The 72089-nt window shown below is 45.5% G+C and overlaps 2 protein-coding genes across 2 annotated transcripts; one reads left to right on the forward strand and one right to left on the reverse strand.

Annotated features, from left to right (window-relative positions):
* Positions 1-14015: 14015 nt before the first annotated feature.
* On the forward strand, positions 14016-30614 carry LOC140207951 (uncharacterized). The gene is made up of 3 exons (XM_072276487.1): positions 14016-14069; positions 22059-22184; positions 26451-30614. The coding sequence occupies exons 1-3, from the start codon at positions 14016-14018 to the stop codon at positions 27333-27335; spliced, it is 1065 nt and encodes a 354-aa protein (XP_072132588.1). The 3' UTR covers positions 27336-30614.
* A 12802-nt stretch (positions 30615-43416) lies between these two features.
* LOC140206863 (uncharacterized) lies at positions 43417-47916 on the reverse strand. Its single transcript, XM_072275117.1, has one exon. The coding sequence runs from the start codon at positions 47814-47816 to the stop codon at positions 46428-46430; it is 1389 nt and encodes a 462-aa protein (XP_072131218.1). The 5' UTR covers positions 47817-47916; the 3' UTR covers positions 43417-46427.
* Positions 47917-72089: the final 24173 nt, after the last annotated feature.

Below are 72089 nucleotides of genomic sequence, written 5' to 3' on the forward strand. Positions count from 1 at the left end.
GTACATGTTTCCAGAGATGCTGCCTGGCCTGCTGAGTTCCTTCAGCATTTTGTGTGTGCTGCTCAGATTTCCAGCATCTGCACATTTTCGCTTGTTTGTGATTGAATGCCAAGAACAATACCTTTCAGTGATATGGAAAGATTGGAGCGAGGGTTAGATTATCCGTGGAAGATGAAAAACTGTGAAGGAATTTGCCAGGGTTTTATGAAAATTTGCAGGGTAGAGTCAAAGTAGATGGAGCGGGAAAAGTTTGGAGGAGCATAACTGTGATATTTAGGTAGGTTGTCGGACTAATGGGGAATATGACAGATGAAATTCAGCGCTGATGACAGCGTCATGTTATATTTTGACTCCCAATAATAAAACAGACCTCTTGCACCGCACTCTCCAACTGACTACACATGGTTCCAAGTGGCCACACAGACCGACCCCACCTTCGGCATCATATAGGCCTCCAGAGACAGATTAGCTCCTCCATTAGCCTCATCAAATTACCTAACGATTCAGCATCAGCTGTACCCATTGAAACCGGTCTCTCCACAATTCTCCACCACTGACTACTCCTCCTCACCATGCTCTGTAATTGAACACACCTTTTCTCCGCCAGCTCTCAATAACCACGCGTCTTCCCAGCAGCCCATCCTGCTGTGCCGAACCCTCCCACACAAATCCCAGTGAGTCCATTCCGTCATCACAGTGCCTTCGCATTGAAATTATGAATCCCACACGTTTTACACATACCCAAAGACCACACACTACATCATCGAATCCTCCTCCTAAATCTACTTCTTCCCGATCAACATATGGCAATGAATCTGATCATCTCTGTCAGCTTCTCCCAGTGATATCATCAGATCCAACAGCATGCACCCCTGCAGCCTCGGCGTCCCATTAACCCTGATTGCGCAATCCCCCCATTGACCACCTCTCTCAGCAGTTCCTCTGACCCCACTCATAAGCACAATTCCCAATGACCCCACAACCTCGAGTGGTCACACAACTTCCCATATGTTATCTCTGACAACAGAATTCCTCCACCTTCCGACACGTCCCCTATAGTTCCTGCTGATGCCACATCGGCACGTCCAGAATGACGCGACACCCCACTAATTGCTATTGAAGCTACACTGTTTCCGCATTACAAACAGCACCACAGCACATCCAAGAGCCCCTAATGACGTCACATTTCCACGTCCTCAGTAATCACACACCATCACAGCAGTTTGTCAGAGTATTGGCCACTCAACCTGCCGATTATTTCTCACTGACCCCCAGGTCTCAACTTTTCCAATGACGACATGCCTCGCATATTCTCTCTGAGTACCCTCCTCCACAGCAGTTCACACAGCGCCCATGCCTCCTGAAAAGACCCCAGAGTTCGGAGGCGTCTGACATTGACCACACACCACTCTCGTACACCACATTCGCCCACACACTCAGCCTGTATCTCACCCACCGGACCTGAAACCGTTCCCATACTTCCGCACCAACACCACACCTGCACCTCCAGCGAAACAAGGCCTAACGATTCTCTGGCCCCATAACTACACATAAGCCGCTCCCATAGACCCCATCAGATCCCTGGCGCTAAGTAAACCCTTTCGATCAGCCACCACAGACCCCACTCTTCCACTATCAACTTCCACATCTGCAGCAACGCAGATTACTAACAACACACACACACACACACACACAGTTATCTAACTGACCGCTCACCCCCTCCGGACTGGATAAATGTCAATGCTTGAGACGATGCCTCTCGTACGACATTTCACGGGTCTCCTGTCGGCAGTAGAAATCTCCAATAAACTAATCCGCTATTACCAAGAGGATAAAGTGAAATTGTGCTGATTATGAATGGAGAAACGAGACTAAAAAGAGAAAGGGTCAGGTTTTGGGAAGTGACCAATCACTGATCGCGACTGAATTGTGGTCATTTGCCCCATCTTCTATGCGCTGACAACTCTCTGAGCAGACTGGATATCTCTGCTCCCTGCCCCGGTTCCAAAGCTCCATCTAATCGCAACATGATCTGCGTATGTAGCTGCCTTCAAAGACTCCTGGTGAATCTATGTTATTAGTTAGTGCCTTCCAAATGACAAACACTGATTCTTTGACGTTTTAAAGGCCGTGAATCTCTAACTCTCCGACCATTAGCCCTCCACCATTATATCGTCCTTTACACCCGCTCAATGCTTTATGTCTTGTTTGTAAAATCTATTTTGAACCTTGTCTTCACTCAGAGGTTCACTCGGCTTCTCCGGTGTAAATGGAGGTTACCGCCTGGTACCTTGTCTTCACTCAGAGGTACACTTGCTTCTCCGGTGTAAATGGAGGTTACCGCCTGGTACCTTGTCTTCACTCAGAGGTACACTCGGCTTCTCCGGTGTAAATGGAGGTTACCGCCTGGTACCTTGTCTTCACTCAGAGGTACACTCGCTTCTCCGGTGTAAATGGAGGTTACCGCCTGGTACCTTGTCTTCACTCAGAGGTACACTCGCTTCTCCGATGTAAATGGAGGTTACCGCCTGGTATCTTGTCTTCACTCAGAGGTACACTCGCTTCTCCGGTGTAAATGGAGGTTACCGCCTGGTACCTTGTCTTCACTCAGAGGTACACTCGCTTCTCCGGTGTAAATGGAGGTTACCGCCTGGTACCTTGTCTTCACTCAGAGGTACACTCGTTTCTCCGGTGTAAATGGAGGTTACCGCCTGGTACCTTGTCTTCACTCAGAGGTACACTCGCTTCTCCGGTGTAAATGGAGGTTACCGCCTGGTATCTTGTCTTCACTCAGAGGTACACTCGCTTCCCCGGTGTAAATGGAGGTTACCGCCTGGTACCTTGTCTTCACTCAGAGGTACACTCGCTTCTCTGGTGTAAATGGAGGTTACCGCCTGGTACCTTGTCTTCACTCAGAGGTACACTCGCTTCTCCGGTGTAAATGGAGGTTACCGCCTGGTACCTTGTCTTCACTCAGAGGTACACTCGGCTTCTCCGGTGTAAATGGAGGTTACCGCCTGGTATCTTGTCTTCACTCAGAGGTACACTCGCTTCTCCGGTGTAAATGGAGGTTACCGCCTGGTACCTTGTCTTCACTCAGAGGTACACTCGGCTTCTCCGGTGTAAATGGAGGTTACCGCCTGGTACCTTGTCTTCACTCAGAGGTTCACTCGCTTCTCCGGTGTAAATGGAGGTTACCGCCTGGTACCTTGTCTTCACTCAGAGGTTCACTCGCTTCTCCGGTGTAAATGGAGGTTACCGCCTGGTACCTTGTCTTCACTCAGAGGTACACTCGGCTTCTCCGGTGTAAATGGAGGTTACCGCCTGGTATCTTGTGTTCACTCAGAGGTACACTCGCTTCTCCGGTGTAAATGGAGGTTACCGCCTGGTACCTTGTCTTCACTCAGAGGTACACTCGGCTTCTCCGGTGTAAATGGAGGTTACCGCCTGGTACTTTGTCTTCACTCAGAGGTACACTCGCTTCTCCGGTGTAAATGGAGGTTACCACCTGGTACCTTGTCTTCACTCAGAGGTACACTCGGCTTCTCCGGTGTAAATGGAGGTTACCGCCTGGTATCTTGTCTTCACTCAGAGGTACACTCGCTTCTCCGGTGTAAATGGAGGTTACCGCCTGGTACCTTGTCTTCACTCAGAGGTACACTCGCTTCTCCGGTGTAAATGGAGGTTACCGCCTGGTACCTTGTCTTCACTCAGAGGTACACTCGCTTCTCCAGTGTAAATGGAGGTTACCGCCAGGTACCTTGTCTTCACTCAGAGGTACACTCGCTTCTCCGGTGTAAATGGAGGTTACCGCCTGGTACCTTGTCTTCACTCAGAGGTTCACTCGCTTCTCCGGTGTAAATGGAGGTTACCGCCTGGTACCTTGTCTTCACTCAGAGGTACACTCGGCTTCTCCGGTGTAAATGGAGGTTACCGGCTGGTATCTTGTCTTCACTCAGAGGTTCACTCGCTTCTCCGGTGTAAATGGAGGTTACCGCCTGTACCTTGTCTTCACTCAGAGGTACTCTCGCTTCTCCGGTGTAAATGGAGGTTAACGCCTGGTATCTTGTCTTCACTCAGAGGTACACTCGCTTCTCCGGTGTAAATGGAGGTTACCGCCTGGTACCTTGTCTTCACTCAGAGGTACACTCGCTTCTCCGGTGTAAATGGAGGTTACCGCCTGGTACCTTGTCTTCACTCAGAGGTACACTCGCTTCTCCGGTGTAAATGGAGGTTACCGCCTGGTACCTTGTCTTCACTCAGAGGTACACTCGTTTCTCCGGTGTAAATGGAGGTTACCGCCTGGTATCTTGTCTTCACTCAGAGGTACACTCGCTTCTCCGGTGTAAATGGAGGTTACCGCCTGGTACCTTGTCTTCACTCAGAGGTACACTCGCTTCTCCGGTGTAAATGGAGGTTACCGCCTGGTATCTTGTCTTCACTCAGAGGTTCACTCGCTTCTCCAGTGTAAATGGAGGTTACCGCCTGGTACCTTGTCTTCACTCAGAGGTACACTCGGCTTCTCCGGTGTAAATGGAGGTTACCGCCTGGTACCTTGTCTTCACTCAGAGGTACACTCGCTTCTGCGGTGTAAATGGAGGTTACCGCCTGGTACCTTGTCTTCACTCAGAGGTACACTCGCTTCTCCGGTGTAAATGGAGGTTACCGCCTGGTACCTTGTCTTCACTCAGAGGTACACTCGGCTTCTCCGGTGTAAATGGAGGTTAACGCCTGGTACCTTGTCTTCACTCAGAGGTTCACTCGGCTTCTCCGGTGTAAATGGAGGTTACCGCCTGGCACCTTGTCTTCACTCAGAGGTACACTCGCTTCTCCGGTGTAAATGGAGGTTACCGCCTGGTACCTTGTCTTCACTCAGAGGTACACTCGCTTCTCCGGTGTAAATGGAGGTTACCGCCTGGTACCTTGTCTTCACTCAGAGGTACACTCGCTTCTCCGGTGTAAATGGAGGTTACCGCCTGGTATCTTGTCTTCACTCAGAGGTACACTCGCTTCTCCGGTGTAAATGGAGGTTACCGCCTGGTACCTTGTCTTCACTCAGAGGTACACTCGGCTTCTCCGGTGTAAATGGAGGTTACCGCCTGGTACCTTGTCTTCACTCGGAGGTACACTCGCTTCTCCTGTGTAAATGGAGGTTACCGCCTGGTATCTTGTCTTCACTCAGAGGTACACTCGCTTCTCCGGTGTAAATGGAGGTTACCGCCTGGTAGCTTGTCTTCACTCAGAGGTACACTCGCTTCTCCGGTGTAAATGGAGGTTACCGCCTGGTACCTTGTCTTCACTCAGAGGTACACTCGCTTCTCCGGTGTAAATGGAGGTTACCGCCTGGTACCTTGTCTTCACTCAGAGGTACACTCGCTCCTCCGGTGTAAATGGAGGTTACCGCCTGGTACCTTGTCTTCACTCAGAGGTACACTCGTTTCTCCGGTGTAAATGGAGGTTACCGCCTGGTAGCTTGTCTTCACTCAGAGGTACACTCGGCTTCTCCGGTGTAAATGGCGGTTACCGCCTGGTACCTTGTCTTCACTCAGAGGTACACTCGCTTCTCCGGTGTAAATGGAGGTTACCGCCTGGTACCTTGTCTTCACTCAGAGGTACACTCGCTTCTCCTGTGTAAATGGAGGTTACCGCCTGGTACCTTGCCTTCACTCAGAGGTACACTCGGCTTCTCCGGTGTAAATGGAGGTTAACGCCTGGTACCTTGTCTTCACTCAGAGGTTCACTCGGCTTCTCCGGTGTAAATGGAGGTCACCGCCTGGTATCTTGTCTTCACTCAGAGGTACACTCGGCTTCTCCGGTGTAAATGGAGGTTACCGCCTGGCATCTTGTCTTCACTCAGAGGTACACTCGCTTCTCCGGTGTAAATGGAGGTTACCGCCTGGTACCTTGTCTTCACTCAGAGGTTCACTCGGCTTCTCCGGTGTAAATGGAGGTTACCGCCTGGTACCTTGTCTTCACTCAGAGGTACACTCGGCTTCTCCGGTGTAAATGGAGGTTACCGCCTGGTACCTTGTCTTCACTCAGAGGTACACTCGGCCTCTCCGGTGTAAATGGAGGTTACCGCCTGGTACCTTGTCTTCACTCAGAGGTACACTCGCTTCTCCGGTGTAAATGGAGGTTACCGCCTGGTACCTTGTCTTCACTCAGAGGTTCACTCGGCTTCTCCGGTGTAAATGGAGGTTACCGCCTGGTACCTTGTCTTCACTCAGACGTACACTCGCTTCTCCGGTGTAAATGGAGGTTACCGCCTGGTACCTTGTCTTCACTCAGAGGTACACTCGCTTCTCCGGTGTAAATGGAGGTTACCGCCTGGTACCTTGTCTTCACTCAGAGGTACAGTCGCTTCTCCGGTGTAAATGGAGGTTACCGCCTGGTACCTTGTCTTCACTCAGAGGTACACTCGGCTTCTCCGGTGTAAATGGAGGTTACCGCCTGGTACCTTGTCTTCACTCGGAGGTACACTCGCTTCTCCTGTGTAAATGGAGGTTACCGCCTGGTATCTTGTCTTCACTCAGAGGTACACTCGCTTCTCCGGTGTAAATGGAGGTTACCGCCTGGTACCTTGTCTTCACTCAGAGGTACACTCGCTTCTCCGGTGTAAATGGAGGTTACCGCCTGGTACCTTGTCTTCACTCAGAGGTACACTCGCTTCTCCGGTGTAAATGGAGGTTACCGCCTGGTACCTTGTCTTCACTCAGAGGTACACTCGCTCCTCCGGTGTAAATGGAGGTTACCGCCTGGTACCTTGTCTTCACTCAGAGGTACACTCGTTTCTCCGGTGTAAATGGAGGTTACCGCCTCGTAGCTTGTCTTCACTCAGAGGTACACTCGGCTTCTCCGGTGTAAATGGCGGTTACCGCCTGGTACCTTGTCTTCACTCAGAGGTACACTCGCTTCTCCGGTGTAAATGGAGGTTACCGCCTGGTACCTTGTCTTCACTCAGAGGTACACTCGCTTCTCCTGTGTAAATGGAGGTTACCGCCTGGTACCTTGCCTTCACTCAGAGGTACACTCGGCTTCTCCGGTGTAAATGGAGGTTAACGCCTGGTACCTTGTCTTCACTCAGAGGTTCACTCGGCTTCTCCGGTGTAAATGGAGGTCACCGCCTGGTATCTTGTCTTCACTCAGAGGTACACTCGGCTTCTCCGGTGTAAATGGAGGTTACCGCCTGGCATCTTGTCTTCACTCAGAGGTACACTCGCTTCTCCGGTGTAAATGGAGGTTACCGCCTGGTACCTTGTCTTCACTCAGAGGTTCACTTGGCTTCTCCGGTGTAAATGGAGGTTACCGCCTGGTATCTTGTCTTCACTCAGAGGTACACTCGCTTCTCCGGTGTAAATGGAGGTTACCGCCTGGTACCTTGTCTTCACTCAGAGGTACACTCGCTTCTCCGGTGTAAATGGAGGTTACCGCCTGGTACCTTGTCTTCACTCAGAGGTACACTCGGCTTCTCCGGTGTAAATGGAGGTTACCGCCTGGTACCTTGTCTTCACTCAGAGGTACACTCGGCCTCTCCGGTGTAAATGGAGGTTACCGCCTGGTACCTTGTCTTCACTCAGAGGTACACTCGGCCTCTCCGGTGTAAATGGAGGTTACCGCCTGGTACCTTGTCTTCACTCAGAGGTACACTCGGCTTCTCCGGTGTAAATGGAGGTTACCGCCTGGTACCTTGTCTTCACTCAGAGGTACACTCGCTTCTCCGGTGTAAATGGAGGTTACCGCCTGGTACCTTGTCTTCACTCAGAGGTACACTCGCTTCCCCGGTGTAAATGGAGGTTACCGCCTGGTACCTTGTCTTCACTCAGAGGTACACTCGCTTCTCCGGTGTAAATGGAGGTTACCGCCTGGTACCTTGTCTTCACTCAGAGGTACACTCGGCTTCTCCGGTGTAAATGGAGGTTACCGCCTGGTACCTTGTCTTCACTCAGAGGTACACTCGGCCTCTCCGGTGTAAATGGAGGTTACCGCCTGGTACCTTGTCTTCACTCAGAGGTACACTCGGCCTCTCCGGTGTAAATGGAGGTTACCGCCTGGTACCTTGTCTTCACTCAGAGGTACACTCGGCTTCTCCGGTGTAAATGGAGGTTACCGCCTGGTACCTTGTCTTCACTCAGAGGTACACTCGCTTCTCCGGTGTAAATGGAGGTTACCGCCTGGTACCTTGTCTTCACTCAGAGGTACACTCGCTTCTCCGGTGTAAATGGAGGTTACCGCCTGGTACCTTGTCTTCACTCAGAGGTACACTCGCTTCCCCGGTGTAAATGGAGGTTACCGCCTGGTACCTTGTCTTCACTCAGAGGTACACTCGCTTCTCCGGTGTAAATGGAGGTTACCGCCTGGTACCTTGTCTTCACTCAGAGGTACACTCGGCTTCTCCGGTGTAAATGGAGGTTACCGCCTGGTACCTTGTCTTCACTCAGAGGTACACTCGGCCTCTCCGGTGTAAATGGAGGTTACCGCCTGGTACCTTGTCTTCACTCAGAGGTACACTCGGCCTCTCCGGTGTAAATGGAGGTTACCGCCTGGTACCTTGTCTTCACTCAGAGGTACACTCGGCTTCTCCGGTGTAAATGGAGGTTACCGCCTGGTACCTTGTCTTCACTCAGAGGTACACTCGCTTCTCCGGTGTAAATGGAGGTTACCGCCTGGTACCTTGTCTTCACTCAGAGGTACACTCGCTTCTCCGGTGTAAATGGAGGTTACCGCCTGGTATCTTGTCTTCACTCAGAGGTACACTCGCTTCTCCGGTGTAAATGGAGGTTACCGCCTGGTACCTTGTCTTCACTCAGAGGTTCACTCGCTTCTCCGGTGTAAATGGAGGTTACCGCCTGGTACCTTGTCTTCACTCAGAGGTACACTCGCTTCTCCGGTGTAAATGGAGGTTACCGCCTGGTACCTTGTCTTCACTCAGAGGTTCACTCGGCTTCTCCGGTGTAAATGGAGGTTACCGCCTGGTACCTTGTCTTCACTCAGACGTACACTCGCTTCTCCGGTGTAAATGGAGGTTACCGCCTGGTACCTTGTCTTCACTCAGAGGTACACTCGCTTCTCCGGTGTAAATGGAGGTTACCGCCTGGTACCTTGTCTTCACTCAGAGGTACACTCGCTTCTCCGGTGTAAATGGAGGTTACCGCCTGGTATCTTGTCTTCACTCAGAGGTACACCCGCTTCTCCGGTGTAAATGGAGGTTACCGCCTGGTACCTTGTCTTCACTCAGCGGTTCACTCGGCTTCTCCGGTGTAAATGGAGGTTACCGCCTGGTATCTTGTCTTCACTCAGAGGTACACTCGCCTCTCCGGTGTAAATGGAGGTTACCGCCTGGTACCTTGTCTTCACTCAGAGGTTCACTCGGCTTCTCCGGTGTAAATGGAGGTTACCGCCTGGTACCTTGTCTTCACTCAGAGGTACACTCGGCTTCTCCGGTGTAAATGGAGGTTACCGCCTGGTACCTTGTCTTCACTCAGAGGTATACTCGCTTCTCCGGTGTAAATGGAGGTTACCGCCTGGTATCTTGTCTTCACTCAGAGGTACACTCGCTTCTCCGGTGTAAATGGAGGTTACCGCCTGGTACCTTGTCTTCACTCAGAGGTTCACTCGGCTTCTCCGGTGTAAATGGAGGTTACCGCCTGGTATCTTGTCTTCACTCAGAGGTACACTCGCCTCTCCGGTGTAAATGGAGGTTACCGCCTGGTACCTTGTCTTCACTCAGAGGTTCACTCGGCTTCTCCGGTGTAAATGGAGGTTACCGCCTGGTATCTTGTCTTCACTCCGTGCAGTACTAGGCCTGCTGTCCGACGCAATACCCCAGCCAAGGTGAAGTTTCCCACAGCAGCATACAATCACGTCGAGGACTCGGATAGAGCAGCATCCGTAGAGGGGAAAATGAATGTCGGCATTTCAGATCGAAACTCGGTTTCAGGACTGGCGATTCATCGTGATTTCCGTGTTTCGCATGTATTCACTAATCCTATTCCTTTATGAGGTATCACAGTTTCTTGCATTCTGTGTCAGGTGGATACGGAAGGAACTGAGATAGACCGAGTTTCTGTTCACTATATTTATCGCTTACCACCCATTTCTCTGGAAGCCTGATTGTTGCGCCTCAGGAAGGAAAGTTTCAACTTTGATGTTTACACGCAATAGATTGTTATTTTATGGTCTGTTGACAAGGATGAAACAAGGTCTGTGGAGTGGATCGACCACGGCCGCGAGAGGATGGGGAGACACGCAGACGGGGAGACGGGGAGACAAGGACCTAGCAATCACACTCGGCATAAATCGCGGATTAAATTACAGTTTATTCACTGTTATACATTTTCTTCCGTGAAGAAGCATCGAAAATCACAGAGAGCTATCTATAGAAACTGAGCGGACAAACTGAGAGATCGTTTCCCTATCAGCAATAGGTAGCTAACGGGTCGCCCTACTGATCAATGTTTGGCGTCTGATCTTGACAATCAATATCGAAAATTCTGCTCTGCGTTCAATCCCAGATTTTTAATTAACATAATAAATTGCAAATTCACGAATGGACTTCAATCTGAAACTCAGTGGAGTATTGCATAGAATTCCCCCTGGATACGTTGTAAATTTGGAGCACTAGCAGATGGAATTTAATTCGAACAAATTAGCGGTAATGAATTTTGGAGCTTCCAGTAACGTAAGCAGTAAATACACAGAGTAAATTGTTTGCACTGAGGAAAGCCAATACTATAGTTCCACGAAGGTTGCCCTTTCTATGAGAGATGATTAACTGCGCGATGAAGAAGATTGGCGACATGATTGTGTCTGTAATTCTGGGCCTAGAACTGAAATGTTGGGTCGTTATATTGCAACGTCACGGTGCTGCAGTCTAGCTCACCGCATTATGGTGATGAATTGATCATTTGAAGTGAGTGCAGGTGATACCTTCTAGGATTTTTTCTTACATTGCACAAATCAATACATTGATTTATGAAACCGAATTTGCAAAACAAAACTATATTTACGATCCTAACTACTTTGCCGCCACTTTCGACGAATTATAGATCTGTATACCCAGATCAATTTGTCCTACCACACTCCTCAGTACTCGACCGTTCACTTTAAAAGACCTTCCTTGGATGGTGCTACCAAAGTGCAACACTTCGCACGTGTCTGCATTACATTCCATCTGCCACTTTCAGCCCATTTTTTCCCAGATGATCCAGTTCCCTTTGCGAGCTATGATAACCTTCCTCGCTGTGGCCACATTATCATCTAGATCATTGATATAGATGACAAATAACAACGGACCTAGCACTGATCCCTAGTCAGAATTTGGATAGACATGGACTGCTTATACATGGTTATACATTACCTACCACGAACAAAGTCCATGCCTGTTTAAATACTCATATATCCAGTCCCTCAGAATACCTTCCAATAACTTTCCGACAACTGATAACAGACCTCTGGTTTATGTTTAGATTGTGGAACAATATTGGTTATCCTCCAATCCACGGGCATCTCTCTCGTCACTAAGGATGATTTAAATATCTCTGCAAGGGCCCCCGGCATCTCCTGCAATGAACTTGCCCTTAATAGTGTATCGTCTCCTTGCACTCTCCTAAAGAAGGTGCAACATTTCACACTCAGCACACACTGAATGCTGGAGCAACTCAGCCGGGCAGCACCAGCTGTGGAAAACAATAGTGGGTGTCTCGGGCCGAGGCCCTTCGGCAGGACGGAATTCAATCAGTTCAATTATGAACTTTTGCACTTTCTGACACAAAATCCAAAGGGGCAGAATAATGTTCATGTCGAGACATTTAACAATGTTTACGCGAAGACCGATATTGGTATCGAAGTTCATACTGCCATGAAAATGTCTACACATGTAGACAGGGTAGTAAAGAAGGCATGGGGGGTATTTGCCATTGTTAGTGAAAGAACCGACCATCCAGAGATTGGGAGTTTATGATGTATCTTTATGAAGTTCCAGTGAGGCGGCAGTGGAGTATTTCATTTAGGTCTGGTCGCTCCATCTCAGTAAGTATGTGGAGGATCTCATAATGAAGCAGATGATGCCTGAATTAGAAGGCATGTGCTATGGGGGAGTTTGGATAAAATCAGTTGCTATGCTTGGTACTGCGAAAACTGAGTGGATATTTGAGAAAGATTCATGAGATTATGAGGGGCCATAGGTAGAACTGTGAGTCAGTATCAATTTGGCAGCGTTGAAATGCGTATCATCAGAGTTCATGTACTTTAGAGGAGGTAATTTCAAAGATCTATTCAGAGATACTGGTTAGTACCGAGTATGGACGTGTGGTGGCAGAGGTGAATGTGAAGTAGGCGTTCAAGAAGTTCCTGAGCACATTGTTGGGCAGGGTTGCGACTCTGCTGTGACCTAAGAATAAGCGAGAGACCTGTTCCCTGAAGCAGAAGGGCAGTGTTCGAATCAACAGAGCAGACCAGGAAACAGCGGCAGGGTGATCGATAGGGTATTCAGGTAGAAAAGAATGTGGTCATTAACTTTGACAGAGATTTACAGAGATCAACTGAAAGCAGTGAAGGACAACACACCTGCGGCGCAGGGGACGAAGAAGTGTGTGACCGTCATGGGATGAAAATAGGATCAGCAACCAGAACAGAGAACCCATGGGAAACTTCCCCTCAATAACAAGTATCTCACTTCAGATACTGTGAGGAGTGACGCCCTAGCAAAACAAAGCCACCGGGTCTGACTGTCTGACACAGAACAGAATGGAAACAGACAGATAGTAATGACAGGGGATTCAATGTTTATAGGGACAGGCAGGTTCTGTGAACGAAAATGATATTCGAAGATCATAAACCTCCAGGCTTACCAGTGTTGGATAAATCTTGGATAATGTCCGTAGCATTCTTAAGTGGGAACGGGAGTGGGCGAGCAGCATGAGGTCGTGGTTCCCGGGGGTATCAATGCTACGGGCAGAGAGTGTGACCATGTCCTGCAAAGTGAGTTTAGGTTGTTAGGTGATATAATAGGGGACCAGACCTCAAGGTTGATTATCTCAGGATCTGTAACCATGCCAAATGCCCCAGACGCTCGGAATATGAACATAACACAGTTTAGCATGTGGCTCAACAGATAGTGCAGGAGAGAGAACTACAGAGGTTTGGATCTTTGGAGTCTCCTCCACAGAAGCTAGGACATTTCCAACGGAGACAGATTGCACATCAACTGCATTGGGACGATTATCCTTGCAGTAAGGGTTTCCGGTCCTACTCGTGGACATTTGAACGAAAGCTGCAGAAATATGGAAACCCGTGTGCCAGGATAGCTGGTGAAATAGTTGTGGGGAAAGTAGGGTTTAGGCCTACATGCAAAGACATGACCGAAGATTTGCGCATTTTGGGACAAATATTCTGAGTTGCCTCTATTTCAGTACAATGAGCATTGTTGGTAAGGCAGTGATATTATATGTTGGATCAGCACGTGGATTCTGATGTGCGACCATTAGTGACAATTACATGCTAGAGGGCAGAGCTCGAAGTTCACTGTTCCGAGGTTCTATTGTTTCATAACGAATGGAGAGGTGGATATTTATGGGGAAAACAGTGCCGTTACTCGTCATGGAACATGCCATAACAGTGCTCATGCAGGGCCACCTCGAGGTCTTCTATAACGAGTCTATATGAGAAGGACAGAATACAAACTAACTCATGATCATGTTTTTCAGGTTATATCAAAGATCAGCGGGATTTAGAGGAAAACATTTGCAGAAATTTCCGATAGTTGAAAGGGAAATAAGGTTGTGATTGAAGATAATTTTAATTTTCCATGTGATGAATGCGTCTCGGATACTGTAAATTGTTGGAAGGGGTAAACTTTGCATAATATGTTCAAGTAAGTTTTCTAAAAAATTATATAGCAGTCCCAACTAGAGAGAGCGAGATACCGGCCCCCCCCTCTTAGGGAATGAGACAGGGCAGGTGGCAGAAGTGTGTGTACGAGAAAACATGTGCCCAATGATCTTACTGTCATTAGCTTGATGAACGACTGGATTGGTGCTCAGTTCGAGATCCGAAAATTGGAGAACGACCAGGTTCGATTGCATTGTAAAGGATCTGTAGCAGGTGTGATTTCGATTAGGATGGGTTCCTTATATCAAAGGGATGCTTGGTGTCACGAACCCCATGACAGGAATAAAGAACCAGCAGAGATGGAAAACACTTTGGAGTCTAGTATTGCTATAAACTAATAATATTTATTAGTAACTACTCAATACAGTAACATAAATGTAGATAAATCAAACAGGTTAGCAATGATTCTCTATGTAAGTATATCAGTAGGTGTGGAAATATATGTATGAAAAAACAAACTTCTTTAAGTCTAGGGGTTAAAAGATACAGTCTTACGATGATGGGTAAAGTTCAGCTTAGTGCAGTTCAGCTCGTGGTATTGAGTTGAATAGTGATGGAGAGAGAGAGGGAGAGATTTGAGTCTTCAGGTGAGCTGATGCCGTCAATCTTCTCGCTGTGCTTCGAAATCCTTTAAAAGTCACCGACTGTGACTTCAACAAAGGGGATCAGTTTTCTGTGGTGGAGCTATCCCCCAGGTGAGGGTGGGCACATGGACAAGTCCCCACCAGTCAACCCTTTTCCTCCTTCCATTGCAAGAGCGATGGATCGATCCACCTGATCGATCCTCCAAAACCCACTTTTCTTGCGGGCACAACAATGCTCATTCAATGTCCAGAACATGTGTCTGAGGTCTATCATCTGACCTCCTATTTTATCTTCCCCTGCTGAACATCAACTGTCATTCAAATAACTCCTCCTTCCTATCTCTGTGAAGAAATGCACAAGCAGGTGAACTGTCCTTGAGAAGTGCCAACAACCTGCCGAAAATCATAACATCGAGTGTCCATTAAATAACGCGGCCTTTGGTCACCATAGCAACTTACTCCATTAAATAACACGGCCTTTGGTCACCATAGCAACTTACTAGCTGCTCGGCGCTGTCTCCGACTCAGCAGAAATCCAAAAGTTAACCAGTTCTTAAAGTGGCAGTCCAACAGTTAGTCATCATCTCTCTCTCTTTCTCTCTCTTTCCAAAGCAACATGTCGGTGTTAAATAACTGTCTCGCTCTCTTTTCAAAAGCACAGTTCATAGGGATGCTTCAGGATTCCGTCACGCTCCCCTTCCTCGGAGAAAAAAATGACGAAGACGATTTTTTGACTAAATGTAAATTACAGAGTTTGCAACAATACAGGTTAAATTATCAGATAACACAGCAAAAATGTGCATAATTTGCAACTTAATATCTGGATAACTAATCAGCTATAATATTGTCAGTACCTTTCACATGTTTGATTTTTAAGTCACCTTCCTACAATATCAGACTCCAATTTAACAACCCTCTATTCTTATCCTTCATCTTAATTAGAAACACCCACAGATTATAACCCATGTAAACCACAAGTGGTCTCTGGGCAACAGAAAGATTTCGAGGCCCCTGCACATAGACCTCAAAATGTGGTCAGATCAGAATAAGTGCTAATAATTCATTTTCAAGAGTTGAATAATTTTTCTGGTGTACATTAAGTTTCTTTGTGAAATAAACTACTGGATGTTCAGTGTCATCCACACCCTTCTGTAACAGTACTGCCCCAGCAGCTTCGTCACTAGCGTCCGTTGCTATAGAAAATTGCTTTGAGAAAACAGGTGCTTTGAGCACAGGATGGTTTTCAGACGTTCAAATGTCCCCTGGCAAAGGTCATTCTATACAAATCTTTCACTCTTCCCTAGGGGTTTTGTTAGGGGGAGAACGATGTCAGCAAAGTTCTTACATAACTTACAATAATACCTAACCATTCCTAAAAACCTTCTCAAAGCCGGAACAGGAACTTCAGCAATAGCTTGCCCTTGGCCTGTACAGGAGCCAGTTGGCCTTGGCCTACTACGTAGCCAAGATAAATAACAGTAGCATGATTAACCTCACTCTCATCAAGGTTCATGATAAGATTGGTTTTGGAAAGTCTCTCAAACAGTTTCTCTACAGCTGCAATATGTTTTTCCCACGTGTCATTCCAGACCACTAAATCATTGATATAAACCCCTGTGCTTTCTAACACCCCACCCCCCAATCACAGAATTGATCATTCTTTGAAATGTCCCTGGAGCATTTTTCATCCCGAAGTGTAAAAGATTGTATTCATACAGTGTAGATGGTGTCACAAATGCTGATATCTCTTTAGCCTTCTCTGTTAAAGGAACACCCCAGCATCCTTTTAACAAGTCAATCATTATAAGGTATTTAGCCTTCCCCTCTCTATCAATACAGTCATCCACTCTCTTTCCTTCTTCTTTCCTGTTTCTAATTTCTTCTTCAACCATTTTACTTTTCTCGAAGTTCTCACTGTGAAGATGCTGTTTCATAGGCTGGGCTGAATTTATAATGATGTGATGCATTACACCTGTGCACCATTTCAAAATACCAATTAGTGCCTTTACTTGTTTCTGTGGTTTTGGGTCCAACTGATGGACCTTATCAGTAATATTTTCCAAAACACTGGAATTCTGACATTTTGGTGAGACTAGATTTAGTGGATAAACATGTTTTTCCACTCCATCATCAGATTCCATGACTGCATTTTGTTCCATAACAATTCTCCCAGCTGCAATTCTAGCAAACAGATGTCTTATTTTGTTTCGACCATTTTGTAAACTTTCCTTTGCAAGGACACAAAGCTTACTAAATCTCTTCCAGAGTTTGAAAACATACTTGAACACACTGACACATTTTTCTAAATCAGACCATAGTTCTCTGAGTAGGGTCAAAGGTCCTTTTGGCCTGAAACTGAATACAGGTTCTAACAAACTACCCTTCACTGCCTTCTGAATTGAATCTCCAACAATAAATAAGGGAAGGGGAACCCCTCATCCCAATTTTTCCCATTTCTTACACAATGTGCTTTAATCATGGTCTTAAGAGTTGGGTTGAGTCGTTCCAAGGCTCCCTTGGACACTGTGTGATATGTAAATGACACCATGTGCTTAGCTTCCAATTCTCTAACTATACCTTGGAACGTTCTCAAAGTAAAGTTACTGCCCTGGGCAAAGTGAATTTCTTTGGGCAAAGCTACCAGTGTGTAAAACTTACTGAATGATTTGACCACAGACGGGGCCTCCGTGTTTTCAAAAGGCACTGCTACAGGGGACCTGGACACAGCACACACGATTGTTAGCCCATATTGATAACCAGCTGCGGTCTTTGACAATGGGCCTACACAATCCACTATGACCCTAGGAAAAAGTTCACTAAAAGCAGATATCAGTTTAAGTAGTGTTACCTGAATAACCTGATTAGATTCCCCCTCAACTTGACAGGTATGCTCAGTCCTGTTAAAATTCACAACATCCTTTATTAAACTAGACCAGTAAAATTCCTTCATAATCCTGTTCACTTTCTCTCTCACTCCACGAGGTCCACCTAAAGGCATACTGTAAGCCATGTTTAAAATTTCAGCCCTATAAACTTTCAAAACCACCACGTGACTTGCAGGCACTGTGGCTGGTCTCCACCTCCTCATCAACACCCCATCTTTAAGGTAATATCCTACTGGTTCTCTCTGAACCTCCCCTCCTGTGAGAGCCACCTCCCTTAAAGCCAATATTCCAGAATCTCGCTTCTGTTCCTCTGTAAATTCCTTCCTCAATAAAGACAAACCTTTCTCATACACCTTACTCTTCTCAGCCTTACTACCCTCTAAGTCCTGCTGAAATCTGGATGGTAGAAAAGTATGTGTCACATTATCATACATTAAACCTGTGGTTTTGCTATCATAGGCTCCAACAGCAGCTCTGCTCATCAGCTGAACAGCCATATCAACCTTACCTTGGAGAGGTGTCAACATGCCTCCATTGTTTACTAAACTCAGCACCATCATCAGGCTTATGAGAACTATGTATACATTATGGAAGAGACCAAACAATCCACCCATCTGATTATGACCTTCCCTTCGACTTGCTTCCATAACATCACCCTGAGTAACAGTATGACCTTGCAGGTGTTCAAATGTTCAAACAAAATTCAACAGAGTAGTACATCCTTTCTCAGCAGGCCTTTGTCCTGCAAACAGGGTCAAAGGTCGTGCAACCAATCCAACCTTTTCTAGCACTTTATCCAGAAGTCCAGAAACAGCACTTTTGCCATTATTTCCAGTAACACTGACCTCATCAATTTCTACCTCTTCACCAACTTTTAAAACACGGTCTGATACAAGTGACTGAAAATCCTCACATTCCACTGGTATCAAGGTTAACCCCTTATTCACTGAACCAAGATCATCTGACACACAGAAACTGCATTCCTTTCCAACCAAGTCAGACACCTCCGACTTCAACTGAGCTTTAACACAAGTTTAAGGCTCTTGTGAAGTCACAGGTACTTCCACAATCTGAACACATTCAATCGGAACAGCTGCCTCTTCTGGGCTGTCACCACTTGTCCCAGTTCACCCGAACCTCACAGCTATTCTCTGGCAACCACTTTCCTGGAGTAAACTCAACCTCGTGGGTTAAAACTTCCTCGTCTGCTCTCTTATCAAACCCCTGCAGGGTAGCAGGGAAATCAAGAACATGACCCACCCAGCCAACACACTTTTCGTCCCTCGTCCCTCCTGGAGAAGGCTCAGGAGCTTGAAGACCGGTACGGCCAGATTTGGGAACAGCTTCTTTCCAACTGTGATAAGACTGCTGAACAGATCCTGACACAGATCTGGGCCATACCCTCCAAATATCCAGACCTGCACCTCGGTTTTTTTGCACTACCTTACTTTCCATTTTTATATTTTCTATTTATTATTTATAATTTGAATTTTTAATATTAACTATCGATTTGTAATCCAGGGAGCGGGAAGCACAGAATCAAATATCGCTATGATGATGGTACGTTCTAGTGTCAATTGTTTAGCGATAATAAAGTATAAAGTAAAAGTAGCGGCATCCTCTGCATCTGGGTATGTCCTCACACAAAACAAGCCCTTCCGAGCTGTAAACATTATCAACGTCCGACACTAAACCTCTTTGCTGCAACCTGTCTATCCTTTCCAGCTCGAACCGCCTCTGCATCTGGTAATGTCCTCACACAAAACAAGCCCTTCCGAGCTGTAAACATTATCAACGTCCGACACTAAACCTCTTTGCTGCAACCTGTCTATCCTTTCCAGCTCGAACCGCCTCTGCATCTGGGTATGTCCTCACACAAAACAAGCCCTTCCGAGCTGTAAACATTATCAACGTCCGACACTAAACCTCTTTGCTGCAACCTCTCTATCCTTTCCAGCTCGAACCACCTCTGCTTGTCTGCCACGTGATCTTCTCGTTGCCATTTCTCCCTCTCGAGCTGTCTCTGTCTTTCTGCCTCTCTCTTGAACTGTTTTAATTTCAATTCATGCTCCATTCTTAATATTTCCAACCGAAGCTGAAGCTCATCCTCAGCAGATTCACCTTCCACGAACAACTCTAACGCCACCTCATCAAACGTTCCCTTATCTATATAATGCTGGGCTATTACCGTCTGCATCTGAACTTTCCTCATTTTAGTGGTCACCTTTAGTTTTAACTTTAGAGCAATTCCCAACAGCACGGCCCTCGTAGCATCATCCAACACTTCCGGGGTTGGTTCCAACAGAAACTTCTCAACACTAACATCCATTTCTGCTGTTTTTTCCACACAGCAAAATCAAAAGGGATTTCCCCCAATCAATTCAAACCAGCCTCTCGACCAGTTTGTTCATATCGCGGATGCAGGCGCCAATTTATGTCACGTACTCCGTGATGGGATAAACAACCAGCAGAGGTGGAAAACACTTTGGAGTCCAGTATTGCTATAAATGAATAATATTTATTGCTAACTACGCAACACAGTAATATAAATGTAAATAAATCAAACAAGTTTGCAATGATTATATATAAGTAAATCAGTAAGTATGGAAATATAGAGACATAAAAACATAGAAAATAGGTGCAGAAGTAGGCCATTCGGCCCCTCGAGCCTGCACGCCATTCAGTATGATCATGGCTGATCATCCAACTCAGAACCCTGTACCTGCCTTTCCTCCATACCCCCTGATCCCTTTAGCCACAAGGGCCATATCTAACTCCCTCTTAAATATAGCCAATGAACTGGACTCAACTGTTTCCTGTGGCAGAGAATTCCACAGATTCACCACTCTCTGTGTGAAGAAGTTTTTCCTCATCTTGGTCCTAAAAGGCTTCCCCTTTAACCTCAAACTATGACCCCTCGTTCTGGACTTCCTCAAAATCGGGAACAATCTTCCTACATCTAGCCTGTCCAATCCCTTTCGGATTTTGTACGTTTCAATAAGATCCCCCCTCAATCTTCTAAATTCCAGCAGGTATAAGCCTAGTCGATACAGTCTTTCATTATATGAAAGTCCTGCCATCCCAAGAATCAATCTGGTCAACCTTCTTTGTACTCCCTCTATGGCAAGAATGTCTTTCCTCAGATTAGGGGACCAAAACTGCACACAATACTCCAGGTGTGGTCTCACCAAGGCCTTGTACAACTGCAGTAGTACTTCCCTGCTCCTGTACTCGAATCCTCTTGCTATGAATGCCAGCATACCATTTGCCTTTTTCACCGCCTGCTGTACCTGCATGTCCACTTTCAATGACTGGTGTACAATGACACCCAGGTCTCATTGCACCTCCCCTTTTCCTAATCGGCCACCATTCAGATAATAATCTGTTTTCCTATTCTTGCCACCAAAGTGGATAACCTCACATTTATCCACATTAAATTGCATCTGCCATGAATTTGCCCACTCACCTAACCTATCCAAGTCACCCTGTATGAAAAAAGCAGCTTCTTTAAGTCTAGGGGTAAAAAAATACAGCCTTACAATGATGAGTAAAGTTCAGTTCAATTCAGTTTCAGTTCATGGCATTGAGTTGAGTAATGACGGAGAGAGAGAGAGGGAGAGATTTGAGTCTTCAAGTGAGCGGACGCCGTCGATCTTCTCGCTTTCCTTTGAAATCCTTTAAAAGTCACCGACTGTGAATTTAACAAAGGGGACGGGTTTTCTGTGGTGGAGCTATCCCCCAGGCGAGGGTGGACACATGGACAACTCCCCATCAGTCATCCCCTTTCCTCTTTTCACTGCAAGAGCAAAAGATCAATCCTCCAAAACCCACTTTTCATGCGGGCACAACAATGCTCATTCAGTGTCCAGAACCTGTGTCTCAGGTCTATCATCTGACATCTATTTTATCTTCCCGTGCTGAGCATCAACTGTCGTTCAAATAATCCCTCTTTCCTCTCTCTGTGAAAGAAATGCAAACAGGCAAAAATCCTTGAAGAAAGTATCAGCAACCTGCCTAAAATCATAACATCGGGTGTCCATTAAATAGCGTTGCCTTCGGTCACAGTGGCAACTTACGAGCTGCTTGGTGCTGTCTCCAACTCCAACTCAGTAGAAATCTAAAGTTACTTTCATTGCCTTAAGGTGACAGTCCAACTGTTTGTCTTCGTCGCTTTCTCTCTTTTACAAACAAGTTGTTGGTGTTAAATAACTCTCTCCCCCTCTCTCTCTCTCTTTTCGAAATACTTTTCATAGGGTTAATTCAGGATCCTGTCACATTGGAAACTGGTTGATCGAAAAAAAAAGGTGGTTAATTTCTTCGAAATACTGGTGGAAATCAACAGATCAGGCAGCAAATGTGGAGAGGAGACAACATTTAGGCCGAGCCCCTTCAGCATATCTAGACTGTGCACTCCTCTGCTTGCTTGCTGCCTGATCTGCCGAGTTCCTGAAGCATTTTGTGTGAATGTGTCTACATTTCCAGCAACAGCAGAGTCTCTTGTATTTTATATCTGCATTTTTAAGAAGGTTCTACTGTGGCATTAAACACACGGAAAGTTTGCTGTTATTAATTGTACTATTTTATGGGAGTTGCTTTCTGCGTTAAAAGAGCTGCTGAGTTTTCTACACACAAAAGAAAATGTGTATGGACATGGAATATGTGCTTGCAGAAACTTTAAATGGCACCGTGATTACCCAAAAAGCGTTGCGTAACAATTCTCGCTGTCGCTGAAACATCGATCAAATGCGCAGGCGTCAGGGTTGTGGCTGGTCCCGAATATCGCGCATGCGCGCAATATTCAAAAGGCCTCGGCAAAAGTCGGACGCAGGTAAGAGAGAATCTCGGGGCGAATCTTTTTAACACTGACTGAGGGGCATTTGCTTTGAGATACGAACACCGTGCCCACAATATCGGGACAGTCCTGCTCTCTTCCCTCTCTCTCAGTCCCACGATCCGTACACGGGCCCCGGGGAGCTTCCGGCTGATGAGGGATTGGGAGCCGATGGATCTCTCAGACAGAGCTGAGCTCCAGCTATCTAAATGCAAGGATTAGGAACTCGGAGAAAGGGAACAAAATCTTTTACATCAGCAGTTGAGAAAATCACCTTCGTTCTCCCTCCAATCACAAAGAAGAGAAAATCTGCAGATGCTGGAAATGCAAGCAACACACACAAAATGCCGGAATTCTGCATTAGTACTCTTTTTCATAGATGCTGCCTGGCCTGCTGAGTTCTTCCAGCATTTTGTGTGTGTTGCTTGTTCTACCTCCTCTTCTTCTCAACCTTTCTACCCGTGGGAACATGTTTTGACCCATTCACTCTGTGAAGATGATGATATCAAACACCTTTGTCCTGGACAACAAATAGCTTTCACATCACAAATGTACCAGACTCCAATGAGACAGACTACTGCGCCTCCCTTTATATTCATTGGCATTACCATCAATGAGCGTCCCACTGTCAGTCATCTGGGGAAGGGTTCAGGGGAAATATTTATGTACAATACAGAAACTGGTATTACCTGTGTGTATTGCGGTGATGCAAAAGTTGCTGGAGGAGAATTTGCAAGTGGGAAGAAGTGGAGTGATATTTTGAAATCTGACTTTTTAAAGCATAATTTAGCAAGCAAACCACATATGGACAATATGCAAAAGCTCTGGTAAGAAAATCATTCATTATCCGTTACAAGCCTGCTACGTAGGTTGTGTGAGAGTGCAGATGAACTCGATCATACCCAGACGAGATTAGAGTTCCTATCAACAGTGATTTACTAGCTGCTCAAGTGAATACCTCTCTATATAAAATTAACTGTGTGCATGTTGTCACTGGGTGAAAAATGCACAGTAAAGATTTATGTGCACACTGGTCATTGCAAATTAGAAGGGACATTGGTGGGAAGGTGGGGAGACCTCCAGTGTCCCTGATGCCCTCACCTACAAGATGTGCATCCAGCTGTAGCTTGTAACCCTGCACTTTAAGGAGTTGGAACTTGAAATGGATGAATTCCGGATCATCCAGGAGTTGGAGGGGGTGACAGATATGAACATGAAAAGAGGTGAGTTACACCCAAGGTGCAGGACACAGGAAACTGGGTGAGAGTCAGGAAGGGGAATGAGGTTAAATAGCCATTGCAGAGTACTCTTGTGGCCACCCCCAACAACAAGAGGTGGACCACTTTAGAAACTGTTGGGGTGCGGGGGAATTACCTGGCAGAGGAAAGTCAAAGGGCTGATTGGGGATTTGTTAGTTAGGGTTACAGAACAAGAGGGGACTAATATCCCAGTGGTAAGGCTTGCTAGTGCTAGTGTGGGGAGAGGGCGTGAGGTAGTTAATATAAATTGTAGAGGGAAAGGGAGCCAGAATGACAGAACAGATAGTGGAGAGGGTGAATTGAATTGAATTGACTTTATTACATACATCCTTCATATACATGAGGAGTAGAAATCTTTACGTTATGTCTCTGTCTAAATATGCAATGTGTAATTTATTATAAATAGTTTATACATAGGACAGTCAATATAACACAGAAATGCAATTGTATCAGCATGAATTAATCAGTCTGATGGCCTGGTAGAAGATGATGTCCTGGAGCCTGTTGGTCCTTTTGCTGTGATACCATTTCCTGGATGGTAGCAGCAGGAACAGTTTGTGGTTGTGGTGATTCGGGTCCACAATATCCTTTGGGCCCTTTCGACACACCTGTCACTGTAAGTGTCCTGAATAGTGGGAAGTTCACATCTACAGATGCGCTGGGCTATTTGCACCACTCTCTGCAGGTTCCTGCGATTAAGGGAAGTACTGTTCCCATACCAGGCAGTGATGCAGCCAGTCAGGATGCTCTCAATTGTGTCCCTGTAGAAAGTTCTTAGGATTTGGGGCTCCATCCCAAACTTTTTTAACCGTCTGAAGTGAAAGAGTTGCTATTGTGCTTTTTTTCACAACACAGCCGGTATGGACAGACCATGTGAGATCCTTGGTGATGTTTCTGCCAAGGAACTTAAGCTGTTCACCCTCTCAACCCCAAATCCTTTGATGTCAATAGAGGTTAGCCTGTCTCCATTCCTCCTGTTGTCCACAATCAGCTCCTTTGTTTTTGTGACAATGAGGGAGAGGTTGTTTTCTTGACACCAGTCAGATGTTGTTCAGACCTCAGATAGAGTCAGCAATCAAATGATTGAGCATGGTGCGATGAATGTGCTGAGCTGTGTATATCACAATGCAAGAAGCATTGTAGGAAAGCTAAATGAGCTCAGCACAGGGAATTACGATACTGTAGCCATTATTGGGACTTGGTTGCACCCAACAGTCTGAGGGATTTAGAGGAACAAATTTATAGGGAGATTGCAGACCGTGCCAAGAATCAAAGGTTGATTCAGCAACTGATTTTAACATTCCATATATTGACTGGGACTCCCATAATGTAAAAGGACTGGATGGGGTAGAGTTTGTCAAATGTGCCCTTAATCAGTATGTAGAATTCCCGACGTAGAAGTGTGCAATAAGCTTTTAGGAAATGATCCAGGGCTGGTGACAGAAATTAGTGATCATAATTTGACGTAAAAATGGAAAAGAGAGCTCTGGACCACGGGTTGAGATTCTAAATTGGAGAAAGGTCAATTTTGATGGTATCAGAAAGGATCTGACAAGTGTGGTTTGGGACAGGCTGTTTTCTGGCAAAGGAGTACTTAGTAAGTGGGAGGCCTTCAGAAGTGAAATTTTGAGTGTGTGGAGTTTGTATGTGGCTGCCAAGATAAAAGTTGAAAGGTAACTGGTGCAGGGTACCTTGGTTTTCAAGTGATCTTGAGACCCCAGATATTTTGTTCCTCTAAATGCCTCAGACTGTTGGGTGCTACCAAGACTCATTAATGACTACAATATCATAATTCCACCCCCTGAGCTCATCTGACGTTTTTTTTAGTTGTCTGCTGTTGGTTTCTGAAAGCTTCTCAATGGATTTTGCTCTATTTTTTGCCCTCTCTTTGGCTTTTATGTTGGCTTTGGCTTCTCATTTCAGCCACGGTTGTGTTCTCCTGCCTTCCTAATGCTTTCACTTCTTTGGGATGTATTGATCACTCAGTTCCCAAATTGCTCCCAGAAACTCCAGCCACTGCTGCTCCATTGTCACTCCTACCTTTTCCCTTCCAAACAAGTTTGGCCAGCTTCTCTGTCATAGAAACATGGAGAAGTTCAGTATGGAAACAGGCTATTTGGCCCATCTAGTCAATGCCAAAAAAACATTTAAGTTGTCTAATGCAATTACCTGCACTGGGACCATCACCCTCCGTCCCCCTACCATCCAGGCTCCCATCCAAATGTATTTGAAATGATGAAACCGAGCTCATATTCACCACTTGTGCTGACATCTCATTCCACACTCTCACTACCATTTCAGTAAAGAGCTTTTCCAAATGTTCCCATTAAAGTTTCACCTTCCCCACTTACCCATGACCTCCGGTTGTCATCCCACCCAACTTCAGTGGAAAAAGCTGTTTGCATTTACCCTATCTATACCCTCATAATTTTGTATACTTCTAACAAATCCTCAAAGCAATGTATAGTTTCCTTGTTTATGGTTAGAACCTTTTTTCGATGTATAAGATGATGAGGGGCATTGATCGTTTGGATAGCCAGAGGTTTCTATCCCAGGGCTGAAATGGCTAACATGAGGGGGCATAACTTTAAGGTGCTTGGAAATAGATGTCAGGGGTAAGTTTTTTTACCCAGAGAGTGGTGGGCGCGTGGAATGCACTGCTGGCTATTTTGCATTTGAGTGTTTCAGTTCCTGTGGGGCCAGGCACCCATGCAGCTCAGTTGGAACAGGGAATAATACCAATGGAGAGAGCCAAACTGAGGCAGGTCACAGACTGAAGATGGCAGAAATGTCCCATTCTTATGGAGACAGAAAGAGCATCAGAGAGTTTGATGGTCATTCCAGATACCAGCACTGTGCCCAGTTAGAAGATGATTTCTCTCTCCAACTTGGGTTGACCCTCACTGTAACAGTTTGATGTCAGATCACACCTTGACAACTCAAGTGATCTCATCTGAAATGTTGCCCTTCACCCACTCATGTATTTTGTAAATCTTTTTTACAGGTTAAACACAACAAGGAATTTGTCTACAGCAATCTCGAGCACAACACGCCAGTTTTGCTGTCTCTGTCCAGATATTTAAGAAGTGGAGCAAAGGATTCACTTGATCATCTGACTGACTGGCATGCTCGTCATTTTACACATTGCTCAGACAGAGGGAATGGATTCAGTTGGTCATTTCAACTGAAGGTACGTCAGCGAGTTCACACTGGAGAGACGCCGTTCACCTGCTCAGAGTGCGGGAAGGGATTCACTCAGTCATCCACCCTAATGGCACACAAGTCAGTTCACCCTGGGGAGAAGCCGTTCACCTGCTCAGACTGTGGGAAAGGATTCACTCAGTCATCTAAACTGAAGTTACATCAGCGAGTTCACACTGGGGAGAGGCCATTCACCTGCTCAGACTGTGGGAAGGCATTCACTCAGTCATCTAAACTGAAGGTACATCAGAGAGTTCACACTGGGGAGAGGCCATTCACCTGTTCAGAGTGCAGGAAGGGATTCACTGAGTCATCTCAGCTACTGAGACACCAGTCAGACCACACTGGGAAATGGCCGTTCACCTGCTCAGTCTGTGGGAAGGGATTCACTTTCTCGTCTCATCTGAAGGTACATCAGCGAGTTCACACTGGGGAGAGGCCGTTCACCTGTTCAGACTGTGGGAAAGGATTCTATCAGTCATCCCACCTTCAAGAACACCGGTTACTTCACACTGGGGGGCGGTCGTTCATCTGCTCAGTATGTGGGAAGGGATTCCCTCGGTTTTGTCAACTACTGAGCCACCAGCGAGTTCACACAAGGGAGAGGCCATTCACCTGCTCCGTGTGTGGGAAGGCATTCACTTGGTCATCCCAACTACAGAGACACCAGCGAGTTCACACTGGGTAGAGGCCGATCACCTGCTCAATCTTTGGGGAGGGATTCTGTCAGCCAAATCAATCAAATGTACATCATTGAGTTCACACTGGGGAGAGGCTGTTCACCTGCTGTGAATGTGGGAAGCGATTCACTCAGTAATCTAACTTTATGTAACTCTGGCTTCGGCTAGCAGCTTAATATAGGGGGTGATAGCCTCCCAGCCCAGACAAGTTAAGAAATCTCATTTGGATGAATGCTGCGTGATGTGTCCCCTGTTACAAATCAGTACCCCAAAATAACAAACAGTACACAATATGTGATTAAAGGAATGAGATTTAAAATTCTTACTTTGACTGTAGGGTTAGTAAAGAAAACAAAAAAAAAAAAGAAAATGGGCCCACTCTCTCCATTCACGTCTTCTCATCTCTCCCCAGCAAAAGACCATGAAATCTTTCTTCCAGACTCACAAGGAAGAACATTTCTCTTATTGGATAGCCCCGCACAACAAAACCCTGTTATCTCTAGTTGTGAACTAAACATTGCTGCTACAGAGAAACCATTACCTCAGCAGTGAAACACTGCACAGAGGCCGTTACATGAGCAGTGAAACCTTACAGCATATTACACTTGTGACACACTACCGGGTTCACACTGGGGAGAAAGTTTCAATAAGCTGCATGCTGGATATTTGTCCATCACCATTGCTGAATGCAATTTCGAGAGTGACTGTCGGTGCTGAACTCTGCAATTATTGCTGCTGCTCACCACACCCAGTTCTGCACCCTGGTCACTGGGCATGGGAGGAGTTTCTTCTGCTGCACATTCACCTTTAATGGGGCTGGAGTTTAATATTCTGGATCTGAGATAAATAAATCAGTTTATGTTAAACTCTGTCTCCGGTACCTAGTGAATTTATAACACCATGTGTACAGTAGAGAATCGACTCAGGCCGGCTGGACCCTGCCAGTGATTCAGTTCCACGACAGTCCTTTGAAATCCTGCCCTGTTGTTCATCTCTCGCTCTCCCTGTGCTTATGGGTTCCAAACAGTCACCACTCTGTGGGTGAAGAGGTTTCCCTTGAATTTTCTGCAGACTGAAGATGTCAAGCTGACTGCAATTCTGTCTGAGATGTTCTGCCCCCTGAAATCTCTGGGCTGAGGAAGAATGACATTGGTCGTTAACCTCCGTAATGACGACTCATTTTCACATTATGGGTCATTTTCCCTGCTTGTATAGGGTTGTTAGAAAACACCACTGTCCTCTAAAGACTGAAAGCAGAATGGGAAACCATTAGTTCAACGAAGCAGGGTCAGAAACCAGAGGCAGGTCTGCACAGGGCAGAGTTTGGGGATCTGGACGATGGACAGGTTAAGAATGTATGATGAGGAGAAGGGAATCAGCAGCGGGGAGTGGCAACGAATGACAGAGTAACAACATTTGGAAGCTGATTGAGAGAGAAAATCTTTCGGTTGTCTGACTGATGACACAAACAATGCCTGTGGTGAGGTGCTCCACTGGTCGAGGAACGTGTGTGTGGAGAATGGTTTTATCTATTGAGAGAGCTGTTTCTGCTTGTTTATCCTGTAATATTATATCCGATGGTTATTATGGATTGTCCTATCTGAAATAATGTATTGATTATCATATAATTTGTAATATTTTGGCTCTGAACTGGATCAGGCTTGAAATCTGATGGCTTTATGAAGTGATGGAGGGCCTTTGTGAGTCTGTATTTTAAATCAAGATTTTGGTGAATGATACTTGCCACTTGATTGTACCTTTGTTAGTAATCAGATTGACTTAAACTGCAGCAGGATCCTGGAATGTGTTGGATTGTGTCTGGTTTCTCTTATCATTTTCCGCACTTACTGCCTTGTTATTATATGATTATGAAGACACGTAGTCCTCTTTTATTGTCATTTAGTAATGCATGCATTAAGAAATGATACATTATTTCCTCCAGTGTGATATCACAAAACGCAGGACAAACCAAGACTGAAAAAACTGACAAAACCACATAATTATAACATATAGTTACAAACAGTGTAAGAATACCATAACTTGATGAAGAAGTCCGTGAGCATAGTAAAGTTCAAAGTTTCTCAAATGTCCCACATCTCACGCAGACGGGAGAAGGAAGAAAAACTCTCCCTGCCATGCCAACCACAATCTGACTCTGAGTCATGTGAAAACTTCGAGCTCTGATCAGCTCTCTGACACCGAGTACTGAGCGCCATCTCTGTCCGAACGATTCGACCTCCTTCTCGGTCGCCAAAAGCAGGCAAGGCCAGGGATTTTGAGGCCTACCCTCCGAAAGATTCCCGACCACACGGTAATGACAGCAGCAAACGGGCATTTCATAAATTTCTCCAGATGTTCCTCTGTGCTTTCACGTTCCTCTCCATCAAATCAGAGTTGTCCACGGCCCCTATTTAACAGATACAATATCATTTTTCACCGGAGGGCTGTGCACACGCCGGCGTGCCGCCATCTTCTCCTCCCGCCGTGTTTGTGTGTATTTCATGTACTTTCAATTTTTTTTCCTTTTGTTAATCACCTTGTCCTGTATTTCTGCAAAGAACCCCTCTGTTTCTGGGAAGAGGTCTCCAACTCTCAGTCAGGTGCTCGATGCTTCCTAGTCAACATCTGGTCTGCTCAGATCATTGGGATGTCTCCCATGGAGGGTCATACTCATTCCACTGGTTAATGTTTTCTTCCATAGTGATGATTCATTTTTCTGAGTTGGCCTCTCATTTAAGTTTTCTGGTCTGTATTTCTTATCACGATGGCATATACACACATGGAGTGCTGAATTCTGTTCATTTTTGTTGAAAATATATACTTAGAAGTTTTATCTGACCTTTGTGTGATATTTTTTTCATGTGTGTTATTTCTCTTCTTCCTTCTGTCCAAGGTAGTGTTAATCTAAGTGGGTTTGAGCGTAAATAGTCGTTTCTAAGGTTATCATTTCAGTTCTTATTTATCTTTAAATTTTACTGATTGAAATGGGACCAAGATATTTTTATTTTAAAAAATCAGTGTTGGTATTGATGAAAGTGTTTATTGTCTTTGTTGTACTTGTTAACTATTGAGCTGTTTGGCAGGTTTTTTTTTAAGCCTTGAACTAAATTTTGTCAAAGGTTCTCCCTATTTTGCACGACTTTCTATTTTCTTTGCTTGTTGATATTCCAGATACATGGATATCAGGAGTCCTGATGAAGGGTCTTAGATTCCCACTCATAGATGCTACCTGACATGCTGAGCTCCTCCAGCACTGTGTGCGTAGTTCTCTAGATTTCTAGCATCTGCAGGTCCTCTTGTTTCCCAGATACATTTCTTGTAAGAACAAGCCAGTAGTGGGGTTGTGTGGCTCTGTTGGTAAAATATTAAATAAAATCATTAGAAAGAGTTGGCATAGGGTTGGAAGGTGTACAATCCGTGGGTAGAATTAAGGAACAGCAAATGTAAAAAATATCCCTGATAGGACTTGTACAGAGATCTCCAAACAGCAGTGAGTATGTAGTCCACAAATTACAATGGGAGATAGAAAATGCATGCGGAAATGGTAATGTTACAATACTCATGGGGGATTGTCATGCAGGTGATTAGGAAAATTAGGATGGTGTTGGTCTCAGAGGAGGAATTCCTAGAATTCCTACAAGATGCGTTTTTAGAGCAGCTCGTGGTTGAACCCACTTGGGGATCAGCTATTCTGGACTGGGTGTTGTAATGATCCAGAATTAATTAGGTCACTTAAGTTCAAAGAACCCTTAAGGGCAAGTGATCTTAATATGATCAAATTCACCCTGACATTAGAGAAGGAGAATCTAAAGTCAGATGTGGAATAAAGAGAGTTAGAGAGGGATGAGAGAAAAATTGGTCAAAATTGATTTGAAAAGAACATGGGCAGGATGAAAACATAGCAGCAATGGCAGGAATTTCTGGAAGCAATTCGGAAGGGACAGGATATATACAGTGGCATGCAAATGTTTGGGCGCCCCTGGTTAAATTTCCGTTACTGTGAATAGTTAAGCGAGTAAAAGATGACCTGATTTCCAAAAGGCACAAAGTCAAACATGGCACATTTCTTTAATATTTTAAGCAGGATTACATTTTTATTTCCATCTTTTACAGTTTCAAAATAGCAAAAAAGGAAAAGGGCCCGAAGTAAAAGTTTGGGCACCCTGCATAGTCAGTACTTAGTAACACCCCCTTTGGCAAGTATCACAGCTTGTAAACGCTTTTTGTCGCCAGCTAAGAGACTTTCAATTCTCGTTTGGGTAAATTTCTGGGTTCAGTGTTTAGTAGCAAAGCACTGACTGTGGAAATTACAAATCAGAATATTATTGGAGTCACATAGTCCAGCAGCACTGAAGCAGGCCCTTCGGCCCTTCTAGTCAATGCTGACCTGCTTTTGTTTTTACTGCCTATTTGCGAATACCTGCACATTGCCTTCATTAAAGTACATATATGTCACCACATATAACCGTGAGATTCTTTTTTTCTACAGGAACACTTAGCAAATCTATAGAATAGCAACGGGATCAATGAAAGATCAAGTAGAGCATATAATTCAACAAACTGTGTAACTGCAAATATAATTAAATATCAATAAATAACAAGAGCAATGGTTGTAACCCTGGGGAACCCCACTGGGCCGGGCCTTGAGTCCAATAAACAGCCTCCCACCATCACTCTCTGCTTCCTACCATCAAGACAACTGTGCATCCAGTTAGCCAGCTCTCCCTGGATCCCATGTGATCTAACTTTCCACAGCAACTTACCATGCTGAACCTTGTCAAAGGCCTCACTGATACCCATGTCGGCCACGATCCTGGGACAGAGGTGTCACTGATCAGAGGGCACAGATTTAAACAGAGGACAAAGAGGTTTAGAAGGATCTGAAGAGGAGATTTTTCACTCAGAGAGTAGCTGAAATCTGGAACACACTGCCCGAGGTGGTGGTGGAGGCAGGTCCCTTCACAACATTACGAAGTGGATGAGCATTGAAACTGTCGAGATACAGTCAGCTATGAACCGAGTGCTGATAAATGGGACCAGTGTGGACAGTGAGTGGATGGTCAGAACAGGTATGGCTGGCCAAAGGCCTGTTTCCGTGCTGTGTGATCCACCACTCCGGACATGACAAATTAACGATGGTGGCACCGCAAGGCATTGATTTCAAAACCTCTCACCCCTTTCCAACCTGAAATAAACCAGACTGAACCCTTTTGTCACCACTGTGAAAATCTGTTTCTGTCGAGGTAACATACAAATTGGTCACTTCTGCTAAACAACTGGCAATTGATGAAGTCCCTGCGTCTTCCATTAATGTTGCTTCCTTACAGCAAAACTAACCCTGTCACTGTGTAAGAATCAGTGATTAAATCCGGCCCCAAACACTGTGCTTTCATCCCTGTACATTGTAACTTGAACCATCTCACTGAGGGTCTGATGGAGACACAACCCCTGCCCTCTGCACATGTGATCACATCTCCCCTGATTCTGACATTTCAAATACCCTCAGAATGGTTTTCTGATTCAGTCTGAAGGTTGTGGTACATTCAGCTCGTCGTCAGACCTGACAAACCATGTCTTCCCACAGCTGGTTCCACCTGTTGGTGTGTCCTCTTTCCTCCACCTCCAGGAAAGCTGCATCTCCACACAAACTCCTCACTTGAGACGACTGACTGTACCCGTGACACAGGAAATCACATCACTGTCACTCTCCTGATACCATCCGGGAAGCGGTACCGCAACATAAAAGCCAGGACCAACAGGCTCCGGGACAGCTTCTTCCACCAGGCCGTCAGACTGATGAACTCACACTGATTTGAGTGTAATCTATATTACATTGTCTGTTTTATTTATTATAAACTATTATAAATTACTATGATTGCACGTTGCACATTTAGATGGAGTCCTAATGTAAAGATTTTTACTCCTGATGGATGTAAGAAATAAAGTCAATTCAATTCAATTCCTGATTCATAGTCATTGTCATAGTCATACTTTATTGATCCCGGGGGAAATTGGTTTTCGTTACAGTTGCACCATAAATAATAAGTAGTAATAGAACCATAAATAGTTAAACAGTAATATGTAAATTATGCGAGTAAATTATGAAATAAGTCCAGGACCAGCCTATCGGCTCAGGGTGTCTGACTCTCCAAGGGAGGAGTTGTAAAGTTTGATGGCCACAGGCAGAAATGACTTCCTGTGATGCTCTGTGTTGCATCTCGGTGGAATGAGTCTCTGGCTGAATGTACTCCTGTGCCCACCCAGTACATTATGTAGTGGATGGGAGACATTAACCAAGATGGCATGCAACTTGGACAGCATCCTCTTTTCAGACACCACCATGAGAGAGTCCAGATCCATCCCTACAACATCACTGGCCTTACAAATGAGTTTGTTGATTCTGTTGTTGTCTGCCACCCTCAGCCTGCTGCCCCAGCACACAACAGCAAACATGATAGCACTGGCCACCACAGACTCGTAGAACATCCTCAGCATCGTCAGTTGGATGTTAAAGGACCTCAGTCTCCTCAGGAAATAGAGACGGCTCTGACCCTTCTTGTAGACAGCCTCAGTGTTCTTTGACCAGTCCAGTTTATTGTCAATTCGTATTCCCAGGTATTTGAAATCCTCCACCATGTTCACACTGACCCCCTGGATGGAAACAGGGGTCACCGGTACCTTAGCTCTCCTCAGGTCTACCACCAGCTCCTTAGTCTTTTTCACATTAAGCTGCAGATAATTCTGCTCACACCATGTGACAAAGTTTCCTACTGTAGCTCGGTACTCAACCTTATCTCCCTTGCTGATGCATCCAACTATGGCAGAGTCATCCGAAAACTTCTGAAGATGACAAGACTCTGTGCAGTAGTTGAAGTCCAAGGTGTAAATGGTGAAGAGAAAGGGAGACAAGACAGTCCCCTGTGGAGCCCTAGTACTGCTGATCACTCTGTCGGACTCACAGTGTTGCAAGCACACGTACTGTGGTCTGCCAGTCAGGTAATCAAGAATCCATGATACCAGGGAAGCATCCACCTGCATCGCTGTCAGCTTCTTCCCCAACAGAGCAGGGCAGATGGTGTTGAACGCACTGGAGAAGTCAAAAAACATGACCCTCACAGTGCTCGCTGGCTTGTCCAGGTGGGCATAGACATGGATCAGCAGGTAGACGATGGCATCCTCAACTCCTAGTCGGGGCTGGTAGGCGAACTGGAGGGGATCTAAGTGTGGCCTGACCATAGGCCGGAAGAGCTCCAGAACATGTCTCTCCAGGGTCTTCATGATGTGGGAGGTCAATGCCACCGGTCTGTAGTCATTGAGGCCGCTGGGGCATGGCATCTTTGGCACAGGAACGAGGAAGGACGTCTTCGACAGTACAGGAACCCTCTGGAGCCTCAGGCTCATGTTGAATACATGGCAAAGTACTCCACATAGCTGAGGGGTACAGGCTTTGAGCACCCTGGAGCTGACACCATCGGGTCCTGCAGCCTTGCTTGGGTTGAGACGTTTCAGCTGTCTTCTCACCTGTTCAGTCGTGAAGGCCACTGTGGTGGTTTTGTGTGGGGGAGGGGTATGGTCATGACAGCAGGGTGGGGGACTGTGAGGAGGGGTAGGAGGGGAGAGTGGAATATGTGTTGGTTGGGAGCCGAGAACAGATGGCTCATGTGGGGGATGGGCAGGGGTCACAATGTCAAATGTTAAAGAACAGGTTAAGTTCATTGGCCCTGTCCCCACTGCCTTCAGCTCCTCTGTTGTTAGTTTGCCAAAACCCAGTGATGGTCCTCATCCCCTTCCAGACCTCTCTCATGTTGTTCTGCTGGAGTTTCCACTCAAGCTTCCTCCTGTACCTGTCTTTAGCCTCCCTGATCCTGGCTTTCAGGTCCCTCTGTATTGCCCTCAGCTCCTCCCTATTTCCATCTCTAAACGCCCTCTTTTTAGCGTTCAGGATGTCCTTAATGTCCTTTGTTACACATGGTTGTTATTTGAATAACAAAGGACAGTTCTTGTCGGAACATTGCAGTCCACACAGAAGTTGATGAAATCAGTGATGCACTCTGTGAACCCATCAATATCCTCTCCATGTGGCTCACAGAGTGCCTGCCAGTCTGTCACCTCAAAACGACCCTGGAGCGCCTCATAAGCCTCCACCGACCATTTCCTCACTGTCCACGAGGTTGCAGGTTTACTCTTCACTTGGTGTCTGAGCTGCTCGCCTCCGGGTATCCTCCGTCAACAAGCTTCTTCCTCAGTCACCATCTGTGAGATTATAAAAAACAATTAAAACGATCTATCAGACAGCTCCTGTACCCCTCCACCCCTGTTAAAACTCTCTGCTCAGCCCCTTCCCTATTCCCTTTCCCTTTCAGACTCCCGATGTGCCAGCAGATCCGAATTCACCGTGTGGACATTTCTACCCCACAGGAGGCTGTACAAACCCGTGTCCTTCTCTGATGCACAGCTCAGTCACCCCAATCCCTGTCTGCACTCGCAGCCCATGACGGTGACAGCTGTCCTAGACTCTGTAACTCACAATCTTGTAACACAGAATCTTGTTCACAGCAAGTTTAGACAGTCATTAATATGAAGAGAGAATTGTTGTTTCCTGAAAGGACAGGCGAGCGAAGCTGTCTGATCCAATTCACCAGATGGTCCGGTGTTTACAAGTTAATGTGTCCCGGGACCCACTCATAACCCCGACCCACACAGACAGACAGACAGACAGACAGACTGTCCCTTCGCCCCAAACCCCCTGCAGAACCACAAGGAATTGACCCACGGCCCGGGCTCGGTCGCAAAGTGAAAACCGGGGCTGAAGAGAGCCCGGAGACAAACACCCCGCTGCCCACTCCACCAACAACACGGCACAGCCGGACACATCTCACAACACCGGATCCGGTCCCGATGAAACCCGAATTTAATTTTGTTGTTCCAGATCGGACCCAACAAAAGGTGTTTAAAATTGAAGCGCTCCCCCTCACGTGACGTCACACAGCAGTCCCCCCCCACGCGCCTGACGTCACCCATGGTCTCCCCGTATCTGCATCTGCTGTCACGAGCACGGTGCCTTACGTCACACACGCGCTGCTGTGCTCGAGCTTTTTCGGTTTAACGGCGACTGAGCTCGAGCTACGCCCCACCCCCCGAACAGTCAACAGAGGAATTGGACTGATTGCAGAGCTGCGCTATTCCCATTGGTGCGAAGCGATGTCAATCACTGGTTACAACCAATAGTGGAGGCGCACCAGCCGAGAGGGCGTTACCCCGTGTCTGCTGCAGAGCGAACTGCCCGTCAAAGCGGAACAAAATCCCAAAGTAAATGTCCGCTTTCTGATTTATTTCCATTTCCCTCCGAGGGAAGTTGGGGCGTTTGTGAAGCGTCTCCTGCGGCCGGAGTCTGATGTATCGCTGAGAGGTAGGAGGAGACCGCTCGGCCCGTCGGTTTGATGCCGGTTCCCCGGGGAGGGAGAGGATGAAGACGGTGAGAGAGGGGGCGGACAGGATGTTTGTCCCGGTGGGGACAGGAGGGGCTCATCTGTGGAAATGTCTGAGCCCACGGTGGTGGCGATTCACCACATTGGGGGGCAAACACCGGCAGACTGTTGCCCTGCAAGCGGGGCCAATGGTCCGGGCAAAGTGACAATTATTTGTGTTTTGTTGAGACTGTACCGGGAATATGGTGTAAAATCCCGCTCCCCACACTAACACGGGTCACACAGACCAAAGAACAAACTGCCGGAGGAACTCAGTGGGTCGGGCAGCATCTGTGGAGGGAAATGGACCGTCAACATTTGGGGCCGAGACCCTCCCTCTGGACTGAGAGTGGACGGGAAATAGTCCGAGAAAAGAGGTGAGGGGTGGGGATGGGGCAAGAGCTGGGGAGTGAGAGGTGGGTCCAGGTGAGGGGGAGGTGGGAAGGTGGAAATAGTGACAGGGGTGGGAGGTGAGTGGTTGGGGCAACACGGGGCTGCAGAAGATGGAAATTAATTCCATAGAGGGTTAACAGAGAGGTTAGAGAGTATTTGTTATAGAGAGTGCAATGAAGATTCACCAGACTGAACCCTGGAGTGGTGGGGTCATCATATGAAGAAAGATCAAATGTGATAACCCTTTCATTTAGAGAATCGAGGACTGAGAGGTGAACACATTGAAATGCACAACATCATTACCAGTTGAACCAGGGATCCCAGTCTCTGAAAAAGGGGGTGGACTGTCCGGGACTGAGATGAGGGGAAATGTCTCCACTCCGAGGGTGGTGAATGTCTGTAAATTCCCACCACAGAGGGTGGTGAAGACTCAGTGATCGTCCTGACATAAAACAGAGGCCAGCAGATGTGTGGAGACCGGAGGGATCGAAGAAATGAGGATCGGGCAGAAACACGTGACTGAGATGGGAGAGCAGCCGCCATCTTGTTGATGGTTAGAGGGGGTGAATGGCCACCATCTGCTGTTTCAGTGTTACTGTCCAGTGAGGCCGGAGGAATGTGAATGGAAATTAGTGTTTATGAACATAAGACTGATTTAAATGAAACCTGCACATTTCCAGTTTGCATCTGAATTGTGCGTCGGACCGGGATGGAAATCGAGCCCGTGACTCTGTGACCTGGAGGTGGATGGAAAGGGACGGGGAAGATATGGAGTGAAAAACTAAATACGTATCTAGTGTAAATATGGAATAATATGGGAAATGCAGCGGATGGGTTGGGCAGCGTGTGATGGGCGAGGACCAGAGTCACCGGTTCAGGTGGGAGACCCTCCACCCGTTACCTGATCCCGTTTCCTGTTCACATTTTCCCCGCAGATCTGCAGCATCTTCCGGTCACTGCTCTACGTGTCCGTGTAGCTTCATCTTTTGCCTGTTCAGACAAGGCAGTGAGATCTGGATCTGTCACGTCCTCTCGTTGTGGGTGGACAATATGTTTTTGTCTGCAATATTTTCAGCATGTTTCATTCCACTGTTTTTACCTGCTGAAGTGCAGCCAATGTTTCTGGGTGTATGACCCATTTATGTGAGAATTTAGCCTTTTCTATTTATCTGAGCTTCTCAGAAATGTGTGCAGTTTAGTTAAGCTTCACTCCAGAATTTCCAAAGCAACAACTCAGTCAGTCAATTACTTCCACACAATTAAAATAGTTTATTTCATTTTCTTTTTAATGTTGTACTACTTACATAATTTAACTATTTAATATATATATATATTCTTATTTCAAATCACAATTGTTAAAATCTATTGCTATAAATTCAGTTCTATTGCTGCCGCAGAGACAACGAATTTCATGACAAATGCCGGTGCTATTAAACCTGATTCTGATAATTGGTATGGGAGACCTACCACCGGTCACCTGATCCCAGTTATCGCAGATCGTAATGCGAGATTGAAGCCTTTTCCATTTATTTGCATTCTTCAGAAATTACAACAGTTAAGTTTCCTTCTGTGGCTCCAAAGCAGCTCAGTCTGTCTAATATTTCCACATGATTAAAATAGGGAATTTGTTTATTATCATCACGTACAGTGAAAATCTTGCCTGACCTACCTTCCACACAGATTGATACATTACGACAGTACATTGAGCTGATATATGACAAAACAATAACTGTAACAAAGCATTATGGCTGTAGAGAAAGTGCAGTGCAGATAGACATATGGTGCAGGGTCACGTCAAGTTACACTGTGAGGTCAAGTCCATGTTACCATTCATTTGGCTTACAACCGCAGACAGAAAGCCGTCCTTGAGCCTGGTGGTACGCCCTTTGAGGCATTTGAATCTCTTCCCCGATGGGGGAGCGGGTTTGCAGCAAGGATGTCTAGGTTGTGAGGATCTTTGAGTACATGTCCTGCTTTTGCGAGACAGGGGAAGTGTAGGAAGAGTCCATGGTGGGGAGGCTTGTTTCTCTGATGTTCTCTGCTCTCCAAAGTTCTCTGCAGTTCCTTGCAGTCATGAGCAGAGCAGTAGCCATATGAAGGCGTGAAGTATCAACAAGAAGCTCAGAGACCTCGGCCTTCACCCTGCCCTTGTGTAACTGGATCCTGGACTTCCTGTCAGATCGCCGGCAGGTGGTAAGAGTGGACTCCCTCACCTCTGTCTCTCTGACCCTCAGCACACAAACCCCACAGGGTTGTTTCCTTGGCCCTCTCCTTTACTCTCTGTGCACCCATGACTTGTGTCATCACCCACAGCTCCAATCTGCTAATTACATTTGCTGATGACACTACATTGATTGACCTAATCTCAAACAATAACTTTCAATCAATCAAATGGCTCCTGATAAGGCTCGGTCCAAACAAACTTTTCACCCTTCTTCAGGAGATTAGTCAGAGGAAGAGCGATATCTGCAAAGTTCTTACAGAACTTATGATAATATCCAACCATTCCCAGAAATCTTCTAAGAGGCTTCTTACCAGTTGGAATAGGAACTTCAGAAATTGCCTGAACAGGTGCCAACTTGCCTTGACCTACAACATAGCCAAGATAGGTCACAGTGGCATGGCCAAATTCACTCTCAGCTAAAGTTAACTGTAAGGTTGGCCTGGGAAAGCCTGTCAAACAGCTTTTCTACTGCAGAGATATGCTCTTCCCAAATGTCACCCCCTGTGACTAAGTCACCAATATAGGCAACTGCGTGTTCTAACCCTCGAATTACAGAATCAATCATTCTCTGGAATGTTCCTGGAGCATTTTTCATTCCAAGTGGCAAAACATTGTAGTCATACAACCCAGAAGCTGTCACAAATGCAGAAATTTCTCTACCTCTGTCTGTCAATGGAACATACCAATACCCTTTCAACAGATCAATCTTTATAAGAAATTTATCTTTTCCAACCTTATCGATGCAATCATCCACCCTAGGGATAGAATAGGCATCCGTTTTTGTTACTGCATTTACCTTCCTATAATCAGTGCAAAATCTAACACTACCATCAGGTTTGGGCACTATAACACAGGGTGAGCTCCAATCTGATTTTGAAGGCCTAAAAATACCATTTTTCAGCATATATTCAATTTGTTGCTCAGCCAATTTACACTTTTCTACGTTCATGTGATATGGGTGTTGTTTAATCGGTTTGGCTTGACCAATATCTACGTCGTGTACTGCAACCGTCGTTTGCTTGGGAACACCGGGAAATAAATCTTTAAACTTCAGAATTAATTCCTTCAGCTGTTGTTCTTGCTTTGGCTGCAGATGAGCCAACTTGTTATCAATGTTTTCTAGAACAACCAAGTTCATTAGCCTAACTGGGACCATGTTGGGCTTGTAAAAAGTCTCAGGCTACGTCCACACTAGACAGGATAATTTTGAAAACATCGGTTTGGCATAAAAATAATGATTTTCAAAATACCTCCGTCCACATTAGAATGGATATTTGGGTGAATCTCCTCCTACTGGGCATGCTCAAGACACACGGAAAACAAGCGAAGAAGAAAAGGTGTACTTGGTGCGCGTTTGTCCAGAAACATTTTCTGCAGCCATAGTCTCTTCACCGATGTAAGGGACGACAGCTACAACTAAATGGAATGAGGCTTGTTACTGGGCAAAAGTGACATTTGCTGTTACCTCATTTGTTTGCCTTTACCTTGGCCATGTCTTTGTGTATTATTTTTTCTGTGTTTAACATGTGCAATAGAATGAGTTACTGGGCAAAGGTGATAATTGCATCTATTGACTGTTTGCACAAGCAATACATTAATCACATTACACGAGTGTGGTGGTGGACGAACCCAAGTGCAGAACACGGGCGCGGGGACAGAGTCAGAAGGCATTATCGCCGTAGCAAGCATGGAATCGGTTTCCAGGAGAGTCTTTAGCTGAAGTCTTGGGTTTGGAGAGAATCCAGGAGTGATGCTAGACTTAGAACTAATGGCCCTAAGAACCATGAAATGAGGTTACTCACACCAGAGTCGACCAATGAACTGGCAGCTCCTTGTTGTGATCACAGCGTCTTTAGAACATAGAACATAGAACAGCACAGGCCCTTCAGCCCACAATGTTATGCTGACCCTCAAACCCTGCCTCCCATATAAGCCCCCACCTTAGATTCCTCCATATACCTATCTAGTAGTCTCTTAAACTTCACTAGTGTATCTGCCTCCACCACTGACTCAGGCAGTGCATTCCACACACCAACCACTCTCTGAGTAAAAATACTTCCTCTAATACCCCCCTTGAACTTCCCACCCCCTACCTTAAAGCCATGTCCTCTTGTATTGAGCAGTGGTGCCCTGGGGAAGAGGCGCTGGCTATCCACTTTATCTATTCCTCTTATTATCTTGTACACCTCTATCATGTCTCCTCTAATCCTCCTTCTCTCCAAAGAGTAAAGCCCTAGCTCCGCTAATCTCTGATCATAATGCATACTTTCTAAACCAGGCAGCATCCTGGTAAATCTCCTCTGTACCCTTTCCAATGCTTCCACAGCCTTCCTTTATCCTGCATTTTCTGATGGAAAACAGGTGTGTGTAGGTAGTGGAACCTGGGAATGATTGGAAATTAAACGAGGGGATTGAAGCCCAATTCCTGAGGTAAATAGTAAGGTGGTGGATTGCCAGAAGAGTCCGTGACAAATAAAGCGCCTTGTTAAATGTATAAAACATGTCTGCATCAGTGTTATCTTGTATTTCCATACAATGTTACATTAGGCTGTTACACATCTATTGTAAAAGAAGTACTTGCATAAATAGGTAAACTACCTTCACACAAGCAAGGACAGAAAACAGGGCAAAGTTAGTATACTTATTTATTCAGTAAGCTATGGGTCAAAGTATTAGGTAAGTACATTTCTAACTTTTCTGGCTTCAGTATTGTTGCCGTCTGTTCTGAAATTGTTAGGTTGTGTGGGGGGTTGCATTCAAGAAAACAATTAAATGCCATGCTTCCGCCATTTGTTCCGGCATGTCATGACAGCGTTTTTAAAAATATCTGTTTAGCCCGTCCACGCTGCACTACACAATCGGCGTTTTCAAATTTACACGCTCAGGAGGGCGTTGTACAAAATCTCTGTTTTCGAGGGGGGAAAACATTGTTTCAGTGTGGACAGAGGGTCAAAATGAAGAGAAAAAGCTTTGGTCTATCCAGTCTAGTGTGGATGTAGCCTTAGACGAGTCAATTGTTTCATTCTCAGGGTTGCCAGATTCATATATTTTCACAACACTCACAGATGGTGCCTGTTTGTCCAATAAGGCTTTATCTTTTTATGTGTACCACCTGTGTTAGTTTACGTTGGTTGGGTGTTTTAATTACATAATCCATATCATTACTTTGAAAAACTATTCCATACAGTCCATTGAATATCGCCTGAAGTGGATTTGTCAACATTGGAAATAAGGCAAGCACCTTATCCCCCATCTGGTATTTTCTTTCGCAAGCCCACTTATCAAATCAACACTTCATTTTGTTTTGAGAAATCTTTAAGTTTTGTCTCGCTAGACTACAGGCTTGGTGTACTTTATTTTTGAACTTCAAAACATTGTCTAACAAGTTAACAAGTACATCCCCATCAATCCACTGTTCCTTTAACAAGGCCAAAGTTCCCCTCACTCTATGACAAAATACAAGTCCAAAAGGGCTAAAGCCCAGTAATTCCTGTCCCGACTCTCATACTGCAAACAAAAGCAAATGTATTCCTTCATCCCAGTCTTTTCCATTTTCAACACGGTATGTCTTAATCATTGTTTAGAGGGTAGAATGAAATCTTTCTAAAGCCCCTTGCGATTCCAGATGGTACTCAGACGCTGTAATTTGTTTATCTCCCAGTTCATAATCTACCTGCTGGAACAATCCAGATGTAAAATTACTTCCTTGATCAGACTGGATTTCTTTAGGTAAACCAAATAAAATAAAAAAACTTGGTACGAGCCTTCGCCACAGTTTTAGCTTTAATATTTCTGAGAGGTATTGCCTCCAGGAATCTGGATGCAGTACACATAATAGTTAGCAAACACTGATGGCCAGATTCAGTCTTTGGCAATGGGCTAACACAATCCACTATAACTTTGGAAAAGGGTTCACCGAACGCAGGTATGGGCCGGAGTGGGGCCACTGGGGTGACCTGATTAGGTTTACATCCAACTTGACCAGTGTGACAAGTTCTGCAAAAGAACACAACATCTTTCCTCAAATTAGGCCAGTAAAATTCTTTCATAATCCTGTTTACAGTTTTATTCACTCTGAAATGGCCACCTCAGGGCATACCGTGGGCCAAAGTTAAAATGTTAGTCCTATAAACTTTAGGGACTACAACTTGGTGAACAACTGCCCATTCCTCACTCACAGGTATAGCAGGCGACCTCCACTTCCTCATTAACACTCCATCCTTGAGATAATAGCCAACTGGTACTTTCTCAATCTCATTATCTGACAGAGCTGTTTCTTTTAAAGCTTCAATATCAGGGTCTCGGTTCTGTTCTGCTATAAACTCCTTCCTAGACAGAGATAAAACGTTCTCATCAGACTTACTACCTGAATCCTGTTGAAACAATGAAGACAGAAAAGTGCCTGACAGGTCATCATGAACTGAATCCCAATTTTTGGCTGACATGGGTATCGGAATCGTGCTGCACAGAACAGTCTGCATTGGCAGACTTTTTAGCCATACTTCAAGTTACTGTGCAGGAAGGATAAACGTTAAAGTCCATCTGTGGGTTATCAGTGGTTGGCTTAGTTGTCAACTGCACTGCAGGAATAACTTCACCATCTGCCAGGTCATTCCCTAACAACAAAGTAACATCTTCCACCAGTAAACTGGAGCATAATCTGATCTTAACAGGTCCTGAAACCAACCCTGACTGTAAAGTTGCCCTGTGCAATGGCACAGAAACCATGCCACCCCCAATGCCTTTAATAAGATTTACCTCACCAATGTCAGTCTCATCACCAAACTTTAGAACACTGTCTAATATAAGTGACTGAGGAGCCCCAGTATCTCGAAGAATTTTCACTGGTACCGGGGTTGACCCTTCCTTTACTAATACAAACGCATCTGACACAAAATGATCAAATCCCTTCTTAACTCGGTCAGACCTCTCAGTCCTTAACTGAGCCTCAACAGAATGTTCAGAACCCAGTGGGTTTATCAGTGCTTCAACATATTGATCACAGGCATTTGGGACTGTCTCCTTTTCCTTTTTCTTCTTCAGGATGGAACAATTAGCCATAACATGACCAGTTTTCTTACAATAGTAACAAGTAAGAACAAAATATTTCTACTTCAACTGCTTCCCTCCATCCTTACTCTTGTCACTCATCCCAGCTTAAATTTCTGGTTTACCCTGGTTATCCCTGATACTCTTTTGGAAGCTCTTATTCGGGTAAACTTGTGAGTTAAAGCAAACTCATCTGCTAATCAAGCAGACTCCTGCAAACTGGCAGAATCGTTTTCATCTAAATATGTATTTATGTCATCAGGGACGCACCTTTCAAATTCTTCAATTAAGACCAACTCTTTCAAGCTGTTAAAATGATCATTTACATTCTTAGATGTGTACCAGCGGTCAAAACACACAAACTTCTCATGAGCAAATTCCGTATAATTCTGATTCACAGATTTCCTCAAATTTCTAAACTTTTGCCTGTATGCTTCTGGGACCAACTCGTAAGCTTTGAGCACAGCCTGTTTCACTGTGTCATAATCAGCTGCTTCATCAACTGTCAAAGCAGAATAGGGTTGCTGAGCCTTCCCCTTAATTACACTTTGTAAGAGAATAGGCCAACCCTCTTTTGGCCACTTTACACTCTGAACAAACTTCTCAAATGCAAAGTATTTATCAGCTTCTGCCTCGTCAAATGGAGGTACCAATTTAACTTCCTGACTGGCTTCAAACTTATCACCGAAGTCTAAAGCTAGACCCCTTTTCTGTGATCTCTCTATCTTTTCTAACTCGAACAGCCTCTGTCTTTCTGCTTCTTCTCTCTGCTTTTCTGCCTCTTCAGCCTCAAACTGCCTTTGCCTTTCCACATCCTCCATCTTTAATTTTTCTAACTTGTACTGGAGCTCAAGCTCACTAGGTTTACTTTCAGGAAACAGCTCCAACCCTTTCACTTTAAACACATCCTCAGATACAAAATACTCAGCTATTATCCTCTGCCTCTGTGACCTCCTCATTGTCGATTTCACCTTAGCAAGTTCTAACTTTTTAGCAATTCTCAACAAGTCAATCCTTCTGGCGTACTCTAACGCCTCAGAGGTTGGCGCTTGCAGAAATCTATCGACATCCATTGCTGCTGATTTTCCACACACAAGTAAATCAAAAAGGATTTCCCCAATGAAATTGATAATTAATCAATACACTCCCAATTTTGTTCCTATCCTGGACGCAGACCCCAATTTTGTTACGAACCGTAACATTTTAGAAATGAACCAGCAGCAGTAGACTACACCTGGAATTTGGTTTTGATGTTAAAACCACTATCTTTATTAGTATCTACTTATAATACAGTAACTTCAGAAAGATAAACAAAAGTTAACAGTGTTATGTGTATATATGTGTGTAAATATAACTTCCAGACTATTGAGCTCGGGGGAAACAAGCCTTAGAGTCTTGTGATGGTAAAGTACGAAAATTCAGTTCATCCACGGAATAGGTGATGAGAGAGAGATATTTGTAATCCTGGGTAAATGTCGAGAGAAGGCAATTATGTCGAATTCCACAGGTTCCACGGTGGTAAAATGAGATAACAGTCGCCGTAGATTTTATCCGGCTTTGTTCCAAATCCACTTACAAATTATCACCTAAAGTGACTTGTCACAAGGGGTATCGTCTTCCAGTGAATTACCAGACCACACCCAGGCAAGGGATAACACGTAAGTGGTCTTCACAGGGTACCCCAAATCCGATCCACTCCTATGGATCAAACGAGGTGATAAACACACATTCGATGTTCGCTGAATCGATAATTAACCCACCCTTGTGGGCATAGAAGAGTTCTAAACAGTGACCCTTGGCCACTATTTCCCTTTTTTCAATCCTTCCATTTTTCCTCTGTCTCCGTCTGACTTTGAGTGTCTGCGTCCTTGGTTAAAACCAAACAAGCTGCAAGTCAGACTGATTCACCTTCTTAATCTCGCTCTCTCTCTTAAAATGACAGTCCACAGCAAATGAAACCTCGGGATTCATAACAACGGCCTCTTCCCATTGTGAACTGACTGGTGTGCCAGTAGTTGGGATGATTCAGTGAATCCCTTCCCACATTCTAAGCAGGTGAACAGTTTCTCCCCAGTGTGAACTTGCTGATGTCTCTGTAGGTTGGATGACTGAGTGAATCTCTTCCCACATTCTGAGCAGGTGAATGGCTTCTCCCCATTGTGAACTCGCTGGTGTTTCAAGAGACCAGATGACCAAGTAAATCCCTTCCCACATTCTGAGCAGGTGAACGACCACTCCCCAGTGTGAACTGACTGGTGTGCCAGTAGGTGGGATGACCGAGCGAATCCCTTCCCACAGTCTGAGCAGGTGAACAGCCTCTCCCCTGTGTGAACTCGCTGATGACTCTGTAGGGTGGATGACAGTACAAATCCCTTCCCACAGACTGAGCAGGTGAACAGCTTCTCTCCAGTGTGAACTCGCTGGTGATTCTGTAGGTCGGATGACCGAGTGAATCCCTTCCCACAGACTGAGCAGGTGAACGGCTTCTCCCCAGTGTGAACTCGCTGATGACTCTGTAGGATGGATGACAGTGTAAATCCCTTCCCACAGACTGAGCAGGTGAACGGCTTCTTCCCAGTGTGAATTTGCTGGTGACTCTGTAGGGTGGATGACCAAGTGAATCCCTTCCCACAGACTGAGCAGGTGAATGGCTTCTCCCCAGTGTGAACTCGCTGGTGTCTCTGTAGGATGGATGACCGAGTGAATCCCTTCCCACAGTCCGAGCAGGTGAACGGCTTCTCCCCAGTGTGACCTCGCTGATGAATATGTAGGTGGGATGACTGAGTGAATCCCCTCCCACATTCAGAGCAGGTGAACAGCCTCTCCCCAGTGTGAACTTGCTGATGACTCTGTAGGGTGGATGACAGTGTAAATCCCTTCCCACAGACTGAGCAGGCAAATGGCTTCTCCCCAGTGTGAATTTGCTGGTGACTCTGTAGGTTGGATGACCGAGTGAATCCCTTCCCACAGACTGAGCAGGTGAACGGCTTCTCCCCAGTGTGAACTCGCTGATGACTCTGTAGGATGGATGACCGAGTGAATCCCTTCCCACATTCTGAGCAGGTGAATGGCTTCTCCCCAGTGTGACCTCGCTGATGAATCTGTAGGTGGGATAACCGAGTGAATCCCTTCCCACATTCTGGACAGGTGAATGGCCACTCCCCGGTGTGAACTGACTGGTGTGCCAGTAAGTGGGATGACTGAGTGAATCCTCTCCCACAGACTGAGCAGGTGAACAGCTTCTCCCCAGTGTGAACTCGCTGGTGTGTCAGTAAGTGAGATGACAAAGTGAATCCCCTCCCACAGTCCGAGCAGGTGAATGGCCGCTCCCTAGTATGAACTTGCTGGTGTGCCATTAGGTAGACGAGCAAGTGAATCCCTTCCCACAGTCTGAGCAGGTGAACGGCTGCTCCCCAGTGTGAACTGACTGGTGTGTCCACAGGTGGGATGACCAAATGAATCCTTTCTCACACACAGTACAGGTGAATGGCCTTGCCCAGTGTGAACTTGCTGATGGACCTTGAATTGAGATGACCGAGTGAATCCATTCCCACTGTCTGAGCAGGAAGGATGGTTGATTGAATCCCTTGCTCCACTTAAACAGCTAGACAGAGACAGCAAAACTGGTGTGCCATGTTTGAGATCCCTGGAGACAAATTCCTTCTTGTTTTTAACCTGTAAAAAGATTTTAAAAATCCATTAATGGATGTAGGACAACGTTTCAGATGAGGGTACTTGACTTGCCAAGGTTTGATCTAGTATCACACTGTTACAGTGAGGTTGAACCCAAGTTGGAGAGAGAAATCATCTTCTGACTGGCACTGTGCTGGTATCTGGAATGACCATCAATTCCCTGATGCTCTTCCTGTCTCACTGGATTGCAGTGCTTTAAAAGCGATAGAGAGGGGGCAGAAAGGGGAGGAGGGGTGGCATTACAGGTCTGGGATACTATTACAGCTACGGAAAGTGTAGGTAATGTAGCAGGATCCTCTTTTGAGTCAGTATGGGTTCAAGTCAGGAACAGGAAGGGAGCAGTTACTCTGTCGGGGGTATTCTATAGGCCCCCTGGTAGCAGCAGAGATACAGAGGAACAGATTGGGAAGCAGATTTTGGGAAGGTGCAAAAATAACAGGGTTGTTATCATGGGTGACTTTAACTTCCCTAATATTGATTGGCACCTGATTAGTTCCAAGGGTTTAGATGGGGCAGAGTTTGATAAGTGTGTCCAGGACAGATTCCTGTCACAGCATGTGGACAGGCCAACTAAGGGGAATGCCATACTAGATCTAAACCTAGGTAATGAACTGGGTCAGTTTAGAAATCTCTCAGTGGGTGAGCATCTGGGGTTCAGTGACCACCACTCCCTGGCATTTAGCATTATTATGGAAAAGGATAGAATCAGAGAGGACAGGAAAATTTTTAATTTGGGGATGGGCAAATTATGAGACTATAAGGCTGGAACTTGTGGGAGTGAATTGGGATGATGTTTTTGCAGGGAAATATACTATGGACATGTGGTCAACGTTTAGAGATCTCTTGCAGGATGTTAGGGATAAATTTGTCCCAGTGAGGAAGATAAAGAATGGTAGGATGAAGGAACCATGGCTGACAAGTGAGGTGGAAAATCTAGTCAGGTGGAAGAAGGCAGCATACATGAGGTTTAGGAAGTAAGGATCAGATGGGTCTATTGAGGAATATAGGGAAGCAAGAAAGGAGATTAAGAAGGGGCTGAGAAGAGCAAGAAGGGGGCATGAGAAGGCTTTGGCGAGTAGGGTAAAGGAAAACCCCAAGGCATTCTTCAATTATGTGAAGAACAAAAGGATGACAGGAGTGAAGGTAGGACCGATTAGAGATAAAGGTGGGAAGATGTGCCTGGAGGCTGTGGAAGTGAGCGAGATCCTCAATGAATACTTCTCTTCAGTATTCACCAATGAGAGGGAACTTGATGATGGTGAGGACAATATGAGTGAGGTTGATATTCTGGAGCATGTTGATATTAAGGGAGAGGAGGTGTTGGAGTTGTTAAAATACTTTAGGATGGATAAGTCCCCGGGGCTTGACGGAATATTCCCCAGGCTGCTCCATGAGGCAAGGGAAGAGATTGCTGAGCCTCTGGCTAGGATCTTTATGTTTTCGTTGTCCATGGGAATGGTACCAGACGATTGGAGGGAGGCGAATGTTGTCCCTTGTTCAAAAGAGGTAGTAGGGGTACTCCGGGTAATTATTGACCAGTGAGCCTTACATTTGTGGTGGGAAAGCTGTTCGAAAAGATTCTTAGAGATAGGATCTATGGGCACTTAGAGAATCATGGTCTGATCAGGGACAGTCAGCATGACTTTGTGAAGGGCAGATCATGTCTAACAAGCCTGATAGAGTTCTTTGAGGAGGTGACCAGGCATATAGATGAGGCTATTGCAGTGGATGTGATCTATATGGATTTTAGTAAGGCATTTGACAAGGTTCCACATGGTAGGCTTATTCAGAAAGTCAGAAGGCATGGGATCCAGGGAAGTTTGGCCAGATGGATTCAGAATTGGCTCGCTTGCAGAAAGCAGAAGGTCGTGGTGGAGGGAGTACATTCAGATTGGAGGATTGTGACTAGTGGTGTCCCACAAGGATCTGTTCTGGGACCTCTACTTTTCGTGATTTTTATTAACGACCTGGATGTGGGGGTAGAGGGGTGGATTGGCAAGTTTGCAGACCACACAAAGGTTGGTGGTGTTATAGGTAGTGTAGAGGATTATTGAAGATTGCAGAGAGACATTGATAGGATGCAGAAGTGGGCTGAGAAGTGGCAGATGGACTTCAACCCGGAGAAGTGTGAGGTGGTACACCTTGGAAGGAGAAACTCCAAGGCAGAGTACAAAGTAAATGGCAGGATACTTGGTAGTGTGGAGGAGTAGAGGGATCTTGGGGTACATGTCCACAGATCCCTGAAAGTTGCTTCACAGGTAGATAGGTCAGTTAAGAAAACTTATGGGGTGTTAGCTTTCATAAGTCGAAGGATAGAGTTTAAGAGTCACGGTGTAATGATGCAGCTCTATAAAACTCTGGTTTGGCCACAAGTGGAGCACTGTGTCCAGTTCTGGTCACCTCACTATAGGAAGGATGTGGAAGCATTGGAAAGGATACAGAGGAGATTAACCAGGATGCTGCCTGGTTTAGAGAGTATGCATCATGATCAGAGATTAAGGGAGCTAGTGCTTTACTCTTTGAAGAGAAGGAGGATGAGAGGAGACATGATAGATGCATACAAGATAATAAGAGGAATAGATAGGGTGGATAGCCAGCGCCTCTTCCCCAGGGCACCACTGCTCAATACAAGAGGACATGGCTTTAAGGTAAGGGGTGGGAAGTTCACGGGGGATATTAGAGGAAGGTTTTTTTACTCAGAGAGTGGTTGGTGCGTGGAATGCACTGCCTGAGTCAGTGGTGGAGGCAGATACACTCGTGAAATTTAAGAGACGACTAGACAGGTATATGGAGGAATTTAAGGTGGGGGGTTATATGGGAGGTTGGGTTCGAGGGTTGGCATAACATTGTGGGCCGAAGGGCCTGTAATGTGCTGTACTATTCTATGTCGATATCTATGTCTCTATAAGAATGGGGCATTTCTGCCGTCTCCAATTTGTGACCTGGCTCAGTTTGACTCTCTCCATTGCTATTATTCCCTGTTCCCACTGAGCTGCATGGGCGCCTGGCCCCACAGTAACCGAAACACTCTCACACAAATAGCCTTTGTTGACGTGCAGCTGGGATTTTCTTTTATGTACTGTTAATTTAAAGTGCCACAGTTTTAACACCATGTAAAAAATTCCTGCTGAGATGAATGGTTGGTCCGCACAGCTGTTAAAAGGACTTAATGTGAATTTTTGGATTATTTCAGGTTCTTCTCACAGTCATGGAAAATTAAAACACAAAAACAGGCCCTTTGAGGCATCTGGTTTGTGCTGAACTATTTAAACCAGCGGTCCCCAACCACCGGGCCGTGGACCGGAACCAGGCCGCAGAGCATGTTCTACCGGGCTGCGAGGAAACGATATGATTTGGCGATAGGAGTCAGCTGCACCTTTCCTCGTTCCCCGTCACGTCCACTGTTGAGCCATTATGCACGTGAGGTCATTCCCCACGCGTCACCCATGTCAGCGCGGGAAGGAGATCAACTCCTCGAGCTTGCAAATGATGGCGGGCTGATGTTTGATGTAACATCTCTGCTGGCATTCTGGATCAAAGTCAAGGCTGAATATCCTGAGATGGCCACAAAAGCACTGAAAACGTTGCTTCCATTTCCAATGTATCTCTGCAATGAATGCAATGAAAACTAAACTGCGGAATATACTGGACATTAGGAATCTCCTTCGAGTATTGCTGTCTCCCATCACCCATCGATAGGACCATCTTGTTGCAGGAAAACAAGCCCAGGGCTCCCACTGATTCAGTGATATTGGTGTGTTGCAATGATTTTATATGTTCATACAGGGAAAATATGTGCTGCGTGTTTAATATCCAAACAATACTTAAAATGTTATGATGCTATTGACTTATACAACTATATAACAATTACAGCACAGAAACAGGCCATCTCTGCCCTTCTAGTCCGTGCTGAACGCTTACTCTCACCTAATCCCACCGACCTGCACTCAGCCCATAACCCTCCACTCCTTTCCTGTCCATATACCTATCCAATTCTTTCTTTAAATGATAATATCGAACCTGCCTCTACCACTTCTACTGGAAGTTCGTTCAACATTCACTTCAAGCTCCCCTGTCCTCCCCTGATAATTGACTTATCACTATATTCATGCGAGGAAAATATGCGCTGTGTGTTTAAAATTAAAATCGTTAGATAAACCCTTTTAGAAACAAAATTGAGTGTATTAGCTAATTATCATCTATATTCTGGTCGTGATTAACACACCCCCACCCCCGAGCAGAATCACCAAAAACGATTTGTAGAAAGAAATCGTACACGCGTGCGCAAGTTATGCATGCACACTGGTGCCCGCGCAAGGCTTCATGGTCATTGTAGTCTTTTCAGTGAAAACCCAGCGTATTTGACTGCTACTCGTCTGTTGACAACCCTACCCGCACCCCCCCCCACCCCCCCACCGGTCAGCCGATCCGCAAGAATATTGTCAATATGAAACTGGTCCGCAATGCACAAAAGGTTGGGGACCCCTGATTTAAGCTTTCTATTCCCTTATCCCTACCATCCAGGTACCTACACAAACCTCTTAAATGTTGAAAACAAACTTGCATGCACCACTTGTGCTGGCTGCTCATTCCACACTCAGATGACCATCTGTGTGAAGAAGTTTCCCCTCATGTTCCCGTTAACGTTTAACCTTTCACCCTTAACCCATGGCCTCTGGTTGTAGTCCCACCCAATCTCAGTGGAGAAAGCCAGCTTGCATTTACCCTATCTATAACCCACCATCACAATCAAATCTCCCCTCAATCTTCTGCATTCCAAGGAATAAAGTCCTGACCTGTTCAATGTTTCCTTTTAACCCAAGTCTTCCAGACCTGGCAACATCCTTGTGAATTTTCTCTGAACCTCTTTCACATCTTTCCTGTAGGTTGGTGACCAAAACTGCAAAGAATACTCCAAATTAGGCCTCAACAATGTCTTATACAAGTCAACATAACATCCATCTTTTGTTGTCAGTACTTTGGTTCATGAAGGTCAATGGGCTGAAATCTTTCTTTTCGCCTCTATCTAACTGTGATACCACTTTCTGTCAATTAAGGACTTGTACTCCCAGGTCCCTTTCTTCTACAACACTGCTCCGTACCTGACCAGTCACTGTGAAAGTCCTCCCTTGGTCGGTCATACCAAAGTGCAACTATTCACACTTGTCTGCTTTAAATTCCATTTTCCAGTTCTCAAACCATTTTCCCAGCTGGTCCAGATCTCACTTCGCCATGATAGTCTTCCTTGCTGTCCGCTACACCACCAATCTTGTTGTCATCCACAAATTTGTTTATTCCAGCTAACCATGTTATCTTCCAGATATCTGAGATAGATGACAAACAGCAACAGATCCAGCACTGATCCCTGTGGCACACCACTAGTCACAGGCCTCCAGTCAGAGAGGCAGCCATCTGCTACCACAGTCTGGCTTCTCCCAAAGACAGTGTCTCATTCAATCTACTCTCTCATCTTGAATGCTGAGTGACTGAACCTTCTAGACCAACCTCCAACATTAGACTTTGTCAAGTGCTTTGCTAAAGTCCACGTAGACAAAATCCACTGCATTGCCTTCATCCACTTTACTGATAACTTCCTCGAGAGACTCTATAAGATTGGTTAGACATGACCAACCATGCACAAAGCCATGCTGCCGATCCTTAATCAGTCCACATCTATCCAAATACTTATATATCTGGTTCCTGCACATACGTTCCAATAACTTTCCCCCTACTGATGTCAAGCTCACCGACATACAATATTTTACTTTATTTTTAGAGCCTTTCTTGAAAAGTGGAAAAACATTGGCTGTCTTCCAATCCTCCAGCACCTCCCTTGTCACTTGGAATGATTTAAATATCTGTGCTTGTGCCCCGACAATTTCTGCACTTGTCTTCCCCGGGGTCTTAGGGAACAACTTGTCAGGCCCTGGGGATTTATCCACGCTAATTTGCCTAAAGACAGCAAACACCTCCACCTCTTTAATCTGTACAGGGTCCATGAAGTTGATGCTGCTTTGCCTCACTTCTATAGACTGTGTCCGTCTCCCATGTAATTATGGATGCAAACAAAAATCTCCCCCATCTATTTTGTCTCCTCATATGGATTACCATTCTGATCTTCCAGAGGATTAACTTTTTCCCTTGCAATCTTTTCGCTCTTAACAAATCTGCAGAATCCCTGAGGATTCTCCTCCACCTTGTCTGCTGAGACAATCTCATGCCTTCTTTATTTCTTTCATAAGTGTTCACTTCAATTTCCTGTATTTCATAACCACACCTGGAGTACTGTGTGCAGTTTTGGTCTCCAAATTTGAGAAAGGACATTCTTCCTATTGAGGGAGTGCAGCGTAGGTTCACAAGGTTAATTCGCGGGATGGCGGGACTGTCATATGTCGAAAGATTGGAGCAACTGGGCTTGTATACTCTGGAATTTAGAGGATCTTATTGAAACATATAAGATTATTAAGGGATTAGGCACGCTCGAGGCAGGAAGCATGTTCCCACTGATGGGTGAGTCGACAACTAGAGGCCATAGTTTAAGAATAAGGGGTAGGCCATTTAGAATGGAGTTCAGGAAAAGCTTTTTCACCCAGAGAGTGGTGGATATATGGAATGCTCTGCCCCAGAAGGCTGTGGAGGCCAAGTCTCTGGATGCTTTCAAGAAAGAGATGGATAGAGCTCTTAAAGATAGCGGAATCAAAGGTTATGGGGACAAGGCAGGAACTGGATACTGATAGTGGATGATCAGCCATGATCACAGTGAATGGAGGTGCTGGCTCAAAGGGCCGAATGGCCTACTCCTGCACCTATTGTCTATTGTCTATAAATACCTCATTTGTTCCTGTCTGCCTGTACCTGGTATGCGCTTCCTTTTTATTGATCTGGGAGACGAAAGTCAAAGGGGTGATGGAGCTGCATGGTGGGAGGTTGGGGGGGGAGGTGTCAAAATAAATTTGCAGGGCGAATGGGAGCCTGAATAACAGAACAGAGAGTGGAGGGGTTTTGAGACAGATGTTGTTCAGACCTCAGGAAACATTTGGAAAATTTGGACCATTTGGAAAAGCTCTTTACTGAAATGGTCATGAGAGTGTAGAATTAGACGTCAGCACAAGTGGTGAGTATGAGCTCAATTTCACAATTAAGAGAAGTTTGATAGGTACCTTGATGGCAGCGGTATGGAGGGTGATGGTCCTGGTGCAGGTAGTGGCATTAGACAGCTTAAATGTTTTTTCAGCATTGACTAGATGGGCCAAATAGCCTGTTTCCGTACTGAACTTTTCCATGTTTCTATGACAGAGAAGCCGGCCAGACTTGTTTGGAAGAGAAAGGTAAGAGTGATGACGGAGCAGCAATGGCTGGAGATTCTGGGAGCAATTCGGAAGCTGAGTGATCGATACTTCCGAATGAAATGGAAGCATTGGAAAGGCAGGAGGACACAACCGTGGCTAAACTGAGAAGCCAAAGCCGACATAAAAGTCAAAGAGAGGGCAAACAAAGGAGCAAAAAGTGTTGGGAAGTTTTTAGAATCCAACAGAAGATGACTAAAAATAAAGTCAGACGAGCTCAGTGTGTGGAATTTTGATATTGCAGTCATTAATGTGTTTTGGTAGCACCCAAAAGTCTGAGGCATTTGCAGGTACAAAATATCTGGGGCCTCAATATCTCTTCAAAACCAAGGTTCCCTGCACCAGTTACCTTTCAACTTTTATTTTGGCAGGCACATGCAAACTCTACTTCCTCAAAATGTCACTTCTGTAGCCTCCCACCCACAAGTACTACTTTGCCAGAAAACAGCCTGTCCCAAATCACACTTGTCAGATCCTTTCTGATACCATCAAAATTGACCATTCTCCAATTTAAAATCTCAACCCATGGTCCAGACCTCTCTTTTTCCATATTTACTTGGAATCTCATGGCATTGTGATCACTGATTTCTGTCTCCAGCCCTGGATCATTTCCTAACAGCTTATTGCACACTTCTACATTGGGAATTCTATATACTGATTAAGGGCACATTTGACAAACTCTACCCCATCTAGTCCTTTTACAGTATGGAAGTCCCAGTCAATATATGGAAAGTTAAAATCACTTACTGAATCAACCTTTGTTTCTGGCATAGTCTGTGATCTCTCTACAAATTTGGTTTCTCTAAATCCCTCAGACTGTTGGGTGCAACCAAGTCCCGATAATAGCTACAATATGATAATTCCCTGTCCTGAGCTCATCTGGTTTCCTACGATGCTTCTTGCATTGTGATATACTCAGCTCAGCACATTCATCACATCATGCTCAAACATTTGATTGCTGACTCTATCTGATGTCTGAACAACATCTGACTGGTGTCAAGAAAACAAACTCTCCCTCATTGTCACAAAAACAAAGGAGCTGATTGTGGACGACAGGAGGAATGGAGACAGGCTAACCCCTATTGGCATCAATGGATCTGGGGTTGAGAGGGTGAACAGCTTAAAGTTCCTCGGCATAAACATCACCAAGGATCTCACATGGTCTCTACATACCGGCTGTGTTGTGAAAAGAGCACAACAGCTCCTCTTTCACCTCAGATGGTTGAAGAAGTCTGGGATGGGGCCTGAAATTCTAAGGACTTTCTACAGGAACACAATTGAGTGCATCCTGACTGGCTGCATCACTGCCTGATATGGGAACTGTACTTCCCTTAATCGCAGGAACCTGCAGAGAGTGGTGCGGACAGCTGAGCACATCTATAGATGTGAACTTCCCACTATTCAGGACATTTACAGATACAGGTGTGTAAAAAGGGCCCAAAGGATATTGGGGACACAATTCATCACGACCACAAACTGTTCCTGCTGCTACCATCCAGGAAACGGTACCATAGCAAAAGGACCAACAGGCTCCGGGACATCACCAAGCCATCAGACTGATTAATTCATGCTGATACAATTGCACTTCTGTGTTATATTGACTGCCCTATGTCAAACTATTTATTATAAATTACTATAAATTACATATTGAACATTTAGATGGAGACATAAAGATTTCTACTCCTCATATATATGAAGGATGCATGTAATAAAGTCAATTGAATTCAATTCACCATCGACACGATCTGTTTTGTCATGCTGGCTCCCATTTCCCCTTCAACTTATTTTAACTTCATCACCATCTCCCCACACACTAGCACTAGTGAGCCTTACCACTAGGATATTAGTCCCTTCTTGTTCTGTTCCCCGAACTAATGAATCCCCTATCACCCCTTTGACCTTTCTCTGCCAGGCAATTCCTCCCCCAGCATTTTCTAAAGTGGTCCACCTGTTGTTGTGCGGGATAGCATCAAGAGTACTCTGCGATGCTATTTAACGTCATTCCCCTTCCTGACTCTCACCCAGTTTCCTGTGTCCTGCACCTTGGGTGTAACTCACCTCTCTTCATGTCATATCTATCACACCCTCCAACTCCTGGATGATCCAGAATTCCTCCACTTCAAGTTCCAACTCCTTAAAGTGCAGGGTTACAAGCTGCAGCTGAATGCACATCTTGTAGGTGAGGGCATCAGGGATACCGGGTTCAAGCCAAAGAGCCTAGGGAAGAGCCTGGGTTCTTTGCCTACACCTTGACGAAACAAGCATCCAGCACCAAGGGAGACTGGCAAGACTTGGCCGTGGGCCAACTGCGATACTGGAAGGAGTCTGAGGTGAAGACGTGACATCTGGTAAGGCACACTTTTAATATTGACCGAACCCAAGACGTTGTACCCCATCTCTGGGCAATTTCACCCCCCCTATCCGGATCACCTTGAGAGAAGGACAGACTCTCCCACCCATTCCGCAATAGCCTCTCAATCCTGAGGCAATATTTTATGAGGATGCAAGCTGTTTGTGAATCCAGCAGGATATTCTGGCTATGCGATAGTGACGGACAGTGAGATAGTTGTGCAGGCCTCTTTTGAAGCAGCTGTCTTCATCCAGAAGGCTGAGCTGTTTGCTCTGACTCGTGCCTGTATCCCAGCAACAGACAAAAGTGCGAACGTTTACACAGACTCCCGTTATGCATTTGGAGTTGTACATGACTATGGGCCAACTAACCAAAAATGTCCAAGCATTACATTCACAGGTATGGCAGGCTTACAAGGAAGAGAACTACCCTACAGAGAGGAGGGACTATCCCACCATAGGATCTGGGAATTTTGTCCTGATCAAGAACTGGGATTGAGGGAAACTCGGACCTCGGTGGAGAGGACCATATCTGGAGTTACTGACCACTCCCACGGCTGTGAAACAGAAGGGGCAATCTCAGTGGATACATCAAACAGACAACAAACGTGTTACTGAAGGAACTGAGCCGAAGGACTCTCTCGGACTAAAGGAAAATGTATTAGTTGATAGTGGTGTTCGTGTTTATGTCTTTGAGAGGGCTCACCCCAGCATCCAGGGGCTCCCATGTTAATAACTTTCTGTTGCTCTGTCACACCTATGCCAAACAGATAGAACTGGGGGCCTGCTAGGTTTGTGCCGAAATTCCCCAGCATGGTAAAACTATGATTCCAATGTTAGTAATCCCACTCAACCAGAGTGAGGAACTCCCAGCATGGGCTTTCTCAAATAGCACCCGGAGAAGTGAGGTGAGGAACTGTGCCAGTCAGAGATGACTGTGGCTGTCAGTGTTTTGAGGGATGGTGTCTCAGGCCCCCACCAAACAGAACTTCCTATACTGGGAAACATGCATCCTGGCCATACTTGCAGGTGCCCAGCAGCGGAGAAGCTGAGACTGAGTGATTTTGGATGATCACTTTTCTCTCCTATGGAGTAGCCAGGAATTCATGAGAGATAATCAATTTGGCTACAGCACTTGAGGAGCTGGCCACAATACTGCAGGGGCCCTGACAGAAACACAGGCCCAAGTAACAGAAATATCCACTGAAATGATTGCAATCCGGCAAACAGTCCCACAGAATCATATGGCTTTAGATTTTATCCGGGCTGAGAAAGGGGGAACCTGTGCTATTATTGACACAGAATGCTGCACCTATATCCCTCATGAATCTACTAACATTACATCCCTCTCCGAGCACACTGCCAAGGAGACTGACAGCATCAAGAGAGTAGGGCAGGATTTACACGGGTTCACCGAAGGGTCAAAATGGTGGTCTTCGAAGGCCTGTTCAGTAATATGTGGGGCATGATATTGCATTATGGCTTAATAGTTGTCGATATCATTGTTATAATTACCGTTGTATGCTGTTTTGCCCACTGATGAGTCAATGCTGTACTCAGTTGCTTTCTCTGTAAAAAAATTACTGCTTTGTTGATCATGTAATGATCAAAATGAGGGAATGGTAAAGTATGTAAAAGGGTTAACGCTTTGCTAAACAATCACTTGTTCTTCTGAAAGAAACTGCTGATGACAAACAGATGTGCTGAGCCATGCTGAGCCATATTTCTTCTTGAGGGTAGCTAGCTAGGGTTTCAGGATGCTTATCTCCTTGTGCAGTCATGCATAGAGATAGGACAGCTTCAGTCTGTTCTGTATGTGTAAGCCATTATGACTATTTGTAATTTGCCTTTAGGGGCTGTCCTGTAGTAAATAACTTTTGCTCCAGCCTGTCTTGTGTTTGGGGTGTCTGGACAGATATTCCTGTGATTTAAGGGGAATTGTTAGTCAGTTAGTGGATAGGGCAAGACAGTCATAGACTGTTCCTGTTTGAGCGACTAACTGAGTAAGCCCCGAGTGCGTGGAATAAACAGTTGGTACTTATGCGGTCTCTGAGTGACTTTATCTGGATTCGACTTCCACAGAATGGGAGTGGTTTTAAAGGGCTGGGCTGCTGGAAGCACATTACCAGACCTGGAGTGATTACAACTGGGTCGACAGAGGCATAACTGGTTCTTCTGGGCACATTCAGTCTCACTCCAACTATTTCCTACCTTCCTTTGTACAAATATGTAATGTCTAAAGGACCAGTGTTTGAGCAAATGAGACTCACCAAACTTTCTCCTGACCGAATCACTGGATTCTCCAAGTCAGAAGGGTTCTCTCCAGTTGATGCTCTCAATCCTCGGGCTGGTTCACTTGTTGCTGTTCCCTCGTCTTCAGTCGTGGTTTGCTTCCAGTTGGGGTTTTTCTTCCAATGAATCTCTCACTGCAGGTCTATCTTTAACATGAAAGATAATGAAGCACATTAACAATACAAAGAAGCAAACATTTCTGCTTAATGTTACTAAGAACAAAACTCACTGAAAATGAAACGTTGAAGGCAGATATAATGATCTCAGTGAACAATCTTTTATTGTCCCTCACATGTCACAAAATGCTATGGGATAAGAAGGAGCCATCATTCAGTCATGGTAAGACATAAGACACAGGAACAGAATTAGGTGATTGGATCCATCTGGTCTGCCCCACCACTCAACCATGGCTGATTTTTTTTCCAACACTATATTCATGCCTTCCATCTGTAACCCTGAAGCTACTTCGTAATCATGAATACATTAATCTCTGTCATAAATATACACAAATGGCAGCCTCAACCAACCTCTGCGGCAACAAATTCCACAGATCAGACATCTTTTGGTCAAATTTTTTTCTCATCTCCGTTTTAAAGGGAAGCATCTTTGTTCTGAGACTGCTGTCAGACCACAGACGCTCCATCTAATGGAAATATCCTCTCCATGTCCACTGTATCCAGGCTTTTCAGCATTTAGTAGGTTTACTTAACCATATGTTCCTCCACCGCCCCCCCCACCCCCCCGTCCCTCTGAACTCCATTGAGCACAGGTCCAGAACCATCAAATGCTCCTCATACATAAAGCTGATCATTCCTGAGATTATTCTTGTAAACCTCGTTAGCAACAACTGTACTGAACACATTACCAGGAAGAACAGACAGATTGGTACGAGGATAATTTACAGGGAAAAGTTGTGCTTTCTTTACTGTTCTACTGTCACAGAACGAGCCAGTTCCATTTCCAGGTTAAAACAGGTTCATTTCAGGAATTATAAACCATTCCAGGGTGAATGTAATAGAAAGACACTGGAATTTCCAGAAACACACAGCTGGTGAGGAACAACCGTGGGGAGAGGAACAAACTTTACAATTCAGGTTAATAACATTTTATCAGAATGACTTCAAACATTTTCTGCTTTTAGTGCAGATCTTCAGCAACTTGAGATTCTGCTTGATTTCCACCGAGTCACAGAGAGGTGACAGTGAGTTGTGGGGGGGGCGGTGTGGGTGGGATTTCCAAACACAGTTTGAACACCAAATTCACGGGTCTATTTCTACTGTTGTAAACATGGAATAGCCCATTTACCCATGGACTCTCCCTTTGAGGATGGAATGGGAGCTCATCCTCTCCTCAGATTAGCAGTCATTGCTTCCAAAGGAACTCCAGAAACAAGCATCTGATCCCAGACCAGAAATACTCACTCAACACCTCATAAGCCCAAGCAGCTCGATCCCCAGGCCCATTTTACCTGGATCAAAAACTGTGATATCCCAGGACCCAACCTCACAGAGTCACACAGCTGAACCTGCCACTCACTGACCCTGAGAGTCTCACACATCATCCCCACATTTCACACTGGGTAGTGCAATCCAGGATTTCCCCACAACCAATGTCCAGCTGCTCAAAATTTCTGCTTCACTGCAGAAGGATGACCATCCAGCCCCACCTGTAGAAGCACTAACCAAAGTCAAAACCAAAACACCGACAGTTCCATATGCCTGGAAAGCTGATCACAGGATTATAGCCCAAGCACCAACTCTCCCAGTACTCTTTGCTGCCAGTAAAATACTGCAGTGTGTCAGCCAGTCACAGTTCAAACACTAGCAATCCCACACCAATGCACAACAGAACTGGAACCTGGTGACCCTCTGGCATTCCAGCTAACAAAAACTGATTCTGGGAGTAACTCATCAAGCCCTAATGTGCAAAGGAACACTTCACAATCAAGACAAAGGTTAGAAGAAAGATTGCTGATATATAACACTGAGGAGGTGGGACACAGGGTGGACTGAGGTTGACCCAGATGGTTGATGCATATCACTGAACCAGGGCAGGTGGGGTTAGCAGACTGGACAGAGGTTGAACAAGATGGGCAGGAATGTGCAGGTGGAACCAGGTGGGAGAAGGGATCAAGGACAATCAATGATGGCCCTCCAGCAATACACAGATACTGAATGAATAGTACAAAAGATTCTAAAATAACAAAGCTGGAACAAACAACAGGAACTTTGCCATATATACTTTGACCCTCATCAAATTTTTATCAACACACCATAGAAAATTTCCCATCCGGACACTTCTCCCTTTTGCATGGTAACTACTCTGCCCGTGTCTGCGAGGAACTGCAGAGACCTTTGGATACAGATCTTGTCTTGTGCATACTGCACCAACCACCGTCGCTGGGCTCCTAACGTGCAGTTAACGTGTGGTTAAGTGCCTTGCTCACGGACACAACACGCTGCCTGAACTGAGGCTCGAACTCACGACCTTCAGATTGCTAGTTCAACAGCTTAACCACTTGGCCGTGTGCACATCACAGAAACCATTCTCCCCCCTGGACTTCCCAGTCCTTTGGTAAACCAGGCAGTGAAATCAAAGATCCCCATAACCTGGGACATACTCCTTTCTCACCCACCCCATTCAGAGAGAAGACACAACAGCCAGAAAGCTCAAGAACAAATGCGAGGAGCCTCAGGAAGCGAGGTGAGTTGGGGAAAGTTAACGGGACTCAGTGGCCAACATCATATTTCCCAACACAATATGGAGGAAGCATCATCACCCATCCGGGGACACTATAATAGATAGATAGATAGATAGATATACTTTATTGATCCCGAGGGAAATTGGGTTTCGTTACAGCCACAACAACCAAGAATAGACTATAGGTATAGCAATACAAAAACCACAAGCAAACAAACAACAAAATGCAAACTATGCCAGGTAGAAAATAAGTCCAGGACCAGCCTATTGGCTCAGGGTGTCTGAGTGCACACCACGTGATCTTGCGTCACAAAGCGGAGGGCGGGGCAGATCTGCGGCACACAGCCTCACGTGACTTGTTGGCGGGACTTCCATTTCAATTCTGTGGAAATAGACAGCTTGGGATCCTGGTTTGGATTGTTCAATGAAGATTAAGTGAAGTCTACGCATTTCTGACGAGCCCAGATAACTCGAAAATAAACGAGTAATTGGCCCTCAGTTCGGGACTCACGGCCAGCATCAGATCTCCCCGCTCGGGATCGGTCTCAATACTCACCGATGGGAAAGTGATATCTTCGGCCCGCAGAAGTGATCCCCACTCAGGTTGCAAGGACACCCTAACCGATCCCGCAGACGATCGGCTTCAGCACTGAGCGGAAAGGAAAACACCGCCCACCCGGACACTGTGAGCATGCGCGAAGTGAGTGTTACATCATCCGGAGGGCGGGGCCTTGGAAAAGACGCGCAGATGCTGCCCAGCTGTGGTTAAGGGGCAAACGCGATCACGTGATCAATGGGGTCTACCACCCAGGCGGGGACTCCAGCTACCAACTACTCACCTTAAATGTATTCGACACTTTAACCCCAGGGAAAATATATCATCTGTCAACTCTGCCTATTCCTCTCGTAATCTTATAAACGTCTACACGAGGAAGTCTGCAGATGCTGAAATTCAAGCAACACACATTCCAAGTTGCTGGTGAACGCAGCAGGCCAGGCAGCATCTCTAGGAAAACGTACAGTCGAAGTTTCAGGCCAAGACCCTTCGTCAGCACAAACTGAAGGAAGAGTTAGTAAGAGATTTGAAAGTTGGGGGGGGGGGAGATCCAAAATGATAGGAGAAGACAGGAGGGGGAGGGATGGAGCCAAGAGCTGGACAGGTGATTGGCAAAAGGCATATGAGAGGATCATGGGACAGGTCACACCAGCCTGCGCCGCTCTGGAGAAAACAACCTCTCGTTATGGCTCATGCCCTCTAATCCAGGCAGTATCCTGGTAAACCTCCTCTGTGCCCTCTCCAAAGCCCCGACGTCCTTCCGAGAGTGGGGGCGACCAGAACTGTGTGAAATACTCCAGATGTGGTCTAACTAGTTTTATAAAGCTGTGTTACAAACTGTAACGTTTTAGAAACGATCCAGCAGCTGGAGTCTGGTTTTGATGTTAAAACCACTATCTTTATTAGTATCTACTTATTATATAGTAACTGAACGAACTAAAGGAAAGTTAACAGTGTTATGTGTGTATATATGTGTAAATATAACAGCCAAACTTGCCGCTCACATCTCCTCTCACCTTAACTGTATGAAACATTTCAACCCCCAGTAAAATATATATCGTCTATCCACTCTATCTATACATCTCGTAATCTTATAAACGGCAAGTTTATTTCTTTGCACAGAGTGGTGGGTAGCTGGAGTCCCTGCCTCGGGTGGGAGACTGAGGGAACAAAGCTTTGAGTCTTGAGATAATAAAGTAGGAAAATTCAGTAATCCACGGAATAAATGATGGGGGAGAGATATTTGTAATCCAGGGTGAAACGTAAAGAAAAGGCCGTTACATCAAAATAACTGTCGTCGAAGTTCTTATCCGTTGAATCCGTCCACATACGAGTTATCAGCGAAAGTGACGAGTCACAGGAATACCGTCTTCCAGGGGTTACTATACAACACACCCAGGCAAGGGTTAACACAAGCGGTCCCCCAAGATATTCCAAAATTCAGTCCTATGGATTATACAAAGTGATAGCCACATACATTCGTTGTGGTTCCGTGTACCGATGATCAACCCACTCTTGTGGGCATAGGAGACCTCCAAGCCTCAGCTGCGACAAACTGAAGCTATCAGCTTTTCCAGTCTCAGTCTCACTCTCTCTCTCTCTCTCTCTATCTCTCTATATATATATATATATATATATATATATATATAGATAGATAGATAGATAGATAGATAGATAGATAGATAGACAGATAGACTGGCCGACTGCCTGTCTGCAGATCGCTCTCTCTCTCTTATGGTTAAATCCACAGTTCGCGCCGTCAGCCTGTGACTGACGTCATAGCCCCGCCTCCTCACTCCGGCGCTCTTAAAGACACAGTCACAGTCCGACCGCAGGCTCGCAACAGCCGCAACACAACTTCCCGACTTTTCAACTCAGTGCTTCAACTAATAAAGACAACTACGCCATTTGCCTTCTTAACCACCCGATCAATCTGTGCAGTCTCTTTCAGGGAGCGATGAACTTGGAGTCTAAGATCCCTCTGATCATCAACACTGTTCAGGGTTTTACATTTAACAGTGTACTGTCTCATACATTCGACCAACCGAGCTGCCAAGATGATCATCACTAATCAAATCTCATTGAGATTTCTCATGTCCTGTTGAATTTATTGCCAAGTGCACAAGTACGGGAAGGTGCAGGTACAGAGAAACACTGACTTGTGGCAGCATCACAGACAAGTACACTCAGATAACACACGGAACACAAATTATACGATTCTCTGTCAGTAACAATCTATAAATACGTTTTATGTCATTAACAATATATAAAATACATTGTGTCCTGATGAATATTAAAATATACATTTTAGATAGATATATAGATAGACATATTTTATTGATCCCGAGGGAAATTGGGTTTCGTTACAGTTGCACCGACCAAGAATAGAGTATAAATATAGCCATATGAAAACATAAATAATTAAATAAAAATATGTAAATTATGCCAGATGGAAATAAATCCAGGACCAGCCTATTGGCTCAGGGTGTCTGACACTCCATGGGAGGAGTTGTAAAGTTTGACGGCCACAGGCAGGAATGACTTCCTATGACGCTCTGTGTTGCATCTCGGTGGAATGAGTCTCTGACTGAATGTACTCCTGTGCCCAACCGGTACATTATGTAGTGGATGGGAGACTTTGTCCAAGATAGCATGCAATTTGGACAGCATTCTCTTTTGCATGTGAGATTTCCCTTGGCAAATCATATGGCCGGAGTCCAACAGCAAAAAAAAAACTGTTTTATTCTAAGTCTTCTCTGAATTGCAATTGGAGTGGGTTTTATCTACACAGATGGCCATTTAACGTAAACACATACTTCATTCCATTCCTCAGCTCTTGTCTGAATTTCCTCCGGGTCAGTGTATAGATACAAGTATTGGTGCACACACTGAGAGTCTGCAACATGAACCCAAACTGCTGTAGTATATATACCGGTGAACTCAAATATCTGTCCAAGTAATAGTAATCTTCCTTTAGCCATTTCAGGGAATTAGCTGCATAGGGAATCCAAAATGATATGAAATTAGCTGAAATTGCAAACAAAGTGTGCCACCTCACCTTTCTCCGGGTTGAACTCCATCTGCCACTTCTCAGACCACTTCTGCATCCTATCAATGTCTATCTGCAATCTTCTACAATCCTCTACACTATCTGAAACAACACCAACCTTCGTGTCGTCTGCAAAATTGCCAACCCACCCCTCCATCCCCACATCCAGGTCGTTAATAAAAGTCACGAAAGTTGGAGGTCCCAGAACAGATCCTTGTGGGACACCACTAGTCACAATCCTCCAGTCTGAATGTACTCCCTCCACCACCACCCTCTGCCTTCTGCAGACAAGCCAATTCTGAATCCACTTGGCCAAACTTCCCTGGATCCCATGACTTCTGACTTTCTGAATAAGCCTACCGTATGGAACCTTGTCAAATGCCTTAGTAAAATCCATGTGGATCACATCCACTGCACTACCCTCATCTATATGCCTGGTCCCCTCCTCAAAGAACTCTATCAGACTTGTTAGACACGACCAGCCCTTCACAAACCTATGCTGACTGTCCCTGATCAGACCATGATTCTTTAAATGCCCATAGATCCTACCTCTAATAATCTTTTCCAACAGCTTTCCCACCACAGACGTAAGGCTCACTGGTCTATAATTACCCGGACTATCCCTGCAACCCTTCTTTGAACAAGGGGACAACATTCGCCTCCCTCCAGTCCTCTGGTATCATTCCCGTGGGCAACGAGGACATAAAGATCCCAGCCAGAGGCTCAGCAATCTCTTCCCTCGCCTCATGGAGCAGCCTGGGAAATATTCCGTCAGGCCCCGGAGACTTATCCATCCTAATGTATTTTAACAACACCAACACCTTCTCTCCCTGATTATCAACATGCTCCAGAACATCAACCTCACTCATATTGTCCTCACCATCATCAAGTTCCCTCTCATTGGTGAATACCGAAGAGAAGTATTCATTGAAGACCTCGCTCACTTCCACAGCCTCCAGGCACATCTTCCCACCTTTATCTCTAATCGGTCCTACCTTTACTCCTGTAATCCTTTTGTTCTTTTCATAATTGAAGAATGGCTTGGGGTTTTCCTTTACCCTACTCACCAAGGCCTTCTCATGCCCCCTTCTTGCTCTCCTCAGCCCTTCTTAAGCTCCTTTCTTGCTACCCTATATTCCTCAATAGACCCATCTGATCCTTGCTTCCAAAACCTCATGTATGCTTTCTTCTTCCACCTGACTAGATTTTCCACCTCACTTGTCACCCATGGTTCCTTCACCCTACCAATCTTTATCTTCCTCACCGGGATAAATTTATCTCTAACATCCTGCAAGAGATCTCTAAACATCGACCACTGGGGTCTTGAGGCTTGAGTTTGAGACAGACTGGGGACTTGAGGTTTGAGCTTGGAGACAGGCTGGCGTCTTGAGGCTTGAGTTTGAGACAGGCTGGGGTCTTGAGGCTTGAGTTTGAGACAGGCTGGGGTCTTGAGGCTTGAGTTTGAGACAGGCTGGGGTCTTGAGGCTTGAGTTTGAGACAGGCTGGGGTCTTGAGGCTTGAGTTTGAGACAGGCTGGGGTCTTGAGGCTTGAGCTGGGAGACAGGCTGGGTACTGGGCTCTTGAAGCTTGAGGCTAAGGACTTGGCTTTTGAGGCTTGAGGCTGGGGTCTTCGCTCTTGAGGCTGGGGTCTTCGCTCTTGAGGCTTGAGGCTGGCGTCTTGGCTCTTGAGATGCGTAGGCTGATAACTCGGACACAGGTACTCGGAAACAAACTGGGAACTGTACATCAACACAGCGCAGGGACTAACCTTCGAAAAGCTGGGACTCATCGTTAACACGACACCAACATGAGACAGGACAGTACATAGACACAGAGCTGGAACTTAGACAAGCCGGGACTCAACTTCATCTCCACACGAAAACTGCCGGACTTACCCAACAGAGGCAAAGACAAAACAGATACCCCGCAGGGCAACGGCTGAACGGCCTGACTTACCTCACGGAGGCAAGGACAAGAAGAGTCAAACACCAAAGAACGGCAGACAGTTCCATCTCTGCATCGGGGTCGCTCCGAGTAGTAGTTACGGCCAGCAACCTTGGCTAGCTATGGAAACAGCCGGATCCGTACCTAGCTTGCAGTGACTGACGGCCACTCAGCTGGCCCAGGGAACAGCCGAATCCATCCCGCAAAGACAGCTCCGACTACTGACAGCAAGGCTCCATGAGGGGATGATTCCCCAACGCGACCTAAAGACGGCAAATAGCTGCTCTAGCCTTCCACCGACAAGTTGCTCCCAGGGGATCTTGACAAGACAAACCAGCAACCCACAGTCGTCCCAAGGCTACTTATATTCCAAGCCTCAAGATGCGAAACTGGTGCCTATGATTAACTCAAATAAAACGGGACAGCTGGAAGACCCGGAGTCCTGACTACACGGACCGTACCGTGACACCCACACTCTCACACTATAGCAGAGACTGACAGATACAGAATGAAGCCCACACTCTCATACTGTAACAGAGACTGACAGATACAAATTGAAACCCACACTCTCACACTGTAACAGAGACTGACAAATACAGAATGAAACCCACACTCTCACACTGTAACAGAGACTGGTATGTATGTACAGTATGAAATGCACACTCTCACAATGAACCAGAGAGTGGGAACTAAAGTACGCCACGCTCTCATTCTGTTCCAGGGACTGATATCCATAAAATTATCCCCACACCGTCACATTCTACCGGAGACAGGTGGGTACAGAATTAACCACCACTCCACACTCTACCGGCGACAGGCAGGTGGAGAATGAAACCCAGACTCTTATATTATCCGACTGAATGTCTCCGGTTTGTCGATTGTCTCTCATTGCTGTCGTTCTCTCTCACTAATTCCGCATTTTATGTTAACTGCATATTAACCTCCTCTTCATTTTCACCTTGAAACCGACTGCATGCTCAGTCCTTTCCTCTCTCTGGCAAACTGGCCTGTGACTCTGTTCTCCCAATTTTCTGTTCTTCTTCTTTCATTCTGCTGTGAATAATTCTTGTTTCTACAACATGGTCTTCCAGCTGTTTCAATGTCGCTTCTGTTTCTTCGATCGCTTCATCGATGTGCTGACTCCTCCTGACGGAGAAGAGAAAGTCATGAACTGGGAGATCGACAAAGAATTTAATAAATGTACTGACGTTCATTTGCCTGTGTGTGTGTGTGTGTGTGTGTGTGTGTGTGGTGTGCATCTGTCTGTCTGTGTGTGAGGGAAAGAGAGTATGTGTGTATTTGTGCGTGCGTGTGTGTGTGTGTGTGTTGTGTGCATCTGTCTGTGTGTGAGGGAAAGAGAGTATGTGTGTATTTGTGCGTGCGTGCGTGCGTGTGTGTTGTATGTGTGTGTGTGCATTTGTCTGTCTGTGTGTGAGGGAGAGAGAGTATGTGTGTATATGTGCGTGTGTGTGTGTGTGTGTGTGTGTGTGTGTGTGTGTGTGTGTGTGTGTTTCTGTGTGTATCTGCTAATAGCGGTTTTTCATATGGCTTTATGTGATGGTATAGCCCTATTTGTCGGTCCTGCATTCATTTCTGCAGGGCACTGCGAAGGTAATGTCAAGGACACGGACATTTTTTATGTTTAACCATGAGAAGAATCGGAATGGAATCTATAGTTGGCAGAAAGTATTTTATTAAATTATGCCCGTATTCACACCTGGGAGAAACGTGTTGATGGTTGTGCTCTTAACCCCCAGGACAGTGAATGGCAGTCGTATCAGCCCATTGTATTGCTACAGCTAATTGACAATATTTCAGAATCTAACTGTTCCTCAGGTGGATTCAACGTCGGCTTTGTCCGTCACTTTACCGTTTCAAAATCCACAGCACGAGTAGGAAATTTTATACATATTCGTTATAAGATATATAAGAGGTTCACACTTACAAACGTCACTGTAACTGCTTAAAAATCACTCTTTCCCTGAATCAATTTCTTTCTGAAATCTAACTTCGAAAATCACCTGGTGACTCTGTAATATCCTTACTGGTACTTATTTGCATTAAACCTAGTGTTGATACAATGCTTTCTATTTGTCTCTGACTCTGCTACTGCAGCGGATAATGTCTGTAATGCTGTGGTCATTGCTTTTCATTTCGCACCGCATACTTGCCAACATCTGTATTTGCGACTGAATCGGTAACAGTGCAAACAGTGAGGGTTTGCGCCAAAAAATACCCATTAGCGTTAATGTATCATGACCAGAAAAAAAATCACCGGAGCAAAGTAAGTGAATCATATTAAAGGTGCGTCATCACAGAGAAATAATAAGGCAGAGACTTCCTGTCAGAGTGGAATCAGCGCTGATGAGGTGGACTCACCAAAAGGATTACAGACTATTGTCGCCACCAGCGATGCTCAGATAATGTCCTATCATTACACAGAGTAGTTTGACAACAATCAGTCATTGCAGTCCCAGCGTCAGCTGTCTCTTGGGGCGTCAAGACTGGTGTTGAGTTCAGTTCAATGAAATAAGGCGTGTTCTTTCCCCATTGGCATTCCGCTTCGCTAAAATAGGGAAATAATTGCTAATTAGCAGTAATTAGCACCAGTCAATGTACAAGTTGTTTTCATCATTGGTAACCGATTATTCTATAAAAGTTCGCCATTATGTACTTCAGCTACAGTTAGGACAGAAACATTTAGACGCGGAGGATTCGCAACAACGTCTGACCGGTGAAGAATTTTACGCATTAGGCGCAAAATAAGTTTGCTATCTGGGCTTTGTTATAACTGTTTGACTTTATTGACTGGTTATTTACAACTTTTATGACATTTAGAAATTGGGAACATTCCGAACAGAATTGTAAATACTAACAGCCTTGGATTAGCAATGCTTCCAGAGAGCACCATCTGTTACACAGTGATTATAATTGTCGGTATCCCGGGTAAGTACCTTTCGATTACTTTATACTGAAGCAGAGACCTCACGCTGCTCTCAGCTGCTGCTCATGTGATTTTAATCGTATTTATTAAAAATCCCTGTAATGCCGTCTCCTTCCTCTCAGTCTCCTGCCCGGTTAATATTTTAACCTGGGTCATACAGACTTGTCACTGGAACTGATGTAATCCTCTCATTTGTGGCGTTGAGACGTCGAACTGTACAGACACAACACACATAATCCGTGTCTATCAAAACCTCCTGTCATTAGCGAACCTCATTCCTTCCAACCCTGTCTCGTGAGCAGTAGATTAACGCTTAAACTCACAGTAAATAGCTTTGATTTCAATATGCGAAATTATGTTCCCTCTGCTTGTTCGGGTTCACGGGAAGTGAGCATCACAAGCAATTCTGATATTATTAGCGCTTCTCTAATTTTCCCGACCAGAGGATTAATGTAACAATCCACAGGATTCTTGTGTCTGCAGCCACATAAAATCCAGATAAAGGCCAATATTCTCCTTCCCTAAAGGACATTTGTGAAACAAATGAGGCTTTACAGCAACTTAGTCGTGTGGAGTGCTTCGTCACCGAGGCCGGCTTGTCATGGAAGGGCGAAAGAGACTCGTCTAAAGACAGGAAATCCAATGACGCAGCCGGGCGGTAGGGTTCCATTTCAGCATAAACGATGCGCCGCCACAGCTGTGATCCAGAGACACTTGTCGCTCCACAAACACACACGCAACTTCCAGCGGTTGAGC

This window comes from Mobula birostris, chromosome 13, assembly GCF_030028105.1.
Source record: "Mobula birostris isolate sMobBir1 chromosome 13, sMobBir1.hap1, whole genome shotgun sequence".
Taxonomy (NCBI): Eukaryota; Metazoa; Chordata; class Chondrichthyes; order Myliobatiformes; family Myliobatidae; genus Mobula; species Mobula birostris.

Coding starts and splice junctions, on each gene's coding strand:
- LOC140207951 (XM_072276487.1), top strand. CDS start 14,016: ATGAACGACTGGATTGGTGCTCAGTTCGAGATCCGAAAATTGGAGAAC. Junction 14,070..22,058: donor GAAAATTGGAGAACGACCAG/GTTCGATTGCAT, acceptor TTACCCAAAAAG/CGTTGCGTAACAATTCTCGC. Junction 22,185..26,450: donor TCGGCAAAAGTCGGACGCAG/GTAAGAGAGAAT, acceptor TCTTTTTTACAG/GTTAAACACAACAAGGAATT.
- LOC140206863 (XM_072275117.1), bottom strand. CDS start 47,816: ATGGCACACCAGCAAGTTCATACTAGGGAGCGGCCATTCACCTGCTCG.